At 36.9% G+C, this 72,089-nt stretch overlaps 4 protein-coding genes and 1 pseudogene across 4 annotated transcripts; 2 read left to right on the top strand and 3 right to left on the bottom strand.

Moving 5' to 3' along the window:
* Positions 1–6,615: 6,615 nt before the first annotated feature.
* On the bottom strand, positions 6,616–8,964 carry LOC119998954 (annotated as a pseudogene).
* A 2,133-nt stretch (positions 8,965–11,097) lies between these two features.
* LOC119998591 (protein FAR1-RELATED SEQUENCE 4-like) lies at positions 11,098–14,995 on the top strand. Its single transcript, XM_038845933.1, has 5 exons — positions 11,098–11,430; positions 13,025–13,343; positions 13,458–13,877; positions 14,468–14,722; positions 14,844–14,995. Exons 1-5 carry the CDS (start codon positions 11,098–11,100, stop codon positions 14,993–14,995), a joined length of 1,479 nt encoding a protein of 492 aa, XP_038701861.1.
* A 10,629-nt stretch (positions 14,996–25,624) lies between these two features.
* LOC119998592 lies at positions 25,625–28,787 on the bottom strand. Its single transcript, XM_038845934.1, has 4 exons — positions 28,738–28,787; positions 26,588–26,725; positions 26,237–26,534; positions 25,625–26,134 (listed from the first exon to the last, which is right to left on the bottom strand). Exons 1-4 carry the CDS (start codon positions 28,785–28,787, stop codon positions 25,625–25,627), a joined length of 996 nt encoding a protein of 331 aa, XP_038701862.1.
* Positions 28,788–35,632: 6,845 nt separating this feature from the next.
* LOC119998593 lies at positions 35,633–36,375 on the bottom strand. The gene is made up of 2 exons (XM_038845935.1): positions 35,924–36,375; positions 35,633–35,777 (listed from the first exon to the last, which is right to left on the bottom strand). Exons 1-2 carry the CDS (start codon positions 36,373–36,375, stop codon positions 35,633–35,635), a joined length of 597 nt encoding a protein of 198 aa, XP_038701863.1.
* Positions 36,376–57,046: 20,671 nt separating this feature from the next.
* On the top strand, positions 57,047–60,277 carry LOC119998594. Its single transcript, XM_038845937.1, has 4 exons — positions 57,047–57,096; positions 59,108–59,245; positions 59,300–59,597; positions 59,714–60,277. Exons 1-4 carry the CDS (start codon positions 57,047–57,049, stop codon positions 60,275–60,277), a joined length of 1,050 nt encoding a protein of 349 aa, XP_038701865.1.
* Positions 60,278–72,089: the final 11,812 nt, after the last annotated feature.

The raw sequence follows: 72,089 nt of genomic DNA on the forward strand, positions 1-72,089 counted from the left end.
AGCACTTGAATGCCTAGCTCTTGACAATCAGATGGAAGATTGGAGGAGGGATATCATTAACCATCTGTCATATCCCAATAATCCAGCATCCAGAAAGGTCAAAGTGATGGCATAGAGCTATGTAATGGTCGAGGGTGAACTCTTCAGAAAAGGAGCTGATGGTTTGTTACTTCGTTGCCCTAGTTTTATTGAAAGTATGAAAATAATGCAACAGGTACACGAAGGTATATGTGGTGCACATCAAGCCGGTCCAAAGATGAGATGGTTGATAAGAAGACACGGATATTATTGGCCGACCATCCTGAAAGATTGCATTAAATATGCAAAAGACTGTAAACAATGCCAGAGATTTGGCAATATTCAAAAAGCACCAGTAGTAAACATGCAGCCTATCATGAAACCATGGCCATTCAGAGAGTGGGCGCTTGATATCATTGGAAAGATCTTTCCTGCCTCATCTAAAGGCCATCATTTTATCCTAGTGGCTACTGACTATTTCACAAAATGGGTAGAGGCAATACCTCTGAAGAAGGTCGAACAAGCAGAGGTGATAGATTTCATCAAAGAACACCTCCTTTTTCAGATTTGGCATTCCAGAAACCATCACAACTGACCAGGGGACAATGTTCACTGGAGGGGAGGTTAAAGCATTTCTGGAAGACTATGGAGTCAAATTACTCACATCTACCCCATACTATGCTCAGGCCAATGGACACAGAGGTTTCAAGTAAGGTAATCATTTCTATCTTGCAGAAAACTATTGAGGATAATCCTAGAGCATGGCACAAGATACTACAAGAAACATTATGGGCTTACCGCATATCCAAGAGAACAAATACTGCAACCAGCCCTTTTGCCCTTACTTATGGGCATGATGCAGTACTACCTATGGAGCTGGTAGTTCCATCTTTGAGGATCATGAAATAACATGGTCTATCTGCTGGAGAATATTCAGAAGCCATGAACATGGAGCTGGAACAAATGGATGAAAGCAGGATGGAGGCTCTAAACAGAATGATAGTACAAAAGAAGAAGATAGCAAAGGCCTACAACAAGAAAGTGAAGATGAAAGTATTCCATGAAGGCCAAATGGTGTGGAAGGTGATCTTACCACCAGGAATCAAGGATAGAGAATTTGGCAAATGGTCTCCAAATTGGGAACGACCTTTCAAGGTGCACAGAATCCTCAAAGGCAATGCATACTGGTTAGCAGACCTAGATGGTCAGCCACATAAAAGATTTATCAATGGCAAATATTTAAAGCCATATTTCCCAAGCATTTGGGAATCTATATCTGTAATGGCACAAAGAATGTAAAAGTAGACTTTTTAGCCGCAGCCATAAGCTGGCCTTAGCGGCCGCATATTATGAATAAAAATAGTAGATGGCCACAGGCCACACAAAAGAAATTACAATTAAATGATTAGCAATCATAAAAGATATCCGAAATTAAGGCCAAATAATGGCCAAAGTTAAGTACTAGAAGCCAATACAGATGGCAATAAAATAAACCAACAAAGGCCAAACAATGGCCAAAATTCAACAATTAAGTTAGCATGTGCTTCAAGGCCGACCAGGTATTCTGATGAGCTTGAAGACGTGCTTGAGTTAGCTGCAAATCTGAAGACCAAGCTTGAGCATCAGGTAGTCGTGACTTGATGGAAGAACCCAGAGTATTGAGGTTTTGCTGAGCCTCTTGGAATTTTTCATGCACCTGGCCTCTTGCACATGCTGCTGCAAAATCTTATCTTTCAAACTTTGGATTTTGAGCTCCAAAGTTTCAATTTCATCTTGAGCAGTAATAATGTCTTTTTGAATCCCAAGGTCTTCAGCAGCCAGACTTTTAGAATTGGTAAGTAAAATTTCATAAGCAGCTCGGTTTTTAGATAAATCCTCTAACTTGCTAGATAAGGTCTGTTCCAGAGAGTAGTCCTGATGAAAAGCAGTGGGTAGATGATGCAAATCATGCTCCAAACGTATGAGGCTGCTTTTACTCTCTGGAGCTATTTGAGGATCTGCCAGTAAAGTCTTCACATGCTTTAAAGCTTCCTTACCATCTGCTTCTTGAACATTTGGAAGGTTTGTCTCAAAAAGCTGGACCAATCTATTAGTTGCATGCTGTAGTTCTTCCTCAGTTGGCACTTTGCTAGTAAGAGGAGGTGGAGTCAAGAAGGAGAAATCTAGACCTGCTAATGGATTTACTATGCTGGCTGGGATGATAGAGGTGAGCACTTTAAATGATGTTGCTGCCTGCATACATATAGTATTGTCATAAGCATCAACGAATTATTTATGGTAGCAAAATAAAGAAAGATATCAACCTGAGAATAGAGAGGAGTGATTGAGCCAGACGGTTGGTTGGAGATTTTGGGGGCAACAATTGGCTCATCTGTTGAAGGAACTCCTACATAGCTTGTGGAAATCTTTTCACTTTCGTCTCCAGAAGCTTCACTGTCATCATCCTCTGAGATAGTAACAGGCTCTGAACTGGATTGTATGATTTTCTTAACTCTAGTGGATGATCGTTGAGATCTTCTCATAGCCGTTACTTTCTTATGAGTTTTTGGTTTCTTCTTGGGAGAAAGTGGCTCATTCTTAATGTTTAGCTTTTTAGAAGAGATCGGAATGGTAGGAATAGCTGCATAACATACTGTCAGATCAAAATTTCATAGACAGATAAGCAAGTGAATAGGAGAGCAAGAAACATACCAGGAGTAACATCTGCAACATCTACCTCAGATTCAGTATTGAGAGGAGGAAGTGGTTCAAGTGGAAGCAGATTTATATAGTATCTTTCCTTCCAGGATTGATAGTCGGAAGTACTACCGGGACTAAATGGTGGTAGCAGTTGGAATACAAACCTCCTCAAAGCGTTATTATTGGCAGCCACCTGGTTTTCAATCCTTTCTCTGGACTGAACAATGGTCCTCTCCTCTCCAGGAGGGTTGTAATGGAACAGACGGTTAAGAGGCACATTTTGGGTATAACCAAACTGCCTAGCACAGAGCTGAGGATTGTAGGCCTCAAAACCACAAGGAGGGTTCATAGGATTATCAATATTGACACCTTCATGGAGATACCTGGGTGTAACAAGACTGGCCCAGAAATCATGAAGGAGATGGTCCATTACCATAGAGATGGTAATTTTTGAAGACAACAAGGGCATCAAAGGACCACCAGGTAGAGTATCAATAAACAGAAAATATTCAGAATCAGGTCTATCTGAAGGCAGGGATAAGAAGAAATAGAAGATTTCTACAAAAGATCTATCACTAGTGCAAGCTATGACAAACTGCCCATAGGAAGTGAATGTGGTAGATAGTTGATAATGAGGAGAACGTAAAGCAAGGAAGTAAGTGAACAACCAAGGCTGAAGAATCCAAAGGCTACCAGAAAGACGACGGTAAAAGGGTTTTTCAAAAGTGAGCAAAGAAAGACAATGATAAATACGGCCTAGCCAAATACTACCCAGAGCTACATTATGACCTTCTCCTAGGGCACATGCAAGGGGGAGATAATCTTTGGCAGGTTGATTCTCAAAGGTACCAAAGACATACCTGCATAGCAAACACCACAGGAACAGAGTATGCTCTTTGAAGGTAAGTTCCCCAAGATGCCTTGTTGAGCTCAAACCTTGGTAGGAAAAAGTCTTCTTTTCCTCCATTACTCCTACTTCAGTAATCCTGACTGAAGAAAAAAGGCAGGGAGCATCCGGACCTGTGATGGGCAATCCAGTTAGGGCATACATATCCCTCAACGTGATGGTCATATGGCCACCGGGAAAGACAAAAGAGTTTGTTGAACGAGACCAGAAACAGCAGGCCGCTGAAATCAAAGATGGGTCAAAAGAGATTGACTCAAGGGACATGTCTATAAGCCGATCAAGTCCCTGTTTCATCCATTGTACACCGAAGGTAGCTCGAAGTCGACTGACCCAATCTCTCCATCCTAGAGGCGGTTTGGGCTAGGAATGATGTCGTTCCAATAGAGGTAACTCTTTTACATGATTAGCAAGAAGTTCTTCACGAAAGGATGATGAAAAGCTTGTTAGTCTTTCGGGAGAAAGGTGGGAGTCAAAAGGAGCAGTATTTGGAAGAAAAGAAGCCATTGTTCAAAGAAAGAAGAAAGCGAGGGATTTCTCAAACAGATGAGGAAGTAAAGAAGCGTGCGAGAGTGGGAGAAGCCCTAGAAGCATCAGCTGATCAAATTAAATGAGGTAAGAGAAGAGTTTGAATTTTAAATGGATTTTATTTGATAGTAATTGATATTTGAAGGATTGTTGAAAAGGGCCGAAAAATCAGCTTGAAATCCAACTTTGAACAGTTGAAATTCAAGCTGGGGGGGCAATTGTTGGCATCAAAAAATATCTTGGGCCTAATAAACCTAGTCCATATACAAGGCCCAAGGTGCAGCCCATACGACCCATCATCAACCACAGCCCATAAGCCCATATTGTTGTAGAAGTGAAGCCCAAGTGGTGAGTAACTGCTAGGAGCAGTTGTGCTGAGAATGGCCCATGAAAAGAGGAAGAAGTGGAGGTAGTTATAACAAGATGGTCCAGGTGGCAGCACATGAGAGAAATGAGGAAAATTGTTGTGAGAAGATGGCAATAAATTCCAACTAACAAAACATGGAGTAAATCAAGAATAACTGCAGTTTATGGAGGAGATTTTCGTGCAAGGCAGAGAGTATATAAGATGGTAGACAGACAGATGCGGGGGACACACAGACAACCAATCAAACAAACAAACTACTCAAGCCCAAAGGCAATTTCAACTTCCAAGCTTCCTAGCATTCTAGCATTTCAATTACATTTTCCAAATCCTTGTCAATCTCAAATTATGTCAAATTCTCTTGTATTTATTCCTTATCAAGTTTCAATGTCAACCATCGTTGCGTAAATTGTTCTTGGTGTCTATATATTTTTTCATTCTCAATCTCAACGAAGCGCACTTCAGTGGAGTTGGGGAACCTAGAACTATTGAGGTCCCAAGATAGTTCGTTCAATCGTCTAGATAGAAGTTATATTTACATTAGGTGCAATTCATTCACATTAGTGTAGGAAACTATAATCCTTGGCACACCCGCAAATCATCACCACTTTGGGCGACATTTAGGTGACAACAAAAGTATGTTCTAATAAACCTTCACGAGACAAAACTCATCCATTAAGGATACCTAGGGGTTTAATTAGAGGCATGTTCCATATGCTAAATACAATCGCGATTTATGCGAAAGTATGTTAGATGTTAAAATTTTGATTTTTGGTTCAGGGCTTGTTTTACCTTTGCTCGAATACTAGCAAAGTCTAAGTGTGAGAATATTTGATAAGTTGCTATAATATGTATACATTTATGCATTTATATGGGGTTTTTGAATGTTAATTTGGATGTCCCTATCACCTCAGTCTATTTTGTGCTTTTGTAGGTGAGCAAATAAACACAATATGGAATCAAAACAGGACAATTGGCGTGCTGCTATCCGGATGTCCTGAACTTTTGTTATAGAGCTCAAATTTTAGTATTTTCAATGGCATCAGAACGTAGACTTCTCAAGCTTTGCTGGAATAGTGGCCCACATGTTGAGATTTTCTCTCCTATTTTGTTGAGTCTTTTATATGGCTGAGAAAAGAGATAACAGAGTGTGCTTCTTTTTGGAGACTCCTTTTGCTTCCATCCAAATTCGTGTCTCATAATCTGATATAGAGTTTCATTATTTTCCTTGGTTCGATATACAAATGAGAGGAATCGAAATTACGCGAGTTGCTAGCAAAAGAAAGACAGATAATTAATCGCTTTAAAGCCAAATAGGTATACCTCACCTCGATTTTGGATATTTTTGAGTTTCCCACCACTATTCATTCATCTAGCCGTACATGGGCTAAGGCTTGGGTTGGGCCAAAACGCACACCCATGCGTGCATTATTTGCCAACAGCTCTCTCGCTTGGTCGGATTGGAGATTGGTTTGGAATTTTTTTTAATCAATGTTTGCCAAGTCAGTATGACCAACTTAAAAATATGCTCTTCTTTAAACTTGTAAGTCTGCAACAACAAAAGGCGGTCAGCTACATAGGGTGTAATTGACTGACCTGGTCTTTGGGTCAGTTACAATTGATGAACTTATTTTTTTTGTTGGAATAGTGGCAGGGATTTTGAGCTTTTCTCTCCTATTTTGATGAGTCTTTTACATGATGAAAAAGAGATAACGCAGTGTGCTTCGTCTTGATGTCTTTTTCTTCTTTTGCTTCCATCCAACTTAGCGTCTCATAATCTGAGAGAGTTTCATTCTTTTCCTTGGTTCGATGTACACGTAAGATTGTGTTATCAACGATGTGAAATCGAGTAGACTTGGGATGCGAAATTGCGTGAGTTGGAAGCACACAAAAGGCAAGCATTTAATCGCCTTAAGGTTAGAAGCGTATACATCGCCTCAATCCTAGAACTATTCAATCCTAGACCCAAGACCATAACAGATGCCACAAACAGGCTAACAGAGAGATAAAATACTTTTTGAGAGGCAGGCAGGAGCCCTGGAACATCCGTTGCACGATGAGGTACTGCCTTAAAATCTCGCCAAAGAAAGGAGCATGTGCTAAGCCTTGAGACAATCCTTCACAAGCTTGATCAGAGCTACCATAAGACGAATGTCGCCGCCACCACAAACAACCAAATCTGTTGTACATTACAGTGAATCTATTGGAATTAACATATTGCTAATTAATCCTTTTTGAGCTACATATTGCTATTTAATTCATGATTTTACATAGCATTGACATCTCATAAGTCACAAATGTCCATCTTTCATTCGTCGCTACATGTTATTAAAAAAAAGAAGAAAAAAGAACCATAGAAAAAGAAGAAAATAAAAACAGATCATTGGCCGCCTGAGAGAAGCGACGCTGCAACCGAAGATAACTGTGTGTAGGATTGCCTTGAGGAAGACGGATAGGACATGGCGAAATTATCAAAACCACTTCGAGAACGACCAATATATGACAAATCAGGTAACGCGGCATCTCCTTCCAAGTACTGCACCACTTGTCGCATACTTGGCCTTGCAAATGGGTCTGAATGTGAGCACAGCAACCCAAGTTTTAACACCATCTCCACTTCCTCCGCTACATAATCTGTGCCAAGATCTGGGTCTCTGACCTCAATAACTTCACCCCTAATCCAATACGAGAAAACCCAATCAACCAAGATTAATTCCTCCGTTGGTGCTCGTGGTTCAATTGGCCGTCTTCCACAAGCAACTTCAAGCAAAAACGCACCAAAGGCGAACACATCAGTGCTTGTTGTGGCCTTCCCTGTTCGAGTATGCTCTGGTGCTAGATACCCAAGTGTTCCAGAAACATGGGTTGTTTGAGGGTCTGTTCCATGATCATATAATCTTGCTAGACCAAAGTCTCCTAATCTTCCGTTCAATTCACCATCTAAAAGGACATTGCTTGCCTTGACATCTCTGTGAATCACAACTTGCTCCCACTCCTCGTGGAGATAGAACAGGGCAGCTGCTACACCTTTGATGATTTTAAATCTCTGATTCCAATTCAGGGTCACTTTTGGTTGGTCATAAAGATACTTGTCTAAGCTTCCATTGGGCATGCAATCATATACCAAGAGGGTCACTATATTCCGGTGGCGAAGCCGACCAATGCTTACAATTTCCGCTACAAATTCTCTCATGCCCTGTCTTGATTCATGGGAGACCCTTTTCACAGCAATCTCAATTTTTGTGGTTGGCAATACACCTTTATAGACCCTGCCAAATCCTCCAGACCCCAGTAACTCCTCGTCCCTAAATCCATTTGTGGCAATATACAAGTCTTTGAATTTGAATCTATGAGGCCCATAATCAAGCTCCCAATCTTCAAGCTCCTCTGCAAACTTTCTCTTCCTTCTTATAACATAAATCGTACTTGATATTGCTACTGAAACCAAACTAATTAAAATCACAGGTAGCCCAATTGTTAAAACCTTGGATGTTTTCTTACCTCCAATTCTAGGAAGCATGGGAAGCTGAGAGAGATCGAGATCTTCAGCTTGGCCATTCAATTTAAAACTCCAACCCAAAACATAGTGAGATGTCGACATCGACCCAGTTGATGATGAGAATCCAACATACATCTCGTCGTTCAAAACTGCCGACAAATCACGAGTCAGAGACACCAATGGAGTCTTGGGTTTCCCAACCTTAAATGGAGCTAAAGTGACACTGATCCGCTTCTTTTCACCATCATAATCCACCCAAACTTGCATCCTCCTCGTACTGATCAGGGTCAAATTGATAAATCGACCCGTTTTGTTATCATAATATCCTGCTGGTTCTGCTGCTGCAGATTCCAACCCATTGATATCAATTCCAACATGGTTGTCATTGATATCACGAAATTCACTGCTAAAAATCGTGTCAAGCTCTACAGCCAAAACGTGGTTGGAGTAATTTCCGTTATTGTTCTCGTTGAAGAGGCCAAGGTACGTGCTTGGAAGAACCCCTGGCAGCCCCCTTGTTGGCGCAATCACAAAAGCAATTCCATGCCCAATTGTTAAAACGCATGACCCGTCTGTTGTTTAGTCCAATTGGTGAGCAGCAGAAGGCCATTGGAGGTGACCTGGGCTAATCCGTCAAGGCTTAAATTGGCCGATCCGAAGCCATTGTAGGTGAGACTAACATCCCCACTGCTTACCCTGGTGAACAAGAAGAGAGACACAAACACAAACAGAGGAAGTTCAAGCTTGTAAACCATGGTTTGAGTCTTTTGTTCCGTACTTTTCCAGTTTCTCACTCCCACTTTGGTTTTGTTTATCTCGGATTCTTGTAGTCGAGCAATGTTATATAAAACCGTGAGGGTCATTGAAGATGAAGTCAAAATTGCAAATATATTTCACACAGAAGACAAGTCAAGACTTTGTTTTTCCACAACTCACCTCTCGGCAAAGAAAAAATGAAGTTCGTTTTTCATCAAAAAGTCTTCCATGCATGGAAGTCTTCTCACGGGGCTGAAAGCTGCAAGACATAGCAGCAGCCGTGAGAGAAAATAGAGAGAGCCTTAAACCAGTCAGTCTTCGAGAACAGAGAGAAAAGACAATGAACCAATTTAAGAGGTATATCCACAAATTAACGAAGGTGTTGTATTGTGTGAGTAATCCACCTATGGGTGAAGTTTTGTAAATGACTTTTTTATATAGTGAAAGTTTTTAAGTGGTGAAGTTTTGTAAATGACTTTTTTATACAGTGAAAGTTTTAAGTGGCTTACGGGTCCTGTTGTTTTTATCTCCTTGAGGGTTTTCTATGCGAAAAATTTTGTCGTGTAATTTATAATTCTCATTCGTTGTGCTATTTTTCCCAACAAAATTAATAGTGTCCCTAGTGCTAGTACTACATGGATGTTAAAGATGTAGGTCGTATCATCATCAATATCGATAGCGTGGGATTTGAAATTTCAAAATGAATTAGCCACACTAGGATCGTTTCCTGCCCCAGAAGTAGTTTTCATGAGTAGAAGAAGTAATTCCGCTTTTGACAAATCCCTGTGTTCCTCTAAATATGGTTGGATTGAAGGAATTGATCAATTCTCCTCACCAATTGCGTGACTCCATGAGGTTGGTTTGACTGCATCATTTTCATTAGCATACATCATTTTTCATTGGCATATATGCTACCTAGTAGTCATTAGTGCACCAAATAACAATATTTCAATTCAAATTTCAAGGCAATTTTTGGAACATTTTCAAACAATTCTCAAATTGTTTAACCTTGGGCAATTCTAGGGCACTTTTGGTGAACATACCTTTTATATACGGAAAATGACTTACATAATATTTGGCGTACATAATATACATAATCTATGTGGCATGCCTAGTCTAAGCATGCCACATAGATGTTTTACACAAAACCCTAAAGCCCACATAGTTTTCCCGCTTATCTCTCCTTAGAGTACCACTCTTTTGTAGGTTGTACGATACCCACTCTGATACGTCACCCACTTCTCTCATCTTGTTGAGCTTACGATACCTTTGACGACTTCTTCCCCGACTCCGGCTAGAAGCATCTTTGTGTCTCTCTCTTTTCCGACTCCGGCTAGAAGAATATTTGTGTCTCTCTCTTTTCCGACTTGGGCGACTTCCTCGTGTTACTCCTGACGACTTACTTGTGTCTCTCTCTTTTCCGACTCAGACAATGTCGCAGGCGTGAATAATCGGTTAAATGCTGCACATATTCATCAACTGAAAGTTTCTATCTTGGCAGGGCTTCTGGTTCTATTCTACTTACGAGTTATGAGTTTCCTTAATTGTTCCAGGTTCATATTCTCTTATTCAACTTTTTTTATGAACACTGGAGTTTATGTTTTGGATCTGAATGGTTTTGTTGAGAATGAGTTGGATGTGGTAGATGTTGATGTTATTCTTTGTTGATTTGTTATAACTGAGTTAGATGTGGTTGAAGCCCATGTTATTCCTTTCACATTTGTTGTGTCTGAAGTATTATTTGACAATGTTGGTGATGAACATTTGTTGTTCCTTTAAGATGTCTTTCATGGTGGGACTTCATCAATGGAGATACTCATTTTGTAATGCCAGTTACTTATTACATTATGTTTTCGAAAGTGTATTTGTTAACCAGTTCTTAATACATTACGAATAATAAGTGTATTTAAACCAGTTGTTCATTGTATAGAGATTTTCCATGTTAAATAGATTGGTCTTACTTTGATGGTGGGACTTTATTACAGGGATACAAATTTTTGTCATGCCAGTAGCTTATTACATTAGGTTTTTGAAAGTGTATTTGTTAATAAGTTTTTAATGCATTACGAATAATCAGTGTAAAGTGTATTTGTTAATCAGTTTTTAATGCATTACGAATAATCATTGTATTTATCCCAATTCTTCATTACATATACATTTTCATTGTTAACTACATTGGTATTACTTTTTAGGCCAATGATTTATGACACTCTGGTATGATAGTGTAATAATGTCAGTATCCATTAATTTTTGGTGTTCATATTATTTATGTTATCACGAATATAAATTACTGAATTTATATTTTTTCTAACAAATATATGTTTCAATATTCTTTTTTGCGGTGAAGATATGGTTTCACTTGATGATATTGATAGTCAAATCAATATCAATCAAGTTGATTGTGTTAATGATTATGTTGAGACTGTTGCTGAGACTGTTGGATTGAATGTGCCAGTTATAGGAATGTTGTTTGAATCGGTTGATAAGATGTTTAAATTTTACAAGGAATATGGTCAAGTAAATGGGTTTTCAGTCAAGAGGAGGTCATTAACGAAGGATGTGAATGGTGATTACATATATCTGATATTTTCATGCAAGAGATCGGATAAATTTGTATCATGTTCGAAGAATTCAGTTAATCATCATGGTTATAGTAAGAATGAGTGTGATAAATGTTCAAATGTACACTTTAATTGATAATTTATTATGAACATTTGTCATACAATTAGGGCTTAAAGTGATTATTACATAATTAAAGTACAAATATCATTTTTAATCACTTTATATTTTTTCTATATTTTTAGGCCCAAAAACTTATAACCCATTCTCAGTTATGGTCTTATTCAATAAAAAGACCATATTATGAATCCTAGGTTTGTTCAATCATGTGTCATTATATTAAGTATAAGATAAACCATTTGCATCATCTGTATATTTATATATCACCATTCCATTTAATTATCCTATCATATAGATAAATATATATACATATGTATATATGCTTACCTCACATCATTTATTACCATCTACATATGATACCGAAAGTCTATATATATATATATATATATATATATATATATTTGTCTATATATATAGTTGTGTACATATGTGTGTGTGTATGTGTATATATATATATATATATATATATATATATATATATATATTGGGTACCAAAAGTCCACGCAATAGTGTTATATATATATATATATATATATATATATATATATATGTATATGTATATGTATATGTATATGTTTGTAAGTGTCTGACATCAATAAATGATCTTTGTATTGATTTTCATGCATGCAGCTCAACTTTCGTCCAAAAGTCTTCAAAATACGGTGCTAAAAGGAATCATGTGAAGACTATCACCAGTATTCTCCATCTCACCAGTAGATTTTCATTACTATAAATTGAGACATTGAGACAATTCGTGGGACGGAGATTTTTCTGGAGAAACAAAGAGCAAGAGGAGAAAGAAATCAGGGAGTGAGAGAGAAAATCAGAGAGTGAGTTCTTGAGTTTTATTTTCTCTTTTACAACAATTCTCTCACATATTCTTTCTAGAATTTTGTGAGATTAATTGCTGGTTGTGTAAACCTAGTATGAGGAACTAATCTTCTTACTGGGGTGATGATCGATCCACTCTATTATGTTTAAATAAATTTAGTTTGATTAATTGTTAGTTTATTTATGTCATGTCAAGTGTTAATTAGCTATTCTTTATTGATAATTAAATCCTGAAGTTTAGCTACCATCTAGGGTTGATTACCATGATGCAAATTGAGGCATATGCCCATGTCCAATTTGAGACCAGCTTCTTGCAGTTAACACCGGGGTTACTTAGACATAAATGCCATATGCTAGGATCTTTGTGATCGCTACATAAGTTACCATAGGTCCTAATGCGTTCTTGATTGTCCTAACCAATCCATATGCCCTTGGATGGTTGCAATTGAGAATAGACGTGGTAAGTCAGATGCCCATGACTATTACATAAATTAGGGGACTTGGTCTTTGACATGCATGAATGAAACGATAATTATTGGCTAAATAATTTAAATACAATAGAGTTGATGAAATCGGATCCCTAGTGTTTGTCTACTTGTGTTAATTCTTATTCATTTTGTTTCCACTGATAATTACGAAGAGTTGGAATTACAGATATTTAATATTCAGTCCTTGTGGATACGACACTCGTAGTTGCCACTTCTATATTACAATTGACTCGTGCACTTGCGAGTATAATTTGGGTTTGGAATGGCTATATTTTTAGCGGATCTTAAATATCACATCAGAGTGCAAGGCGAGGCTTGTTGGTAGAGTTTCTGTTGATGGGAAATGGAAGATTACATTGTTTGAAGATGTCCACAACCATGATCTAAGTCCTAGTCATTCTAGATTCTTCGCGTGCAACAGAGAAATAAATCCGTGTGTGAAAAGACAACTAGAGATTAGTGATATTGCTAGAATTCGATCGAACAAGAGTTCAATTCATTTGTCATTGGTGCCAACGGTCATGATAATATTCAATTTCTGGAGAGAGATACTAGAAACCTTCTTGCTAGGACTAGGCATTTATGCCTTGGTAAAGGGTATGCTAATGCCGTACCTGATCACTTTCTTAAAATGCAAGCTAATAATCAGAGGTTTTTTTCATTGATAGATTGGGATGATGATGGGTGTTTGAGAAATGTTTTTTTAAGCAGATCCACGCAACACGGCAGCTTATCATGAATTTGGTGATGTCGTTACGTTCGATACGACATACCTAACTAATAAGTATGACATGCCATTTGCCCCGTTTATTGATGTCAATCACCATAGGCATTCAATACTTCTTGGTTGTGGTTTGATCTCTAGTGAGGACACTGAAACATTCGTTTGGTTATTTAGGACATGGTTAGCGTGCATGGGTGATATTGCTCCTCATGGTATAATCACTGACCAGGTTAGGGCAATGAAGAATGTGACTGAAATTGTCTTCCCAAACACAAGGCATAAATTATGTTTATGGCATATCATGAAGAAGGTGCCTGAGAAATTTGGTTCACTTGGTGAATATGAATCCATCAAGCGAATGTTGGCTGAATCTGTTTATAACTCCCATAGTATCGAAAAATTTGAAAGTGAGCTTTTTTTTTAATTTAGGCTTACTGTCAATTTTTTTTGTATGTCAGTGTATTAAATACACTATATAATTCACAGTGTAATTAATTAATTACACAGTGAACATCAAATGTATTTATCTAACTCACAATTTTTTGTTTTTTCTTAAATAATTCGAGTCTGCTTATTTATCTGCATAATCTGGATGGTAATTCTTGGCTGGAGAATATATACATGGAAAAAGAAAAATGGGTTCCTATATATGTAAAAAAATATTTTTGTGCCGGAATATCAACAATTGTTCGGAGCGAGAGCATGAATGCTTTCTTTGACGGTTATGAACTCAAAGACAACGTTGAAACAATTTGTTGAGCAATATAATAATGCTTTGCAGAAGAATATTGAGAAGGAATGCCAGGCGCATTTTGACTCAGCCCACAAGAAGTTAGTGTGTTACAAAATATGAAATGCAAAAAACAATGACCCAAGCGAAGTTTTTAGAGTTTCAGAAGGAATTGAGTGAGAGGATGTATTACGGTATCAAATCAATGTGTACCGTTGATTGAAGGACACAATACATTCTATACGAAGACATTTTTTTATGGTGAAGGTGGCAAGAAGAAAGTTATGTTCACTATGATGTATGATGGACTTAACATTGGGTGTTCTTGTTTGAAATTTGAGTTTAGGGGTATTTTGTGTAGGCATGCTATAACTGTCCTTTTGACAAACAATGAGTATTTACTTCCGGCACATTACATCTTCCCGCAGTGGAGGAAAGATGTTAGAAGATGTCATTCTCGAGTGAAGATAAGCTTTGATGGGTGGACAACCACAAATGAGCAAGTCCGGTATGATCATATGTGTAAGACATTTGCTCGATTGGCAAACTTGGTACCATTATTCAAACGTCATAAAGTGGATTGAAGGGAGCATAAATAACATGGCAATAATTCTAAGGCAAATACTGATTGCTTCTTTGACAGTGAGTTCCTCAATACCTAATGATCCAATAATCAAAAGAGGGAAAGGACGTCCATGCACTGTGATGAAGAAGAAGGTTTTTATGAGGAATTATGGTGGTAACATGAACAACGCAGTCGGAGGATCTAGGTCTAATGGAGGTCTAGGGTGTTGAGTGTTCAAGATGTGGTTCATTGTATTATAAATTTTTCTCGGTTGTTATCATTCCAGTAGCTAAATACATTATGTTTTAATAGGGTACTTGTATTTGATATTTTAATGCATTATAAATTAACAGTATATTTAAAAAATATAGACATGACAGTAACTTATTACATTATGTTTCGATAGTGTATATTTATCCCACTTGTCACCCAGATTTTAATGCATTATGAATTAACAGTGTATTTAACATATCTGTAAATGTCTTGTTAAATACATGGGTTTTTATTTTTATGCCAATGATTTAATACAATCTAGTATGATAGTGCATATCCATTCATTTTTATCACCTAGTTTAATTTGTTTCCCAATTTATTCATGGAATTTCAATTCGTTTTTATTACGTTATTTACTTAATGTCTATTCATTTCACATTTATTAATGCATTATGAGATAATAATATATTTACCTACAAATTGTTATATACATTAATGTGAGGTGTTCATCCATAAATGCATCAATCGATGTGGGCAGAAATATACATAGACAGTCATTTCAAGTTATAAGGCTCACTTGTCTTTTAAACATCCAAACATCAACAAAATTATCATGGTTCAATTAACAAGGTGAGTTTAACACATGTATTCCCTTCCCAATTCATAACTAAAGAAATGACTTGCTCATCATTTCCACTTTTTTGTAGTGAAAAACATCCCATGAATATCCACCATCATTCAAAAAGTTATGAATGTATTTCGCCCTCAATTGGTAGATGTCTGTTTTGGTCAGCTTCTGCTTTATGCTCACGTTGTTGAATATGCAATCAATTACATACATGCATATTAAGCCGCAATTGACCCTGTTTTTTATTACAAAAGAACGTGTCAGTGTATTTATATATACTTTCTAAACAACAAATGAAAAGAAAAATTACTCGGACATACTTAACCCAAATACATTACACAGCGTAGTAGTTTAGTTAAATACTAAATAATTGAATGAGACATCACCAAAATTATATGACCAAAAAAAATTGTAGTGTAATCAAATATTTGATATACCTACAAAATTTAAACAAGAAAAAAAAAATCTCACACTATATACCAAAATACACTTCCATTAAGCATGAAGAAAAAAATCACAAAACACCAACCATTACAATTTCACTAAAACTTTCGACAACATCTCCCCATAAATTAGGGAACCCAACCTATAAACAAATCCAAAATTAAAGAAAACACTTCAAAGTCCATCATCCCTCAGGGTCCACCATCAAACACATAATCCATCCTCATTATCAGACACACATTACTAAACTATGCAAGCCAACCACAGTATGCACAAAGGCAGAGTAGTTATAGATTTCTTCATACACAACAAATACATTACAAACCACGTAGTGTGATTAAGTCTTTATTTATGAACATAAATGGAACCCAGAAACTAATTAATGGCAATGTATTTCGGAACTTACGAAGTCGGTGCTTGTTGTCAATTTTTGTTGAGTGTATTGACTACCAACCGGTGGTGGAAATAGAGTATCGTAATAAGCTATCTGCATACACTATATATATATTAAACATTATGGCAATCTACTTATATATATATATATATACTCATTTACATTATAGATGGAGGCTTACTAGTTTCTCAGAGTATGAGTATACTCCGATTTTCCTCCTCGATAACAATGAATTGTAGTGCATCCATATGCCATCCTCAGTGTCTAGAATTAATACTGTCCAGTGATTTGGAACTTCATGATTTTCAGCTGCATAGAGTGGGAAAATGATATACCTGTATCTAGTCCCACTATCACGAAATTTGTAAGAGATGAATTTCTTAATTAGCAAAACCTTATTCATCTCAAGAATGTCATGCATGAACTTGTAATCGCAAGAGAAGCGGTCTTGCAAATCTCAGGAGCTAGATCATGAGCAATAGGACCTTGTGTCCTTGTAAGATATTCCATGTGGGCATTAATGATCTGCAAAAACATTATAGTGTATTTATATAGGTTAATTATGAAATATTGGTTAACATAGTTTATCAAAAGTAAATTTTATAACATGTATACTTACATTGTTTGTAATCATATTATTGTTATAAATGATCAATATATCACTCCACAGTAACTGATTCTCACCATTCCACAGAACAATGCTGCAAAGACAACATTCAGTGGTGTTATCAGATTATTACACTATAATTATCATAATGTAATTATTAAAATTAGAGAAATTGTACTCAAGTCATTTCAATAAGAATAGGTATGGAACTTACTTGGATTTTTGAATACTATAAACAACCTTCAATTTATCTCGGTCAGAGGAATAAGATGCTTGTACATTGGACACTTTGTGTTCATAACATATTCTTTGCTCGTAGAAGGCTCCGATGTCTTGCAATCATCAATATTGATAATTGCCAACTCCTTCCCATAGACATTTATTTTCGGCTTTTTCTTTTTCAACTCATACTCAAAGTCCGAATATTCATTTGGTATGTGCTTCTTTTTTTAATACCCTTGACCATTGAGTTAGGGGTACATCTAGTCTTCAAACCTCGAGTTTGATCCTGGTCAGCTATTTCCTTCATTGATTCTTCCCTTTTCTCATTCGTTGCATCTTCATCGAACACTAATTGAGCTACGATATTATCATAGATTTTATCCTCTTTTGTAGCCTCTTCTTTCTCTACTTATGCACTGTTAGGAATGACAAATTGGTCATCACATGACTGCCATTTGTCATTCACTTCAACAATCTCCATTGTATTCGGCGTTGCATCTTTCAGCATTTCAATCTCTACATTCAATTGAACATTTGTGGCAGTCACCTGATCCATTTCAACTTGCAGCTCTTGATATTTTCTTTGTTCATTATCCTTCTCAACCCAGAGCAATTCAAGAGCATTCGTTTTAGACTTCAATTCTTCCTCCAATTCTTGTATTTTTTGGGATGCTTCAATGGACTGTTGTCCTACTGAATTTTTTTCAACATTATCATCACTACCATCGTTAGTTTCAGATGATGGATCACTGTGAACTGAATTGATGCTTGGTGCGTCCACATCAGAACCTTCTTCCAATGTCACACAATCATTCCACAGTGCTTCTCTCTCTTTTTCATCCATGGACAATTCACCTTCAATCACCTGTTAACGGATGCATATAAAATAGGTGTTAAATACATTATAAGTTGGTATTGTATTTAAGACATGTGAACCAAATAAAAAATAAATACATTATAATTTTGTAATGTATTTAATTACTGTGAACCAAAACAGTATAGATACATTATAATTTAATAAAGTATTTAAGTACTGTGAACAAAAACATTATAATTACATTATAATTTGGTAGATTATTTAAGTATAGTGAAACAAAACAATATAGATACATTATAATTTGGTAGATTATTTAAGTTCTGTGAACTAACAGTACAAATACATTATAATTTAGTAAAGTATTTAAGTACTGTGAACTAGAAAACATAAAAATATACTATACACTAGGCAAAATAATTATAAATGTACTCAACTAAATGAAGATAAATTTACTTAATTAACTAACCTTTCCCCTACCAAAGTGCGTATATACTATTTTTTGAAGTCCTTTCGCCATCCACTTACATCCCATTTTACAAACCTTGGGAACACGCCAGACTTTGCGGAGGTGAAAACAGTTGTGTGTTCACAAAATCAATACTGCATGCAAATACACATAAACTGTCACTTTAAATACACATCAAATAGTACTCGCACAAAGTAGTTATTACTTACCGAGATCAAAGTTGCACAACCTATAACTTTGTTTGTTTCCTTTTGGTACTTCTTAATTGATTGCAGAATGTTCTCTGAGATTGCCTGCGACCAATTCCATTTCTTCATGTCCTCGACCACATCAACAAATTTTACTAAAGCCCATGGTAATGCATCTGCACTTGTTGAAAAGAACAGAGTAAGACATGTGTATAGCATAAGAAAACGTGTGACATCTTTTGTGTAGTCGTATGTATCCCTTATCAAAGCATTGTCAATTGCTTGCTTTATGTTGGGCGATCTCATCATATCAATTCCCTTAAACCTTCGTTTCACAAATTCACAATCATCGGGCTTCTTGCTTCTGCCTATCTTCAATGGAATATCTCCAGACACTACGTCAAAGATCAAAGCAACATCATTCTCTGTAATGGTAACTCTCTTAACTCCAAGAATAAACGATCCACACATATTATTGTAGGTGCCAATAATGTCTTGTACGATCAAATTGTGTTTCTTGGTATTTAATTCCTTATACTCCTCCTTCTTGACCACTTTGTACAAGTTCCAAAAAGAAGTCATTTGCAAAAGAATTTTATGACTACTCTTCAATCGCACGCTTCTTAATAGTGTCACTATCCCTTGCAGATTAAACCAGTATTGTAATTTAGCCATACTGACACAACAAATTTTAGTATTAACATTATGCCAAAAAAACCATGTATTATACAAATTTTAGTCTTAACACTAGACACAAAACATTATGCAAACTGGTAGTGTATTATACAATAAAATAAATCATTAAAGCCAAAAAGTAAACCAATTACATTATGCATATTGTACTATACCAATACATTCTTCAAAATGGTAATGTATTATATACACTAGGGGGAGGTTTGAACAAATTGAACCCACCCACCAAGTGAGGTAAACCATTCAACCCAGTTGCATCATTAATTACCTTAATTAACAGTAGTGTATTATACATTTTGCAAACTAGTAGTGTATTATACATTAAACTAAATCATTCAAGCCAAAAAGTAAACAGAATACATTATACATATTGCACTGAACTCAATACATTACGCAAAATTATAGTGAATTATGAATTAACATTGTAATTAACATAGATATCCATGGCAGTAATCCAAGATTTGAGCTACATACACAATCAAATCGAGCCAAACAAACTCAAACACTCACAATCGGTAGTGTAATTATATACCCACCCAACATGGTAATGTAATCTAAGTTTTGAGCTAAAAAAATCAAGCACTCACAAATCGACAGTGTATTTATCTACCCATAAAAAATGGTAATGTAATCAAAGTTTTTAGCTACCTACACGGTGGAACCGAGCAAAACAAGGCATTAAAACACACAAATCGGCAGTGTAGTTATATACCCACCCAACATGATAGTGTAATCTAAAATTTGAGCTACCTCAACAATGGAAGTGCACAAAAAAAAATCAAGCACTCACAAATCGGCAATGTATTTATATACCCACAAAAAATGATAGTGTAATAGAAGTTTTTAGCTACTTACACAGTGGAACCGACCAAAACAAATCCATTAAAACACTCAAATCGGTAGTGTTCAAATATTTTAACAACCTACACAATGAAACCAAGTAAAAAATATCATTAAAAGTCAAAAAAATTGTTTAGAAACAAATTACACACTCAAAGTTCATACCTTTAGTCGATATTAACCCAACTTCAGCAAGACCAGGCTAGAGAACGGTTGTCACAGAAGATTATAGGTGTATGCCGATAACGGTGAGCACGGACGATTATCAACGGAGATGAAAAAGCTCGCCGGAGGTATAAATAGGGGGAGGAGTATTGGACCGCATATTGGAAGAACTTTAGAAGCTTCTCTCCAGTTGCGATTACCGATGTTTTGAGGGTTTTGGTCTTAGAAATAACAAAACCAGCTTAAAATATTATTTTGCCCTTTTGAGATTTTGAATTTTAAAACTGCACAATCATCATCCTAATCATCATGCCATGTCATTATGTATACTTATGTATACCAATCTTATGTATGTATATCATAACTGTTTATATTGAAATTAAACAGAATATGAAAGTATTTTGAAGAAAAGATTGAATCTCATTCAGAGAGAAGTTTGCATAAATCCAATGTTCTGAAGGTTTACAGTCGAGATAGACTGTGATATATACAAACCAAGAACAGATATGACCAACGGTTATCTCTGAGAAAAGAAAAAAAAATAAGTAAAGTACATGAATCAGTCATATTAGATCCAATAGTCTGATGACAAGAATAAGAACAAGAGAGAAATGGTGTCTCATGGGAAAGCACAGTAAACCATTTGAATCAAAACGCACCGTTTCCTAACACTCCCCTTCAAGCCTAACATTAGTTGAAAGCATGTTAAGATTGCCCATGAAGAACCTTAGCTGCACTACTGTCATTGGCTTAGTAAAGATGTCTGCTGTTTGATGAACAGTTCGAATGTGATGGAGATCAATCAGCTTCTTTTCCACCTTCTCACGAACAAAATGACAGTCTATTTCGATGTGTTTGGTCCTTTCATAGAAAATCGGGTTAGTAGCAATGTGAATAGCAGATTTGCTATCGTAGAAAAGTGCAATTGGTTTTTCAATTCTGATTCTTATCTCGTTCAACAGAGCTTTAATCCATACCAATTCACTCATTACAGAAGCCATGGCTTTGTACTCAGCCTCTACAGAGGATCTTGATACGGTTTGTTGTTTCTTTGATCTCCAAGCCACCAAGGAGGAACCAAGCATAACACTATAACCTGTCACAGATCTTTTGGAGTCTACACATGCTGCCCAGTTTGCATCACAAAAAGCTGTAATGGTGCTAGAGAGAACAACAGGAAAATGTAAAACTTGATCAATAGTTCCTTTGATATATCTCAAGACACGATGAGCAGCCTGGAGATGCTGGTCTGTAGGATTTCTCATGAATTGACTCAGAGTGTTGACAGTGTAGTTAATGTTTGGCCTTGTGAGTGTCAAGTACATGAGCTTCCCAACCAGTCTTCTATACATCATAGGATCTTCAAGAACCTCTCCTTGCTGGCTGGATATCTTGGTGTTGATGTCCATTGGGGAATTCACAGGTTTACAGACCCTGAAATTAGCATCACAAAGCAAGTCCAAGATATACTTTTTTTTGGCAGAGTGTCATACCAGAGTTAGTAAAGTCCACTTCTAATCCTAGGAAATATTTTAAGTTTCCCAGATCTTTGACCTTAAGACATGTTCCTATATAGGTTTTCACTTCTTCAATTAGAGCAAGATTATCACCACCAATAGCCATGTCATCAACATAAAGCAACAATAAAACTTTATGTCTTTACAACCATTTTTAGTGTAGATAAATAAAGAATAATCACATTTTTGATTGTATGAAGCCAAATTTCAGCAAATCATCTTTACATTTTATGTTCCATTGCCTTGAAGCTTGTTTCAATCCATATAAGGATTTGTTCAAGCTACATACATATCCTTTTGCATGAGTTTCATACCCAGGGGGCATTCTCATGTAAACACTCTCATGAAGATCACCATTAAGGAATGCATTGTGCACATCCAAATGGTGAACAAACCATCTATTTGTAGCTGCGAAAGCTAAAAAAATTCTCATAGTGACCATTTTAATAATAGGAGAAAAGGTCTCTTGGTAATCAAAACCTAAGGTTTGATTGTAACCCTGAGCCACAAGTCTGGCTTTGTGTCTCTCAATGGAGCCATCGGGGTTATATTTTGTTTTAAAAATCCATTTTGAACCTATTGCCTTTCTACCTTTTGGTAGTTGGACAACTGTCCAGGTGTTGTTTTCATTCAAGGCCTTTATTTCCTTGTCCATTGCCTCACACCAGTGAGAAGATTTAGAGGCTTCTAGATAGTCCTTGGGATCATGATTAGAAATTATAGCAGCTAAGAAATGCATATGATCAGCAGAATATGGTATGTTTGCATGAGTGATGTCAGAAGCATGTTGTTTATCAAAAATAACATTAGCATGATCAGAGTTCAAGACCACATGACATTCATAATCATTTAGATAAGCAGGCATTTTCTTATGTCTTTTGTTTGTTTGAGTTTCTATTTCAGTGTTGGAAATATGTTCATTATTATCTGTCTTTGCTTGAACTTTATTCTCATCATTCATTGCTATTTCTGTGTTTATATCCTTAAAAGGAAATCTATTTTCGTTGAGCTGAACATCTCTAGAAACAAGGATTTCTTTAGATTCTACAGCCATCAATTTGTATCCTTTGACATTAGAAGGATAACCTATGAAAATACATTTCCTAGCCCTGTCATCAAATTTGGATTGTTGATGCTTTAATATCTTAGCATAACATAAACATCCAAACACTTTAATAATGTCATAATCTGGTTTCTTATCATAGAGAATTTGAAAAGCACTCTTTTTGTCCAAAATTCTAGAAGGTAACCTATTGATCAGATAAGCAGCTGTAACCACACATGCACTCCACAACTCTTCTGGAATTCCAGATTGTATTCTTAATGCTCTACTGATATTTAGAATATCCTGAGGTTTTCTTTCTACCACCCCATTTTGTTGGGGTGTGTAAGGGTAGTTTGATGTAATATACCTTCTTTGTTGTAAAACTCACTCATTTTGAACTCCAAACCATTGTCACTTCTGCTAATTTTGATTTTCTTATTGAATTGTGTCTTAACATAGTTATTGAAGTATTCAATGTGATTTTTCACTTCAGATTTGCTTTTCATAAGTATTACCCAAACAGCTCTAGAAAAGTCATCCATGATAGTTAAAAAATATTTGAAACCTTCCATAGAAATAACACTGTTTGGACCCCAAATGTCAATATGTATTAAATCAAAAATAGACAAACTTCTAGTTTTCTTACATAGAAGGATTTTATTTTCATTTTAGCTAGAACACAAACAGAACAATCCTTACAATCTTCAACAAAATCGGATCCTAATAATTCTGAGATCCTAGAGGAAGGGTGTCCTAGTCTTTTATGCCACATTGGTTCCTTCTGCACAGAGTTGATCCTTACAAAAGATTTCTTTTCTGGTTTTAAATCTTCCAGTAGATAGTACAATCCATTATGCAAGATTCTTATCCCATTCTTCCTCAAGGTGATTGTATCCTGCACACGAATCTTGGGTAAAAATCAGTGCATAATGTTTGTCTTTAATTAATTTGTTTGCGGATATCAAGTTAACATAAGATCATTCTTAAGTTTGACAGTACCAATGTAGTCTACCTTAATTTTTTTACCATCAGGTAATGTTATGAAAGTGTTGGTAAGTTCCCTATATGTATGATAATAGTGATGCATGCTCTCTTGCATATTTGTTTCTTTCTGAACAGCTGGCTGTTTGACAATCCCTTTCCTCTCCACTTGACCAATCTGAGCAAAAGCTTTATTCACCTCATGCAGTGGATCCATCAGTAGAATTTGGTTTGTCACATGTTCAAACGAGTCATTGAGACCCATTAGAAACTGCAATAACTTTTATTTTGTTGTGCAAGGGCTGTCTTACCCACACTGTAGATACACCTCCCACACTTGCAAGCAGGTACTTCTTTGTATTGATAAAGCTCGTCCCACAGAGTCTTTATTTTGACATAGTATTCAATGATAGTTGAGTCTCCTTGCTGGATGTTAGATATGACCTCACTAATTCGAAATCCCTCGTAGGATTAGCAGAGAAATATCGATTCTTCAGATCATTCCATAACTCATAAGAAGTTGTCGCTGTAGAGACAGTCATGAGAATGTCTGGAGAGAGATAGTTTGTGATCCACATCTTCACCAGGCTGTCACACTGTTTCCAGTCCTGACGAGCTGGATCATCTTCTTCTAGTATCAAAAGGGCACCATTGGCAAAGACCATATTGTTTCTTGCCTTTAAGGCTGTACTCATTTGATTGCTCCAAAGGTGATAGTTTCCCCCTGTAAGAGTCAGTGCAATTAGGTTGGAATTGAAATCAGAGTGGGTAAAGAAATAAGGGTTTCTAAAAGGGTTTTGATTTCCTGACTGCATACTCACAAATTGGGGGTTGGAAATTTCTGGAATAGTTGGAGGATTGGAGGAGGAGGCATTCAGAGCTCCTGCACCTCTAAATTTACTGTGAGTACCAAGGATTGAAGGAGTACCAATAATCGAAGGAAGAACCGTTTGAGGATCCATAAGCTCCGATACCATGAAATTAAACAGAATATGAAAGTATTTTGAAGAAAAGATTGAATCTCATTCAGAGAGAAGTTTGCATAAATCCAATGTTCTGAAGGTTTACAGTCGAGATAGACTGTGATATATACAAAACAAGAACAGATATGACCAACGGTCATCTCTGAGAAAAGAAAAAAAAAAGTAAAGTACATGAATCAATCATATCAGATCCAACGGTCTGATGACAAGAATAAGAACAAGAGAGAAACGATGTCGCATGGGAAAGCATAGTAAACCATTTGAATCAAAAGGCATCGTTTCCTAACATATATACTTCACTTTATTTTGGAGTGACGCTAATATCCTTACAAATTATAGTAAGGCTCGTACAATAGAGCTTTTGACTGGATCCATGGAAACTAAATGGGAAGACGAGGAGAGTGAGCCAGAAAGTTGAACTCTCCATGACAAAAAAGTGAGCAGCAATGACATGGTGTGGCGCCAGCCTGCACGACAGTGCTTGCCATAGGGGGCTTGGACGAAGAAGACAGAGATGAAGGTTGGAGGGGCTATAAAATGGAGGGTTGGAAGACTGTAGTGGTAGTGATAACTAGATTTTGTTGTGACTGAAAAAGAAGAAGATGAGTTTCAGCAAAGAGATGGAGACGAAAGGGTCAAAAGAAAAAACAAACTAATTATGTCCAAGATAGGAAAGAGCCGACCAATATGCCTTTTTGTGCAAGAAGATGTGCCGCCTCATTAAGGTCTCTCTTAACATGGGAAACCTTCCACTGAAAAAACAAACCCAGCAAACTAATTATGTCCAAAACAATCACACCCCAATTCGATAAATTGTCAAACGGAGACTGGGGATGAAGAGCATCTATGATTGTTAGAGCATCTCCTTCTAATTGAATTGCCTGAAACCCAAGATCCTTGGCAAATTGTAAAGCAAGAAGGGCTGAAAGCGCCTCGGCCATTAATGGACTAAGAGCAACAAGTCTCACGTTAGAGCAAGCTGCCAGAGGAAAACCTTGATCATCCCTAATAATGCAGTCAAAACCGGACCTATTAAGATCAGAACACACTGCTTCATCAAAGTTGATTTTCACCACACCCGCTCGGGGAGGGCACCAAGATAATAGAGAAGGAACATCCTGAATCATAACCCCTCCCCTCTCCTCTTGAAGGCCATGTAACATAGACTGAATTGACTCAGAGGCCAGTTTAAAAACTTCATTGGAGGAAGGCAAAGTACCCCCATGCACTCGGGTATTTCTTCAATGCCAAATCATTCTTAACATCACTGCAAAAGAGGCCAAACTAGAAGTGTCAAGACGGCAAGAGAAGAGAGTCCATGCCTCTTTAAAAGATGAATCCAACAAAGGTAATTTCTGGATCTGGTTGGTACTATGACAAATAACCTCCGAAGCATGAGGACACAAGAACAATGCATGCATAAGAGATTCAGGAGAACTTTTACAAAGCATACAAGAGGCATCTAAAAGCAACTTCCGTTTAGCCAAGTTATCATAAGAAGGAAGAATATTATGAACCGCACGCCATAAAAATAACTTGGTTGAAGGAGGGACCTGGAGAGCCCAACTACCAGGTCAAAAGCCACTCACTGAGCAGTCAGATGAAGGGCTGCACCCTACCTGCCTCTGAGGTCCATTGCTCGATGATACCCACTCCTAACAGAATAGTGGCCATTCGTCGTACCATTCCTGAACATTGTATCCACACCCATCCGAAGGCAAATTGGGAGAAGGAGAATAGCATTAGCTTCTACATTGCTATTACAATTACACAAATGCATAATACCCTTAGGTGTAATTTACCACAATATTGTAAAGGGAAAATTAAGGATAAGTCCCTCATTGGAAAGTTTTGTTCCAATAAGGACACTTTTAAAAGTCTTATTCCATAAAGTCCATATAGTTTAAACTAATATTCCAAGAAGGACAAAAAGTCAAAATATATGGTTTTATTGTCTAAAATACCCTTATTTTCATCCTCAAACATGGCACATGTCTCGTGCACATGATTCATCTTGGAAGCTTTGTCTCCGCTGTCGAAAGCTTCGTCTCAACCCCTTGTGGTTTATTCGAGAGTTCTATGGCATTCTTTAATGATTTTTCATCCGGATTTTTGTTGTGTTCGAACTAGATCTACTCATACTCACTACGAGACTTGTAGATCTTGTTGTTTTTCTTTGATTTGTCATGACATCATTATTTTAGGCAGTTTCTGTGGTGATTTTCGTCGCTTTTTGGTTCTGATGTGAGATCTACAAAATATAGGTGATATGTTAAATGTTTCGATTAATTTGATATCTGTCATAATATTATCTGTCTTGCTAAATATTATTTGTCGTTAATGAAATATTATCTGTTTGAAGTTTCAAAATGACCAAAACCGATAACATATCAGAACAGATCCAAAACAGATATAATAGCTGTAGATTCAGATTCGATTTTAAAAGAATATTGACAGATACAAAACATATATAATATTGACAAATATAAAATAGATATAATATCATATACGAAACAGATATAATATCTGCAGATTCAAATCCAATTTCAGATGGGAAAAAAGAGTTCAAAAAAGCAATAAAACCTCAAAGGTGATGCGCCTTGGTCTGTGGAGTTGATTGGAGGTACTGTTGATGGTCACCGACGTTGGTCATATTGACCGTATCTAGCTGTTTTTCAAATGATGGCCGTGATTTCACGAAGCTTTTTCAGTGACTCAAGTGATTTTCTACTGTTGGTGATGATTGGGCTTCGATCGGGCTGACCTGGAGCTTCATTTTGGTAGTTCGTTCGTCAAAAATGATGACTGGACGGCCAACTTCCGATATAGTGGCGCAAGGAAGAAGAATGAGGAAGAACAAAAAAGAGGGAGGGTATTTTGGTAAGTTGCTAGGCTTTGTCCTTTTTTCTAAAGTTTTTTTTAGATTATCTTTGTTGGAATACAACTTTTAAGTTTTGTTCTTATAGATAAAACCCCAATTGTAAACAACGTATATGCTACCAACATAAATTGAACCAAACAATACCAACATTTCAAATAGTATATATGTTATTATTTTCATCAGCATATCTGCTACTAACATATATGTCAACATACATACTACTGACAAAATTGTCTGTCAAACGGACCCGGAAAAAAGGAAACCAGATTCTCAAGGACATAAAAGGAATAAGCAGGAAAAGCTAGTATGTTAAAACTAAAAGAAAATGTTAAATTCTACAATTGTAGACAAGTAATATATTAGTGAACATATGAACATTCAGGCTTCAGCACATATTATACTGATAAGTTAATTTCCAATTTACCAATTACTATTCCTAGTGAGTTGATGAAGATTCAAACGTTCAATATTAGTGGACCTCAGAGAGATAACTTGCTTCCAATGTTTATAGGATATATCAAACAATGTTTTACTACAAATGCATCACTTGCATATGATTTCAAATATGGTGATAGTAAAAATATGCATAGATCAAACAATGTTCGACAAAGGTGCTCATTTGGCGTGCCGTTCAAGGTATCCTTCCAACTCATGCCACTTTGTTGAATCGACATATTGGATCTCAGTCCAAGTGCCCTCTCTGCATGTGTCCTGAGGAGTCAATATTACATGCTTTGTGGAAGTGTCCTTCGGTAAGAGATGTCTTTGGTGTTAGTATTATGAAATTATAGAAGATGAATATAGTGTTTATTGGATCCTTTTCAAGCAATTTTGGGGTATGGTTTTGCTGGAGTTGTCCCAAAGAGAACAAGCTATCCTTGCTATTACTATGAGGTTGATATGGCATCAACGTAATAAGTCCATTCATGAGAATACATTCATGCACCCTACTCAAGTTGCCCAACTAGGTGTGTGAACTTCATATGAATATGCCTCTGTCCAAATGGTTCCTGGTGTGAGTGTTTCCTCTATGCCTGGTGATATTGTTAACAGTGGAAGATGGAAGGGGCCTCCAAGCAACTGTATTAAGGCAAATTGGGATGCTGGTTTGGGTGTCATTTACAGAGATGAATATGGTGACTTAATGGCTTGTAGCGCTTTAGGGAGGAAGACTGCTCTTGATCCTACTCTTGCAGAAACGATGGGGACTCTCCATGCGGTTCAGCTGGCATCTGAATTGGGGTTTAATCAGATTGTCCTTAAGGGGATTCATCTATTGTAGTAGAGGCAATTAAAGGTGGGTAGATGTTGCTGTCAGTCTGGGAAGCAGTAGTCCTAGAGATTCGTCCCGCGATTGCTTTCTTTCTTTGTTACCTGGACTGTTTGTCATGTCAAAAGAGAGTATAATTTTGCAGCTCATTTGTTTGGCAAGGTATGCTATCCAGAATCAACAACTGAGAGTTTGGATTGAGGATGGCCCGGGTTGTATTTTGTCCCTGGTGGAGGAGGAACGGCTCAATTGCAAAAGGGGTGATAGTTAAAAGTTTTTTTTGTTATATGCTTTTAGTTATTTGTTAGTACTAAGATTGATATTTTATTGTTTTGTTTAGAGGTTGCGTTCTACTCAACTTCTGGTTTGTAATCCACCATTTGGTGGCAAGAGTGCCTGCAATAGGCCTCCAGTTCAAATGCCTGGATTTTGAGTAACTGAATCTATTTAGGTCATCTTGCCTTTTAAAAAAATAAAATAAAATGGAGTGATTTTATTTGCACACCAAGATTTGTTATCTTAACACCAATAATTTGTTTCAAAAAAGTTTACACTATTTTTATCTAAGTTTACATCAAATTATTATTGTTAATCCAAAAATACCCTTGATTTAAGTTTTCAATATACAAATATGTTATCTTTACACACAAACTCATACAATCAAACCCACTTATCTAGCACCTTTTTTAAAAGAATAAACCTGGGTTTCATTTATTTATAGTGACACTTTTGAAACGGAAACTATCGTCGATATCTACGATCGACATCCAACTATCCTTGCCTCCAATTGGGTCACCGACTACACCTCATTCTGCCTAATTATAACCATACCTTGTTGTTATTAGTTCTAACTCTTGCTATTCCAGATTTCTCCGTAAACACAACTTCACAATTTACCAATTAATGTGTCAAACAAGATCACAAAATTGACAAACAAAGTGACAAAGAAACATTGGCAAATGGACTTCTTACGTACAAGTGAATATAATTAAAGTAATAATAAGAAATCTGGAACCATTTAATCTGCAACAAGTTTGTTTTAATGAATCATCAATTACCATACTGATTAACAAACCATGTCACAAGAATCCATAATTCTTTTAAATTAACATAAAAACTCACTCCGAACACTAAATTAACATGCTAGTCAATGTCTATGTAAAATGTCTCTCAATAATTTGCCACTGGTGGGATCGGGAACTCATCAATAAGGCTCAACTGCATATGAAATCACATGTTCAATCAATTCACTCAACTTTAATATACAAACCTAAATTAATTACACTTTTTTGTACTTGTACAAAATGGTTTCCGTTTATAAAACCAATCGCTATCTCGTTCCTTGCACCGTATTGGAAGCGGGCGGCTTCTAAGAGGTAAGAATGTCAAACATTGTTGGAGTGATAGTAGTACCAGCACAACGTTATACTAAGAAGCTATCAAGTGTCTCATATCTGGCATAGACATCCAATACTTAACGTCAGCTGGAGACATATAAAAGTCCAGTGCCTGTAAGAGGTCTTTAGTCCTGTCACCGAATATTTTTTTTGTAAAAATCCTCCAACATTCTTAGCTCTTTGGTAGATGCATCCTGCTGCATTTAAACACTAAGCAATTAATGTAAACCAATATGTTGATTTTTAAACCCTAAATCAACACAACATTCCAGATTATATAATACTTCGTACAATTTTTTTTTGTGAAAAAAATCGAACTTCATTAACCCAAAACAAAGCAAAACAAAAGGACATCATGTAAAAACCAGATACAAGCAGTGAACCAACTAAAAGCGAAAGAAAAAAGGGGAAACCATCACAAAAAGAGCATGGACAAACACATACAACATTATTACAATTTCCTAAAGATCAGATCTAATAGCAAATCCTTTTTTCTAAGCGTCTCATCATCTTCAAAGAGAAAGCAATGGTCATGGGAGAGACTTGAGACTTGAAGACAGAAAAGTTCATTGAGCATTCATTGACATAGAAAAGATTGGTGGCTGCTTGCTGGAGGAATGATCCACGACTAACAGTAGCTGAAAATTTCTTAACAAATCAGTTTCTTAATTGAACATGGAAACTTGTTGGAGGGAAGGACTGCGGCATGTTATCCTTTGTAAACACTAGTGAGATAACCGAATCCAAAATTTTCTATCTTCTCTTCATATCTTTAGTATTCTAATCTCACTTGTTCCCAGGACCATAACACAATTGATATAATATATACACAAACCACTAGCATTCATATATATGTCAATGATATGGTGATCTCCGTGTATATACGAACATGATCTCTATATATGTACACACCACTAACACAATCTGACAAAATTGTATATAAAACGAACCAAATCAATACAAATTATATAAAACAACAAAACAATTTATGACCTCTCTTAATCAACCAGTCGATTTTATATAAAGTAGAAATTCGTATAATTAACCCATAAAATCATATTATAGAGCTAGAATCCAAAAGTTCAAATCTTTAAAATACCTTTATGCCATGACCATTATTTTCAATGTCGATAATGGTGTTTCCGTATTGCTGAAGCTCATATGTACTTCTAATCTCCTTCTTGGACTCATTGTTGTTTATGGCAATAATAGAACATGATCAAGACAAGACCAAAGCTTCCAACATCTGTAAAATGTGGTGCTTCAATTTCAGATTTTATGATATAATTATAGATTTGAAGGAACAATGGATTGTGGAATCGCTTCTCTAGTCTCGCATAACAGTCATCCCTCTCTAACAACCTCGTATGGTTCGAACATGCACCAACCAAAAACAAGAAGGAACAAAAAGAAATAATTATTTTCCTTTCTGGTAGAAATAATTGGACAAGTTTCTAATCTCACAAACGACATCGTCGAGTCTATCCAATCCGGGAAAAAGATCATAAGGTTTTGTGAATGTATAAGCATAAAGCTGTGAAATCACAATATTTGACTACTATAAAAGATTTCAATTCATATTATGAAATATTTCACAATGTTACATACACATCACAATTCAGAAACGAATATTTGACTTGACAATATATATATATGTAAAATGAAAATCCTTTTAATTACCAGACAGAAAGAGAGTGTCCAATATTGCTAGTGGAAGGATTGTTGTTCAAGTTTCCACAGCTAAAGAACATTTATGTCAACTATAATTTTCATGTCATATATGTGTAGTACCCGGTTTTCCGTCCGGCCCAAAAAAATAGAAAAATATAATAATAATAATAATTCAAAAGCCCGTTCTGGAGCCCGTAAGCTCACAAAATTTCAAAGTCTGTTTCTTGGACCCATAAGCATGCAAAAAATCCTAAAGCCTATTTCTTGGACCATAAGCCCATAAAAATTCAAGCCCAACACAATAAAACCCTAGAAAATATCTAGAGAATAAAAATAAATAAATTAAATGAAAAACTAAAAAGTGGAAAAGGTCAAAAAGAATAGCCACCTTGGTTAAAAGAAAAGAAAAGTAAGGGTAAAAAAGACAAATTGAAAGAACTAGGGTTTTAGGAGATGAGGTCTCACTCTCTCTTAGTATAAAAGAAATGCAACATTCTTTGAGAGGGAGGAGAGGAAAAGCAGCCGTACAACAAAAAACAAAAAGGAAAAAAAAAAAGAAAAGAAAAAAAGTCAAGAGGAAAAGCAGCCGGCAGAGGAGAAAAAAAGAGAAAAGAAAAAGAGAGAAAAAAGGAGAGGTTTCAGACAGAGGAGAAAGGCAAGAAGAAAAGAGGGTGTCGCTCCATCTGTTTTAGTCTCCGAAGGTAATACTCTACACTCGATCCGATTAACCTGTGTTTGCTGATTTGTGTTTTGCTCTATGTGTTTATAGTGATTCGTATTCTGGCTCTATCTATTTCGTCCGATTGATTCGAAATTTCAGTACGTGATGTTGTTGTTGGCTGTGTTCTATTTTTGTATAATGGTTCTTGCGAGATGAAATGAAATTACAGTGAAATATTGTTGGATAATATTCTACATTCAATCAAATTCTATCGGTGTTTGTTTTGGTTCATGATCTGTTTTGGACTTATGATTTGTTCGCACACTTGATTCAGCTTTTGTTTGGGTTCTTGGTGATCATTTTGTCAACTTATTGAGTTACTTTCCATTCTGAGATCTATTCTGGGTTTCTGAGTGTAGGAGATAAGGTTCATCTAGGTGGCACTTACTGTTGTTTATAATCTTCAAAATGTATGGCCTTTAGTGTTTACAATTGATGACTTGAACCTGTCAAAGGGATTAGTTTGTAAGCTTTCAATATCAAAATGCTCCAAAAAGTTCTTCTGGCAATTCGTGAATCAGACTTGCGTTTATGATAGTCAAAATCCAAATTGAAAATTATGCTTACGTATAAATAAAAAAATTGTGTTTGTATGAGGGAAACTCATAATGGAGCTTGATTTAATTTTAAGTCTTGGTTTATATTTGTGTATCCATTTTGACCCCATTTTGTGTTTGCTTGTTGGGCTTGGACCGGGCTTGGGACCATTTGGGCCGGAGTACATACTTGGAAGATTTGGACAGACTTTGAGCAATGAGTCCCATGGGCAATATTCCAATTATTGTATAATATTTGTATTTCTTATTTTATATTTGTCTTTTGTACATAATTGTAAAATGTAAGCCTTGTAATAAGATAGAAAAATAGTGGATGTAAAATAGAAATGCATACATGATAAACTAGGATGCTAGAAGCATATAGAAATTAGGAATTGATTTTGTGAATGATGATTGCATTAGAATGCATGCTTAGGACTTTGATTTCTCACACTATGCCATGATGCTTAGATGTATGCTAGGATTATTTGAATGCCATGAAAATAAATGCAACGTGTTAGTCATTAGAATTAATCCAAGCCGTCTCACTTTAATAAACACACCAAGATTAATTTACGGAACCAATATGTTTTCTTTGAATACCAAGGAGCCTTCAAGATATTGGGGTTCCATTGGCATTCATCCAAAACATTTGGATTTCGTGGACCCGGAAAGCGAATATGTTTTTAGGGATTAGGAGAATTTATTTAAGGACCCAAAAGGGGGTTTAAAGATATTTGACCCGTCCGATGGGCCTTAAATGGATTCTTTCTTTTCTCATGAAGAACATAATTGTGAGTAAGGCTTGAATTGAATCTTTTTCATTGATTGTGGGCCTTTTTGGTGCATCAACCAAGTTCCCAAAAATCTCTTCTCCAAAACCATCAAAACTCATTCCAATGTTCCTATCTAAATAGCCTTTTTACCAAATCATCAAAAACATCAAAACCCACTCCAATATGGACTTTTTTATCCAAGACCAAGTAAAGCATTTTCAGCCAAGCCGGGAATGGCCGTAGTGATCCCGTGCACCTTTTTTTGTCAACAACCACTTCAAGTGGAGTTTTTTATTAAGCATTTTTGGCCAAGCCGGGAATGGCCATAGTGATCCCCGTGCACCCTTTTTTTAAAAACCACTTCAAGTGAAGTCCTTTATTAAACATTTTTGGCCAAGCTGGGAATGACCATAGTGATCCCGTGCACCCTCATTTTATTAAAAACCACTTCAAGAGGAGTCTTTTATTTTTGGCCAAGCCGGGAATGGCCATAGTGATCCCGTGCACCATTTTTCCTTCTTTTTTATCAAAACCCATAAAAATAAGATTTTTAAAATCAAATCTTGGTCTAACATTAATGGAATATTTCCACCCATTTGATAATACATGATTTTCCGGGCATATGGAAAACTCATTAAAACATTTGGGACATACAATCATTCCTCAAAACAAAGTAGAGCCAAATAGGAAAACATTTTTGAAGGTAACCGTTTTCGGGAGTTGTGGGGTGCCTAACACCTTCCCCATGCTCAATATACCTCCTTACCCACTTTTCTCGTAGACCAAAATGGATGTCCAATTGCATCCTAAAAATCAATTGGTGGCGACTTCATTGTTTTTTATGCCGGTTGCTTCAATATGTCAACTATAATTTTCCAACTTAGTAACAATAATAGTGTTTTGCTTGCTTAATACAAGTTTATTTTATTCTAAAAAAAATGTGTTCACTCTAATTTATCTTACAGCAATGCTAAGGTGTATGGACAACATTTAAAGTGCATGTGGATCTTTATCTTTTTGGTTTACGTTAACCTATAAAGTATGTAAGTAGATAAGATTTATTGGATTAATGATAAATTATTTAAAATAATTTTTTTATTGAACAAAGGTCTCTCAACTCTTATTTTACTTTTAAATTTCAAGAATCAAATATCTTTTTCTGACATCAGTATGATCAGACAGTCATAACTCACTTGTTTAAGTTTCGATTGAGACAATTTTTGTGGCATTCAAAAGAAGACTCGAAGAACCCACAGAGTTTTGTCTAATACATTTTTGGAGTTTCGAACATTTTAAAGGCCAAATAGAGGCTCAAAGTTTGCACATCGAAGATGTGTATCTGATGTCAATGGGTTCGAACAATCATAACTCACTCATAAAGGTGCTTGGTGCATTGGACAAGCCAAATGGCATCACAAGCCAATCATATAATCCTTCTTGGGTTTTAAAGGCGGTCTTCCATTCATCAGACGTAGGCGAATCTGGTGATAACCTAATTTTAAATCTAATTTGGAAAACACTGAAGCTCCATTAAGTTGATCTAGTAGGTCATCCAACCTGGGAATGGGAAACATATATCGAACAGTGATCTTATTTATTGCTCGGCTATCAACGCACATCCTTTTATTGCCATCCTTTTTTGGAGTAAGTAGAGTTGGTACTGCACACAGGCTCAACTTTCCCGAATAAATCCTTTTGCCAACAGTTTTTCAACTTGTCTCCTTAACTCTTTATGCTCTCTTGGCCCCATATGGTAGTGTGGTTTATTGGGTAGACTTGAACCCGACACTAGGTCAATTTGATATTGAATATCCTGTAAAGGTGGCAAACCTTGAGGCATATCCTCTGGAAATACATCACCGAATTTTGTGATAATGTGATGAACCGCTTCGAGCAGGTCTGCATTGGAGATTTTCTCCCCTTTACCCAGGAGGGTGAAGACAATCCTGTTATGTTCAAACTCATCAATAAATTTCTGACGGGTCAACATGTTTGATGACTCTCCCACTGCCATCTTTGTGTCATCTTCCTTCTTCGGTACTAGGACAATTTTAATTTTGTCAAAGACAAAACTATAGGTGTTATGCCTACCATCATGTACTACTATCCTATCAAATTGCCAAGGTCTTCCTAGTAGGACATGACCCACGTCCATTGCTACAACATCACACCAAACTTTTTCCTTGTAACGGGTCCAATTGATAGTGGCACTTGGCAGCGTCTCGAGACTTTCTCGTCGTTCCCTTTTTTAAGCCGGCATAACTTGTATGGGTTGGGGTGCTGCTCCGTCTGTAGTGCTAATTTTTTAACCACTTCCTCCGCTACTACATTCTCACAACTTCCCATCTTTCTTACAATCAGCTATCAGATGACCTGGTTCACCACACCTAAAGCAACGACGCCGAATTACTTCCCGATGGTCGATTTAGCTAATTCCCTATGGTCACTCTAGTTGTGTCCGATGCCTGGACACTAGGTCCACCACGAGATTATGGTGGATTTCCTCTAGTTTGACGATTCCTGATTCTTCCACGTCCCAACATGGCATCCCAAGTTGTGGCTCATTCTTTCTTCTGTCTCTCGCACACCTTCGCACGTTGGTGCACATCTGATACCGTAAAAGGATAAAAAAAATTGATGATATTTCGATAGTCTTCGCACAACCTTTTAATATTGTGGGCCGTGAGTTGCTCATCATCTTCCATAAGATCATTTCGTGCCACTAACCAGTAAAATTATGTGGTATAGTCGTCAACTGACCTTGCTCCTTGCTCCAATCCTTGGAGTTGCTGAAACAACAATTTGCGATAATTGTCCGGCAGGAAGGCTGCTCACATATGTTTCTTCAATTTTTCCCATGAAGTCAATTTTGTCTTACCTTGTCTCAATCGAGTCAACTTATTTTGTTGCCACCAAGCTGCTGTTCGGCCTTGTGTCCCCTTCCGCTAGCGCCAACATCACCAAAGGGATTATCCGGTTCATGTCAGTTTCAGCCTCATCTGCCACTTGCAGATTTGGTAGCAAGTTTTGTATGGGTTGTAACATGGCAGCGAACTGTTGTGTTACTAACTCCATCTGCCTTGCTATTCGTTCTTCTATTCTTCGCTCCATCTGTTTGAGATGTTGATCCAGTGTTGTCTCGTCTTGTACATATACCACCTCCAAGGTAGCTTGTCGTCTGTCACCCTGTCTCTTTGGTGGCATGGTTGGGAACGTGCTCGCTCCAATACCAATTGATGCAAACGCAAGAACTCGAAATAATTCAGCTTCCGCAAGAACAATTTACCAAAAATTGTCAAGCAGGTTTTAGAGAAAAAGTCTTCTCTATTTTCGTTTTATTCAATCAATAGCTGACTTTTCTAATACTAATAACAGACCTTAAATACTAAAAGGAAATTAACCCTAATTCAACTACTTGTAGCAAAAGGAAACCAAATACTATAGAAACTCCTAAACATACGACTATTGAATAAAATAAGGAAATAAGGAAGAAAATAAAAACTTGATGCATCAATTAAGCTTATCCTCTTGCCACGATCCCACTCCAAATAGAATTGGTCCTTTATTGCACCTGCATCACTGCCCTTTCTTTCCTATTTTGTGGAATTTTGCGGCTGCCACTTCTCATGCCTCTCTTAGCTTTTAGGTCAAGCCCCCAAGAAAAATATAATGAAAATTCTGCCCCTGTTAGCACAAAAAATATGTTGGGCCTAATGGGCTTAGAACATGTGCAAGGTCCATTGTGCTACCTATTATGAGTTGGATTGCTATGGCCCATAAGCCCATATTATTGAAGAAGAGAAGCCCAGTTGATGAGTAACTACCCAGGTGTAGTTGTGCTGAAAATGACCCATGTAAGGTGGAGAAGTTATGGCAGTTACAACAAGGTGGTCCAGGTGCAGGTGGCAGCACATGAGAGATTTAAGGGAAAACTGATATGAAGAGGTGATAATGACTTCAAACTGACAGAAAATGACACAAATGAGGGGTTAACTGCAGTAGGATCATGGTTTATGGAGGGAGAATTTCGTGCAAGACAGGAGGTATAAAAGATGGTAGACAGACAGATGGAAAGACACAAACAATCAGTCAAACAGACAACAAAAACTCAAGCCCAAAAGCACTTTCAAGCTTCTTAGCATTCTAGCATTCCAATTACTTTTCCAATCATTGTCAATTTCGAGCAAATATTATGTTGTTCATTCCAAATTCTCATGTACTTATTCCTTGTCAAGTGTCAATGTCAACCATCATTGTGTAAATTGTTCTTGGTGTCTATCTATTTTTCTTCATTCCAATCTCAACAAAGCGCACTTCAGTAGAGTTGGGGAACCTAGAACTATTGAGGTCCCAAGATAGTTCGTTCAATTGTCTAGATAGAAGTCTTATTTACATTCGGTGCATTTCATTCAAATTAGTGTAGGAAACTATAAGCCTTGTTACACTTGCAAATCATCACCACCTTGGGCCACTTTTTAGTGACAACAACCTTTTTTGGCACACTCGGTGGGACTGGAGAAGAAGAATCTCAAAACTACCATGGCACCGCGCACTCGCTTGTCAAGAAAAGAACCAATCTTGGGGAGAATCCGCAGGAGGAAAACCCACTAATAGAAATGGAAGAGGCTACCAATGATGGTAGCACTGAAGAAAAGCAAGAGCTCATTGAACGACTAGCTGGCTTATCTGATGAAGCCGCCATTTTGTTTGAACATTTGGTCAAAACCATAAAAAATCTGGAGGTACGTTCTAATCAAACAATTGAAGATGCCATGAAACAGATTGAACGAAAGTTGGAGCAGAAATTGGTAGATATGACTATGGGGGGCAATTCCCATAATAGAAAGGAACAAACTACCAGGCAGATGGTGGTTACAGCAAGTACACTCCTCCTCCAATGAGCTCTCCATCTGGTAATGGATAAAATTTCAGGCCTGTTGCATATGGAAATACTAATCCTATGAACAATCCAACTGCCTATGCAACCACTGAACTTGCTGGACCAGAAGGCAACGTTGTTGCAGGAATGGGTGTTGTTCGTAGGGTTCAACCTATTATTCCACCACAAACACGACCTGTTGATCTGTCGTGTTGATCTGGAGACTCTCAGACAGTTAGTTCAAGAATTATATGGCCACGACCTTAAATAGGTTGGTCGACCAGAGTATCACAAACCCTATCCAGCTGTTGTGGATAGGGAGAATCCTTACCCACGGGAATTTAGAGTACCTGATTTCACTTTATTCTCTGGAGAATAAGAGCTGTCCACCGTGGAGCATATAGGTCGTTTCACTGTGCAATGTGGTGAATTGGCAAACTATGACAACTTTGACAACCTTCGTCTTAGGTTATTTCCAAACTCTTTGATAGGAGCTGCTTTTACTTGGTATTCCACATTACCAAGAAATTCCATCAACACATGGTGGGAGATGGAACGATTCTTTCATACTCAGTTTTTTATAGCTGAACCAGAGGTGTCTGTGGCTGAGCTATCTAGATTGGTACAGAAGTCAGGAGAAACCATCGATGCTTACATTGCTCATTTTAAGAGGTTGAAGAATAGATGTCGCATCTATCTACCTGAGTCAAAATTTGTCAAAATGGCCCAGCGAGGATTGGACATTAAATTGCGTAAAAAATTCCAAGGTATGGAATTCTATGATTTTTATGAAATGGCAGCAAAGGTAGCAGAATATGAAGAATTATTGAAAGAAGAAAGTAGGAGAAAGAAATCTTCTATGGGAACTTACTACCACGAGATGGAGATGGCTACTGCGGAGGTAACTTCAGAAAAGAAAGTATGGGTTTGCCTTGCATTGTCCAAACCAAAATCAACTGAGCCAGCAAAGAAACAACCCATAGGTGGTAACATCAATTACACTTTTGATGTGACCAAAACAGAGGAGGTTTTTGATCTTCTATGGCAGAAAAAGTTTGTTACATTTCCGGCTGGATATAAAATACCATCTCATGAGGATACAAAAGGGAAGGAGTATTGCAAATACCATGATTTATAGTCTCATACCACTAACAACTGTTGGACTCTGACGAACATGATTCAGGAGAAAATAAACAAGGGTGTCTTACGATTCCCTGATAAGGAGTCTAAGCTAGTAGATGAAGATCCATTTCCTTCATTGGCGACCACAATGCATGTAATTGATGTAGATCTTCGTGACTACCTGAAGCTTAAAAGGAAACTGAATGAAAAATCTCAGGTATGGGAACCAAAAGCTCATACTTCTCAAAATTCCCAGGTTTTCAAGGAGAAAAAGACCCAGAAATCACGCTATGTGCAACCACCAGCCAACACCATTACCAACAGATGGCAGTTGGTGAAACATAAGAAGTTTCCAACACCTCTAATCAGAACTCAGTTGAGGAGAAAGCAGAGGCAGTATGCTGCCTATATGAGGAGTTACTACAAACCTCCAGTGATTCAACACAGGAGCTGGACATGGGTTCACAAAGAAAAGAAGCAATAGATAACCATCAAGTGAAAAAGGATCAACCACCTACAGAGGAGTTCATGGTGGGAGTAATTCAGGTACCATATGAATGTTCTACTACTACTTTAGTTTTGCCAGCTGCTTGGCAAGCTAAGAAACACATAAAAAAAATCAAATGCCAAAGCTTGATCAGCTAGGGAAAGGTGATCAACCTTTCAGTTCAGTGACGGTGCAGATAGTGGATGAAGAAAACCCCAAAAGGGTTATCTTGGAGAAACCTTCAATCCAAATGTCACAACACATCAAGCCACTGTATGTCAGAGCATAGATGAATGGCAGGCCGATTGACAGAGTTTTGGTGGACAACGGTTTTGTAGTCATTATCGTTCCACGATCAGTTCTCCGACTGCTAGGTAAAAAAGAAGAAGATTTAATTTCAACTGACGTGACTATGGCAAGTTTTACAGGAGAAGTTACTAAGGCAGTTGGTATACTACCGGTGGAGCTGACTGTCGGGCAAAAATCTTCCATGATTGCCTTCTTTGTCATTCACAGTCAGGCCAAATATCAAGCTTCATTGGGAAGGGATTGGATTCATTCCAATTGGTGCATTCCATCCTCACTACATCAGCTCTTGGTGTGCTGGAGAGGAAATGATGTAGAAATCATATGGGCAGACAACCAGCCATTCAAGACTACATCAGATCAGGTGGAAGCTCGCTACTACCATGCCCAATGTGGACCAATTCAGTTCGCAACCAAGAAAGAAGAGATGCAGAAAATTGCAAGACAATTATTGCAACCAACGGCCATTGTTCCTTATAGGCCGAGGGGATCAGAGCCAATTATTGAAGAAGTTCCATGAGGTGGTCGAAGGAAGAAGAGAAGATAGTGGCGGCTGCAATACATAAGATTGTAGTACAAGCTGCCATTGACAGAATTGTAACAAAAGAAATTAGTGAAAAAGAAATGATAGTAGAATGTGATGGCTGTTTAGCCACTAATAAAGAAGAGGAGTTGAATTGGAATTATTTGAAGATAGCACATTTGGAGTTAAAGCTGGAAACTTCCTGGGGGTTTTTGGTTCATCAAAGAGGCATGGAGGTTGACCAAACCAAAGCTAAAGCCATATGCCAAGCTCAACCACCGAAGTACAAACAACAGCTCCAAAGTTTCCTTGGTCAGGTAAATTACCTTAGAAGATTTATTTCTAATCTTGCAGGTAAGACCAAGGTATTCTCAAAATTATTGAAGTTAAAGAAGGAGGATGTATTCAGATGAGAGTCAAAACACGAAGAGGCCTTTCAAACCATCAAGGCCTACCTAAGCAAAGCTCCAGTTTTCATGCCACCTAACAGGCACAAACCATTAAAGTTGTATATATCAGCAACTGATGATTCCATTGGGTGCTTACTGGCCCAAGATGATGATGTTGGAAGAGAAATAGCAGTCTACTACTTGAGTAGATTGTTGACAGATACTGAAGGGCGATATTCCGTGGTGGAAAAACTCTGCCTTGCATTATATTTTGCATGTACCAAGTTGAGGCACTACTTGCTTCAAACTAAGGTGTACGTGATCTCAAAGATGGATTTGATCAAGCACACGCTGACCAAGCCATTGCTAACAGGAAGGATAAGTCGATGGTCATTGGCCTTGACAAAATTCAACCTCAAATGGAGACCACAACAGGCAGTCAAAGGGCAAGCACTTGCTGATTTCCTTGCTGACCATCCATGCCTAGAAATTCCTGAAACCTTACAAAGCATGATAGATGCGTACACTACACCAATATTTGAAGATGAAGGTGAATGGGTGCTAAAGTTCGATGGGTCTAGCACTAAGATGGCTGCTGGAGCTGGGGTAGTCATTCAATCTCCAAGAGGTACAAAAACCAGCTTAGCTTTTAATTTAGATTTTAATTGCACAAACAACCAGGCAGAATATGAAGCGTTAATGATTGGCTTGGAGATTTTGCTTGAACTAAAAGCGGAAAATATTTTGGTGGTTGGAGATTCTCAATTGGTACTAAAACAACTGACTGGAGAATATAAATGTGCTAGTTTTACATTGGCTCCATACTACAGTACAGCCTTGCAATTGCCTGATGACTTCCAAGAGGTGGAATTGAAGTACATTCCACGAGAACAAAATCATGAGGCCAACGGATTGACCTAACTAGCTTTTGGTTTAATACTTTCAAAAAGTTTGATACAAAAAATCATCACGGTGGAAAAACGATCTCATCCATCTATCAGAGAAAGAGGCATGACAGTTGAATGTCTAGCTCTTGACAATCAGATGGAAGATTGGAGGAGAGATATCATTAACCATCTGGCATATCCCAATGATCCAGCATCCAGAAAGGTCAAAGTGTTGGCACAGAGCTACGTAATGATCGAGGGTGAACTCTTCAGAAAAGGAGCTGATGATTTGTTACTTCGCTGCCCTAGTTTTATTGAAAGTATGAAAATAATGCAATAGGTACACGAAGGTATCTGTGGTGTACATCAAGCCGGTCCAAAGATGAGATGGTTGATGAGGAGACATGAATATTATTGGCCGACCATCCTGAAAGATTGCATTAAATATGCAAAAGGCTGTCAACAATGTCAGAAATTTGGCAACATTCAAAAAGCACCAGCGGCGGATATGTAGCCTATCATTAAACCATGGCCATTCAGAGGGTGGGCACTTGATATCATTGGAAAGATATTTCCTGCCTCATCTAATGGTCATCATTTTATCCTGGTGGCTACTGACTATTTCACAAAATGGGTAGAGGCAATACCCCTGAAAAAGGTCGAACAAGCAGAGGTGGAAGACTTCATCAAAGAACACCTTATTTTTCGATTTGGCATTCCATAAACCATCACAACTGACCAGGGGACAATGTTCACTGGAGGGGAGGTCAAAGCATTTCTGGAAGATTATGGAGTCAAATTGCTCACATCTACTCCATACTATGCTCAGGTCAATGGGCAGGCAGAATCTTCAAATAAGGTGATCATCTCTATCTTGCAAAAAACTATCAAGGATAATCCCAGAGCATGGCACAAGATACTACTAGAGACATTATGGGCCTACCGCATATCCAAGAGAACAAATACTTTTGCTCTTACTTATGGGCATGATGCAGTATTAACTATGGAGATATGAACATGGAGTTGGAACAATTGGATGAAAGCAGGATGGAGGCTTTGAACAGGATGATAGTTCAAAAGAAGAAGATAGTAAATGCCTACAACAAGAAAGTGAAGAAGAAAGTATTCCACGAAAGCCAAATGGTGTGGAAGATGATCCTACCACCAGGAAACAAGGACAGAGAGCTAGGCAAATGGCCTCCAAACTGGGAAGGACCCTTCAAGTTCCATAGAATTCTCAAAGGCAATGCATATTGGCTGGCAGACCTAGATGGTCAGCCACATAAGAGATTTATCAATGGCAAATACTTAAAGCCATATTTCCTAAGCATTTGGGAATCTACATCTGTAATGATATAAAAAAAAGGAAAAGCAGGCTTGTTAGCCGTAACTATGAGCTGGCCTTAGTGGCCGCATATTCTGAATAAAGATGTTAGAAAGCCACAGGCCACACAAAAGAAATTGCAAATAAATGGTTAGCAATTATAAAAAGAAAATATCCGAAATCAAGGCAAAATAATGGCCAAAATCAAGTACCAGCTAAATAAAAGAAGCCAATACAGATGGTAGTAGATTATTCTAAAAAAACCAACCAAGGCCAAATAATGGCCAAAATCCAAAAAATCAATTCAACATATGCCTCAAAGCCGACCAAGTATTCTGATGTGCCTGAAGGCGTGCTTGAGTGAGCTGCAAATCTGAAGACCAAGTTTGAGCATCTGATAGTTGTGACTTGATGGAAGCACCCAGAGTATTGAGGTTTTGCTAAGCATCTTCAAATTTCTCATACACCTAGTTTCTTGCATCATATTGCTACAAAATCTTCTCTTTCAAACCTTGGATCTTGAGTTCCAAAGCCTCAATTTCTTCTTGAGCAGCAATGATATCCTTTTGAATCCCAAGGTCTTCAGCAGCCAGGTTTTCAGAGTTGGCAAGTAAAATTTCATGAGCAGCTCGGTCGTTGGATAAACCTTCCAACTTGCTAGATAAAGCTTGCTGTAGAGAATAATCTTGATGAAAGGCAGGTAGTAGATGATGCAAATCATGCTCCAGGCGTATGAGCCTACTTTTACTCTCATGAGCTATCTGAGGATCTGCCAGCAAAGTCTTCACATGCTTTAAAGCTTCCTTACCATATGCTTCTTGAACATCTAGAAGATTTTTCTCAAAGTGCTGAACCAACCTATTGGTGGCATGCTGCAGTTCTTCCTCAGTTGGCACTTTGCTAGCAAGAGGAGGTAGAGTTAGGAAGAAGAAATCCAGACCTGCCAATGGATTTACTACGCTGGTTGGAATGATGGAGGTAAGTACTTTGAATAATGTTGCTGCCTACATACATAAAGTACTGTCATAAGTATCAAAGAATTATTTATGGTAGCAAAATAAAGAAAGTGAAAGATATCAATCTGAGAAGAGAGAGGAGTAATTGAGCCAGAAGGTTGGTTAGAAATCTTGGGAGTAACAATTGGCTCATCTGATGGAGGAACTCCTATATAGCTGGTAGAAATCTTTTCACTCTCATCTTCAGAAGCTTCACTATCATCATCTCTTGAAATTGTAACAGGCTCCGAACTAGATTGGGTGGTCTTTTTAATTCTAGTAGAAGATCGTTGAGATCTTCTCATAACCACCACTTTCCTATTGGTTTTTGGCTTCTTCTTGGGAGAGATTGACTCACTTTTAATGTTTAATTTTCTAGAGAAAATTGACAGGCGTAACATCTTTAATGTCTGCCTCAGATTCAGTATTGAGAGGAGGAAGTGGATCACGTGGAAGCAAACCTGTGTAATACCTTTCCCTCCAAGATAGATAGTCAGAAGTACAACTAGGACTGAACGATGGTTGCAGCTGAAATACAAATCTTCTCAAAGCATTATTATTTGCAGCCACCTGGTTCTCAATCATTTCTCTGGATTGAATGATGGTCCTCTCTTCTCCAAGAGGGTTGTAATGAGAAAGGCGATTAAGAGGCACATTTTGGGTATAACCCAACTGCCTAGCACAGAGTTGAGGATTGTAGGCCTCAAAGCCATAAGTAGAGTTCATGGGGTTATCAATGTTGGCACCTTCATGAAGGTACCTGGGTGTAACAAGACTGGCCTAGAAATCACGAAGGATATGGTCCATTACCATAGATATGGTAACTTTTGAAGATAACAATGGCATCAAAGGACCACTAGGTAAAGTATCAGTGAATAAGAAATATTCAGAATCAGGTTGATTTGAAGGCAAGGACAAGAAGAAATTGAAGATTTCTACAAAAGACCTATCACTGGTGCAAGTTAAAACAGACTGCCCATAAGAAGTGAATTTGGTAGGTAGTCGATAGCCAGGAGCACGTAAAGCAGGGAAATAAGTAAACAACCAAGGTTGAAGAATCCAAAGGCTACTAGAAAAATGATGGTAGTAGGGTTTCTCAAAGGTGAGCAAAGAGAGACAGTGATAAATACGGCCTAGCCAAATACTCCCTAAAGCTACATTCTAACCTTTAGCTAGGGTGCATGCAAGGGGAAGATAATCTTTGGCAGGTTGATTAGCAAAGGTGCCAAGAACAGAGCATGCTATTTGAGGGTAGGTTATCCAAGGTGTTTTGTGGAACTTAAACCCTAATAGGAAAATTTTTTCTTTTCCTCCATTACTCCTACCTCAGCGATTCTGACGGAAGTAAAGAGGCTGGGAGCATCTGGACCTGCAATGGGCAGCCCAGTTAGGGCATACATATCCCTCAGTGTGATGGTCATATGGCCACCAGGGAAGACAAAAGAATTTGTCGAACGGGGCCAGAAATAGCAGGCCACAGAAATCAAAGCCGGTGGCTCAAGAGCCATGACAATAAATCGATCGAGTCCTTGCTTCATCCATTGTACACTGAAGGTAGTTTGAAGTTGATTGACCCAGTCTCTCCATTCTAGAGGCAGTTTGGGCCAGGAATGATGTCGTTCTAATATTGGTAGCTCATTTGCACGGTTGGCAAGAAGTTCCTCACGAGAGAGTGATGACAAGCTTGTCATTTTCTCGGTGGAAAGATGGGAGTCAATAGGAGTAGTATTTGGAAGGAAGGAAGCCATCGATTGAAGAAGGAAAGAGGAAAGGTGAGGGATTTCTCAAACAAACCAAGATATTAAAAAGCAGTAGCAGCTCAAATTAAAGGAGGTAAGAGAAGAGTTTGAATTTTAAATGGATTTTATTTGATAGTAACTGATATTTGAGAAAGATTTGAAGAAGGGCTAAAAAATCAGCTTGGAATCCAACTTTGAACAGTTGAAATTCAAGCTTGGGGGGCAATTGTCGGCACCAAAAATATGTTGGGCCTAATGGGCTTAGAACATATGCAAGGCCCATTGTGCTACCTATTATGATTTGGATTGTTATGGCCCATAAGCCCATATTATTGAAGAAGAGAAGCCCAGTTGATGAGTAACTACCCAGGTGTAGTTGTGTTGAAAATGGCCCATGTAAAGTGGAGAAGTTATGGCAGTTACAACAAGGTGGTCCAGGTGGCAGCACATGAGAGATTTAACGGAAAACTGATATAAAGAGATGGTAATGGCTTCAAACTGACAGAAAATGACACAAATGAGGGGTTAACTGCAATAAGATCATGGTTTATGGAGGGAGAATTTCGTGCAAGACAGGAGGTATAAAAGATGGTAGACAGACAGATGGAAACACACAAACAATCAGTCAAACAAACAACAAAAACTCAAGCTCAAAGGCACTTTCAAGCTTCTTAGCATTCTAGCATTCCAATTACTTTTCCAATCCTTGTCAATTTCGAGCAAATATTATGTTGTTCATTCCAAATTCTCATGTACTTATTCCTTGTCAAGTGTCAATGTCAACCATCGTTGTGTAAATTGTTCTTGGTGTCTATCTATTTTTCTTATTCCAATCTCAACAAAGCGCACTTCAGTGGAGTTGGGGAACCTAGAACTATTGAGGTCTCAAGATAATTCGTTCAATTGTCTAGATAGAAGTCTTATTTACATTCGGTGCATTTCATTCAAATTAGTGTAGGAAATTATAAGCCTTGGTACACCTACAAATCATCACCACCTTGGGTCACTTTTTGGTGACAACAGCCCCTTATAATGGGCTGGGTAAATTAGCATTGAATGGGCCTAGGTCAAATAGAGAGTTGGGCTAATTCTACAAAATTTCGAATTTGTGCTTCAGCTTTTGAAACTCTTTAACTTCTTTCAATTTTTACCCGAATTAGGCAAACTTGATGTCCATGTTTGAGAAGTCTACTTTATAATGCCGTAGAAAACGCTGGAATTGGAGCTCTATAGTGAAAGTTCTAGCTTCTGAATATCAGCATGTCAAATGCAATATCGTAGGTCCATATTGAGTCTAATTGCTCATATACCTAAAAAATATAAAGCAAAACAAAATAATATAGAAAATAAAACAAAACAAAAACACAAGTATGTGTCTATATCTATATAGTGGATGGAATATCGGACGAGCCACATGTCAGCTTCTGGCACAGCTGACTGAGCAACAAGCCTCCAAGAAATCCTACAAGAACAAGAGAGAAGGTGCCTCTTCCATGGCCCGAGGGCACTCCAATGCCCAAGTCAAAACTCTTCATAGAATCAAAGTGGAAGTCGAAGTGACTTTTAGAGTTGTGTAGCGTACCTTTGCACATCCCTAACTTCCTTTATATAGAAGTTGTAAGGATGAAACGATAAAAGACATTGACTATCTTGGTGGGTAGGATAGGAATGATCATGGTAGTTAGGATCCAGTCTTTCTTGATACCTGATCCTTGATCTTCTTTGCATTTGAACTTGAACTTGAACGTCTGTTTGAATTTGAACGCTTGTTAGCTTGAGGATAAGTCTCCTTTTTCCAATGTCTCAGCTTAAGGATAAGTCTCCTCTTTCCAACGTCTTAGGTTGACCTGTCATGACCCCACCTGCCATCCTGACTTGGCTTTGAGCTATTTTATTTATCCACACACACACACACAGACACACAGAGATATATATATAATGTATATAGGAATTCTCCTATAAGGTCCTAAAATGAAGTATGAAGCAACCGACACGAAAAACAATGAAGTCGCCACCAATTGAATTTTAGGATGTAATTGGATACCCGTTCTGATCTATGGAAAATGAAATGGGTAAGGGGGTCTATTGAGCATGAGGAAGGTGTTAGGCACCCTACAATTCTTGAAAACAGCTGCCTTAAAAATGTTTTCCTATTTGGCTCTAGTTTGTTTTAAGAAAATGATTGTTTGTCCTAATTGTTTTATTGAACTTCTATATTTGCTAGAAGTCAATATTTCAATTGAGTGGGTCTAGGCCCATCAATGGTGTGAAAATTGGATTTTGAAAAAGTAGTGGTGCACGGGATCATTGGGGCCATTCCCAGCTTGGCCAAAAAATTTAGGAATGGATGAAAAATCCCACTTGGAGTGGTTTTTCATAATGGTGCACGGGATCACTGTGGCCATTCCCGACTTGGCCAAAAAGGTATAGAAATGGATGCAAAAACTCACTTGAAGTGAGTTTTGAAGAGGATGCATGGGATAACTGTGGCCATTTCCGACTTGGCCAAAAAGGTTTAGAAATGGATGGAAAATCTCACTTGGAGTGGGTTTTGAAAAGGGTGCATGAGATCACTGTGGCTATTCCCGGCTTGGCCAAAAAATTTTAGAAATGGATGGAAAATTCCACTTGGAGTGGGTTTTGAAAAGGGTGCACGAGATCACTGTGGTCATTCCCGGCTTGGCCACAAAGGTTTAGAAATGGATGGAAAATTCCACTTGGAGTGGGTTTTGAAAAGGGTGCACGGGATCACTGTGGTCATTCTTAGCTTGGCCAAAATGGTTTAGAAATGAATGGAAAATCCCACTTGGAGTGGGTTTTGAAAAGGGTACACGGGATCACTGTGGTCATTCTCGGCTTGGCCAAAAAGGATTAGGAATTGATGAAAATCCCACCTGGAGTGGGTTTTGAAAATGGTGCATGGGATCACTTTGGTCATTCCCGGCTTGGTCAAAAAGGTTTAGAAATGGATGAAAAATCTCACTTGGAGTGGGTTTTGAAAAGGGTACACGGGATCACTGTGTCATTCCCGAAATGGACACAAAGGTTTAGAAATGGATGGAAAATCCCACTTGGAGTGGGTTTTCAAAAGGGTGCACGGGATCACTGTGACTATTCCCGACTTGGCCAAAAAGGTTAGGATTTGATGGAAAAATCCCACTTGGAGTGGGTTTTGATAAGGGTGCACGGGAATACTATGGCCATTCTCGGCTTGGCCAAAATGGTTTAGGGATATTAATGTGAATTTTGGGAGGGCTTGGTCGATGTACCGAAGGGGTCCACAATCAATGAAATATCTGTTTTAAGCCATACTTACAACCATGTTCTTTGTGAGAAAAGAAAGAATTCATTTAGGACCCATTGGATGGGTCAAATATCTTTAAACCCTCCTTTGGGATCCAAAATAAATTCTCCTAAACCCTAAAAACATGTTTGCGTTCTGGTTCCACGAAAACCAAGTATTCTAAATGAATCACAATGAAACTCCAATATCTTGAAGGTTCCTTTTCATTTAAATAGAATACGAGGGTTCCATAATTAATCTTGGTGCATTTATTAGGGTTGGACGACTTAGATTAATCCTAAAACTAGTGCGTTGTTTTTTTGTTTTCATGGTGTATAACAAACAATCCTAACATGCATCTAGATCATCTAACATCCCAAATTAATTAGCTACTCTACACTACTTTCCACTATTTTCACTATCCTATTACATACAAAGATATACATATCAACAAAAGAAAAATACAAATATTGTACATAAAAATTTGTATTTCAACCCATGGAGCACACCGGTTGCTCAACTTCGACCCAACTTCCAAATGTATACTCCAGCCCAAGTGTGGTTTAGCTCGGTCCACATCCAAAATCAAATAAGAGGAGGTTAAAATTGAATACTCAAAATGTAAATCGAGATTCAACTCAAATCAAGCTCATATTAAGAGATTCACACATGTAAACACAATTTTTCATGTTACATATCAACATAACTTTCAAATCAGATCTAGATCTAGATCATCACAAAATGCAAAATTCATATTCCGGCAAAGATCTGGCCGATCGATCAGAATAGGCTTTGATCGATTGGGAATAGTTTCGGTTAAAGTTTTCATCCACATGGTCTGATTGATCGGACGCCCCATCTGATCGATTGGAAATAGCTTCGGTTAAGATTTATTCAACATGGTCCGATCGATCAGAAATTCCATCTGATCAATCGAAAATAGGTGTGGACAGATTCTTTCAAGGAAATCATCTTTTCATCCATCAATATTTCAATATCAAAACCCGAAAAATCAAAACTAGATATCAAAACTAAATATCACAAAACTAGATTTCAACGTAGTGAGCAACACCCGATATCAAAACCAAATATTAACATAGTAAGCACACAAAGATCCCAGCCAAGAAATCAAATCTAGATGTCATTTCCAGCAAAGAAAAATAAATGCAAGGAATGTATATTAATACCTTCAAAGGATAGAACCCAAGAGACGAGAATATGAGTTAAACTCTCTTTTTCCCCTTTCTTCTTCTTCTTCTTTCTTTTCTTTATCTCCTTTTTTCTCTCTTTTCTTCTTCTTCTTTTTTCCTCTCTCTTTCTCTTCTCTCTTCTCCTCTCCTGTGCCTCTCACGCATCCTTTCTCTACCCAAAAAGCGACCTCTTTTTCTCTTCTATATAAGATCAAATGAACCACAAACCCTAACTTTTTGTCTTTTTCCTACCTTTTAATCCACACCACACATCTCCCATTTCTATGATGTTAATTCTTTTTTTTTTTATTTCTTTTATTCCCTAGATATTTTCTAGGGTTTTGACTTGGGGAGTAGTTGAGCCAAGATTTGGGCTTATTTGAGTGTAAAGGCCTCAAATTTTTTAAATTGGTGGGCTCATAGGTTTTAAACAAAGAAGAGAGTTTTTGGGTTTAGATTTTTATTTTTGTTTTTGTGTTCTTTTTTTCATTTTTACTTTTATTTTATTTTTAAAATTCCATCGGACAGAAATCGATTACTACAAGCTCCTAACTTTTAGGGTTCAAAATATTTTTCTTAAAATTTATAAACATATTTATTTGTATTATGATCGGTCATATGAATCCAACGATATATTTTTTGTTCGAAACAAAAATAAAATTCAACATGAAAAAGTGCTTGATAATTTTGCTTCATCGCATATAAAACAAAAGACATTTCATATAAATTTCAAGTTGCATTTGATTTTGTTTCGAACAAAAAATATATTGTTGGGTTCGTAAGATCGATCAAAATATAAATATAATTTTTCTAAATTTTTTAAAAAATTTGGAACCCTGAAACTACATCCTAAAAATTAGGATCTCATTTTAAAACCACATAAGATAATTCCTCATATATATATTCTCCTATGCACACTTTTAAAATGCGCACTATTGTTTTCATCATTAATTTGGAACATGTGAGACCCAAAGTAGTGGGGCCTACTTATCATTTCACTTATCCACACCCTGAAAAAGTGGTGCGCATAAGAGAATTTCTATGTATATATATATTAGAGTTGGAAGCACACAAAAGGCAAGCATTTAATCGCCTTAAGGTTAGAAGCGTATACATCGCCTCGATCCTAGAACTATTCATTCATCTATAAAATTGTGAAATTTACTAACCAGCTTACATTTTTTAGTCTCAGGTCAATGTAGTGGTCAAAAACTGGTCTGACCGACTTTGTAGTCAACACAAAGTCCAATCAACACATCTGGTCAAACCAAACTCAAAAGCCCAAAGTTTAGTTATCGCTCGCTAAAGCCCAGACTCACCAAGCTCCACTAGGCCCAATCCATTGGCAACGCTCATGGACGACAAAACCCATAGGCGACCAAGCACATCCTTTCGGTGACCAAGGGGTATGAACTATACTCGACTTAGGTACGGACACTCAACCTAGCTTTGCTCTTACTGTTCATAATCATACATACACTTGGCTTCCGCCCCCAAATTGTCAAAGCTTACAACATCGTTATCTCAGTCATTTGACCCCATGATCTTGTTGCTCCTCGCCACCCTAAGGCGATGGCACTATAGGCTATTGTCGACTCTGATCCTAACCAACCAAACACAATCTATGTACTCCACACGCCAAAATAGACAACCAACAACTACTACATGTCGCCTCACTAACATAAAGCTGCCTATTCAAGCACGCTCTTCCTCTCAACCAATCACATTACGCCACAAACTCTGACACATGCCACTACCAATTCCTCCTTCCAATGATTGTCGTGTTATATGTACTGACATAGTTTATGTCACCTTTTGACCACCTAAAGCCTTACTCTAAATACCCCCTCCTTTTTTCGTAGAGGGGCATGATCAATCCTACTCACTCAAACATCCTAAACACTCTCAACTCTCTCTTGCCAAAACTTTCAACCGAGTTCTGTATATTCCACCTAGCATCTTGCATCTCACTTACACATTTACCTTGTTATATTTACTTCCGAGTATTAACTTGATCGTCGGAATTTCTTTGACAAGAACCCCACCACTGTCCAAGCCTTTTTTCATCCTCAACCATTTTCTGCTTCTCAAGACTGTAGGTGGCTCACAACAATATGGATTGACTATTCAATGATTGTATATTTAGGCAAGTACAATCAATACAGGCTATATCCGAGCCAAAATCAACAACATCATTGGACTATGAAATCTAGGTCAGTTTATTGGTTTACGTTTCTGGAAGAAAAGATAAAGATTTAGAGACTCATTACTGTCAATTGAATAACGTCGTGCGCCAAAGATATTTCTGTACACCACTTTTTTTAGTTTGTTTATTTATATATATATATATATCCCTTTATGAAATACCTAATATGTCCTTAAATGAAAAAAAGATTAAATATATTTTAACATAGTGAAACAGTTTCAACTTCAATTCAACTGTGAAGGAAATCATTGAGATACCGTAGAAGATGAAAGATAATGAGTCCAAGAAGGAGATTAGAAGTACGTATGAGCTTCAGCAATACGGAAACACCATTATCGACATTGAAAATAATGGTCATGGCATAAAGGTATTTTAAAGATTTGAACTTTTGGATTCTAGCTCTATAATATGATTATATGGGTTAATTATACGAATTTCTACTTTATATAAAATCGACTGGTTGATTAAGAGAGGTCATAAATTGTTTTGTTGTTTTATATAATTTGTATTGATTTGGTTCGTTTTATATACAATTTTGTCAAATTGTGTTAGTGGTGTGTACATATATAGAGATCATGTTCGTACATACACGGAGATCACCATATCGTTGACATATATATGAATGCTAGTGGTTTGTGTATATATATATCAATTGTGTTAGGGTCCTAGGAACAAGTGAGATTAGAATACTGAATATATGAAGAGAAGATGGAAAATTTTGGATTCGGTCATCTCACTAGTGTTTACAAAGGATAAGATGGCGCAGTCCTTCCCTCCAACAAGTTTCCATGTTCAATTAAGAAATTGTGATGCTGATATGCTAAGAATTTTTCAGCTACTGTTAGTCGTGGATCATTCCTCCAGCAAGCAGCCACCAATCTTTTCCATGTTCAACGAATGCTCAATGAACTTTTGTGTCTTCAAGAGTGTGTTTGGATTGAGGGATTCGGAGGGAAGGGAAAGGAAGGGAAATAGAGTTTCCTTCCAATTCCCTTGTTTGGATAGTTTATTAAAAATTAAGGGGAGGAATTTGAGGGGATTCGGGAGGAAGATTTCATTAAATTTTTGTTAAAATTCTTTCTCTCCAAAATGGAGTCATTTGGAGGGAAGAGATTACTAATTAAGTCATTTGTAAGTTAAATATCTATTTTACCCTTGTATATAATATTTTAACATAAAAATAAGGATAAATTAGTAAATTAAACAAATTTTCTTTCCTTCTTTTTTTTTATCTATCCAAACATGGAAGAAGGAAAAATAGTCCCCCTTCCCCTCCCTTCCCTCCCCTCCCCTCCCCTCTCTTCCCTTCCCCTCCCCTCCCCTCCTCTCTCTTCCCTTCCCCCCAAATCCCTCAATCCAAACACACTCCAAGTCTCAAGCCTCTCCCGTGACCATTGCTTTCTCTTTGAAGATGATGAGATGCTTAGAAAAAAGGATTTGCTATTAGATATGATTTTTAGGAAATTGTAATAATGTTGTATGTGTTTGTCCATGCTCTTTTTGTGATGGTTTCCCCTTTTTTTCTTTCGCTTTTAGTTGGTTCACTGCTTGTATCTGGTTTTTACATGATGTCCTTTTGTTTTGCTTTGTTTTGGGTTAATGAAGTTTGATTTTTTTCACAAAAGAAAACTGTACGAAGTATTATATAATATGGAATGTTGTGTTGATTTAGGGTTTAAAAATCAACATTTTGGTTTACATTAATTGCTTAGTGTCTAAATGCAGCAGGATGCATCTACCAAAGAGCTAAGAATGTGGGAGGATTTTTACAAAAAAAATATTCGGTGACAGGACTAAAGACCTCTTATAGGCACTGGACTTTTATATGTCTCCAGCTGACGTTAAGTATTGGATGTCTATGCCAGATATGAGACACTAGATAGCTTCTTAGTATAACGTTGTGCTGGTACTACTATCACTCCAACAATGTTTGACATTCTTACCTCTTAGAAGCCGCCCGCTTCCAATACGATGCAAGGAACTAGATAGCGATTGGTTTTGTAAACGGAAACCATTTTGTACAGGTACAAAAAACTGTAATTAATTTAGTTTTGTATATTAAAGTTGAGTGAATTGATTGAACATGTGATTTCATATGCAGTTGAGCCTTATTGATGAGTTCCCGATCCCACCAATGGCAAATTATTGGGAGACATTTTACATAGACATTGACTAGCATGTTAATTTAGTGTTCGGAGTGAGTTTTTATGTTAATTTAAAAGAATTATGGATTCTTGTGACATGGTTTGTTAATCAGTATGGTAGTTGATGATTCATGAAAACAAACTTGTTGCAGATTAAATGCTTCCAGATTTCTTATTATTCCTTTAATTATATTCACCTGTACGTAAGAAGTCCATTTGCCAATGTTTTTTTGTCACTTTGTTTGTCAATTTTGTGATCTTGTTTGACACATTAATTGGTAAATTGTGAAGTTGTGTTTACGGAGAAATCTGGAATAGCAAGAGTTAGAACTAACAACAACAAGGTATGATTATGATTAGACAGAATGAGGTGTAGTCGGTGACCCAATTGGAGGCAAGGATAGTTGGATGTCGATTGTAGATATCGGCGATAGTTTCCGTTTCGAAAGTGTCACTATAAATAAAAGAAACCCAGGTTTATTTTTTAAAAAAAGGTGCTAGATAAGTGAGTTTGATTGCATGAGCTTGTGTGAAAAGATAACATATTTGTATATTGAAAACTTAAATCAAGGGTATTTTTGGATTAACAATAATAATTTGATGTAAACTTAGATGAAAATGATGTAAACTTTTTTGAAACAAATTATTAGTTTTAAGATAACAAATCTTGGTGTGCAAATAAAATCACTCTATTTTATTTTATTTCTTTTAAAAGGCCAAATGATCTGAATAGATTCAATTACTCAAAATCCGGGCATTTGAACTGGAGGCCTATTGCAGGCACTCTTGCCACCAAATGGTGGATTACAAACCAGAAGTTGAGTAGAACGCAACCTCTAAACAAAACAATAAAATATCAATCCTAGTACTAACAAATAACTAACAGCATATAACAAAAAAAAATTTTAACTATCATCCCTTTTGCAATTGAGCCGTTCCTCCTCCACCAGGGACAAAATACAACCCGGGCTATCCTCAATCCAAACTCTCAGTTGTTGATTCTGGATAGCATACCTTGCCAAACAAATGAGCTGCAAAATTATACTCTCTTTTGACATGACAAACAGTCCAGGTAACAAAGAAAGAAAGCAATCGCGGGACGAATCTCTAGGACTACTGCTCCCCAGACTGACAGCAACATCTACCCACCTTTAATTGCCTCTACTACAATAGATGAATCCCCTTAAGGACAATCTGATTAAACCCCAATTCAGATGCCAGCTGAACCGCATGGAGAGTCCCCATCGTTTCTGCAAGAGTAGGATCAAGAGCAGTCTTCCTCCCTAAAGCGCTACAAGCCATTACGTTGATGCCATATCAACGTAGTTGGGCAACTTGAGTAGGGTGCATGAATGTATTCTCATGAATGGACTTATTACGTTGATGCCATATCAACCTCATAGTAATAGCAAGGATAGCTTGTTCTCTTTGGGACAACTCCAGGAAAACCATACCCCAAAATTGCTTGAAAAGGATCCAATAAACACTATATTCATCTTCTATAATTTCATAATACTAACACCAAAGACATCTCTTACCGAAGGACACTCCCACAAAGCATGTAATATTGACTCCTCAGGACACATGCAGAGAGGGCACTTGGACTGAGATCCAATATGTCGATTCAACAAAGTGGCATGAGTTGGAAGGATACCTTGAACGGCACGCCAAATGAGCACCTTTGTCGAACATTGTTTGATCTATGCATATTTTTACTATCACCATATTTGAAATCATATGCAAGTGATGCATTTGTAGTCAAACATTGTTTGATATATCCTATAAACATTGGAAGCAAGTTATCTCTCTGAGGTCCACTAATATTGAACGTTTGAATCTTCATCAACTCACTAGGAATAGTAATTGGTAAATTGGAAATTAACTTATCAGTATAATATGTGCTGAAGCCTGAATGTTCATATGTTCACTAATATATTACTTGTCTACAATTGTAGAATTTAACATTTTCTTTTAGTTTTAACATACTAGCTTTTCCTGCTTATTCCTTTTATGTCCTTGAGAATCTGGTTTCCTTTTTTCCGGGTCCGTTTGACAGACAATTTTATCAGTAGTATGTATGCTGACATATATGTTAGTAGCAGATATGCTGATGAAAATAATAACATATATACTATTTGAAATGTTGGTATTGTTTGGTTCAATTTATGTTGGTAGCATATACGTTGTTTACAATTGGGGTTTTATCCATAAGAACAAAACTTAAAAGTTGTATTCCAACAAAGATAATCTAAAAAAAACTTTAGAAAAAAGGACAAAGCCTAGCAACTTACCAAAATACCCTCCCTCTTTTTTGTTCTTCCTCATTCTTCTTCCTTGCGCCACTATATCGGAAGTTGGCCGTCCGGTCATCATTTTTGACGAACGAACTACCAAAATGAAGCTCCAGGTCAGCCCGATCGAAGCCCAATCATCACCAACAGTAGAAAATCACTTGAGTCACTGAAAAAGCTTCGTGAAATCACGGCCATCGTTTGAAAAAGAGCTAGATACGGTCAATATGACCAACGTCGATGACCATCAACAGTACCTCCAATCAACTCCACAGACCAAGGCGCATCACCTTTGAGGTTTTATTGCTTTTTTGAACTCTTTTTTCCCATCTAAAATTGGATTTAAATCTGCAGATATTATATCTGTTTCGTATATGATATTATATCTATTTTATATTTGTCAATATTATATATGTTTTGTATCTGTCAATATTCTTTTGAAATCGAATATGAATCTACAGATATTATATCTGTTTTGGATCTGTTCTGATATGTTATCGGTTTTGGTCATTTTGAAACTTCAAACAGATAATATTTCATTAACGACAAATAATATTTAGCAAGACAGATAATATTATGACAGATATCAAATTAATCGAAACATTTAACATATCACCTATATTTGTAGATCTCACATCAAAACCAAAAAGCCACGAAAATCACCATAGAAACTGTCTAAAATAATGATGTGATGACAAATCAAAGAAAAACAACAAGATCTACAAGTCTTGTGATGAGTATGAGTAGATCTAGTTCGAACACAACAAAAATCCGGATGAAAAATCATTAAAGAATGCCATAGACCTCTCGAATAAACCACAAGGGGTTGAGACGAAGCTTTCGACAGCGGAGACAAAGCTTCCAAGATGAATCATGTGCAAGAGACATGTGCCATGTTTGAGGATGAAGATAAGGGTATTTTAGACAATAAAACCATATATTTTGACTTTTTGTCCTTCTTGGAATATTAGTTTAAACTATATGGACTTTATGGAATAAGACTTTTAAGAGTGTCCTTATTGGAACAAAACTTTCCAATGAGGGACTTATCCTTAATTTTCCCTTTACAATATTGTGGTAAATTACACCTAAGGGTATTATGCATTTGTGTAATTGTAATAGCAATGTAGAAGCTAATGCTATTCTCCTTCTCCCAATTAGCATTCGGATGGGTGTGGATACAATGTTCAGGAATGGTACGACGAATGGCCACTATTCTGTTAGGAGTGGGTATCATCGAGCAATGGACCTCAGAGGCAGGTAGGGTGGCAGCCCTTCATCTGACTGCTCAGTGAGTGGCTTTTGACCTGGTAGTTGGGCTCTCCAGGTCCCTCCTTCAACCAAGTTATTTTTATGGCGTGCGGTTCATAATATTCTTCCTTCTTATGATAACTTGGCTAAACGGAAGTTGCTTTTAGATGCCTCTTGTATGCTTTGTAAAAGTTCTCCTGAATCTCTTATGCATGCATTGTTCTTGTGTCCTCATGCTTCGGAGGTTATTTGTCATAGTACCAACCAGATCCAGAAATTACCTTTGTTGGATTCATCTTTTAAAGAGGCATGGACTCTCTTCTCTTGCCGTCTTGACACTTCTAGTTTGGCCTCTTTTGCAGTGATGTTAAGAATGATTTGGCATTGAAGAAATACCCGAGTGCATGGGGGTACTTTGCCTTCCTCCAATGAAGTTTTTAAACTGGCCTCTGAGTCAATTCAGTCTATGTTACATAGCTTTCAAGAGGAGAGGGGAGGGGTTATGATTCAGGATGTTCCTTCTCTATTATCTTGGTGCCCTCCCGAGCGGGTGTGGTGAAAATCAACTTTGATGAAGCAGTGTGTTCTGATCTTAATAGGTCCGGTTTTGACTACATTATTAGGGATGATCAAGGTTTTCCTCTGGCAGCTTGCTCTAACGTGAGACTTGTTGCTCTTAGTCCATTAATGGCCGAGGCGCTTTCAGCCCTTCTTGCTTTACAATTTGCCAAGGATCTTGGGTTTCAGGCAATTCAATTAGAAGGAGATGCTCTAACAATCATAGATGCTCTTCATCCCCAGTCTCCGTTTGACAATTTATCGAATTGGGGTGTGATTGTTTTGGATATAATTAGTTTGCTGGGTTTGTTTTTTCAGTGGAAGGTTTCCCATGTTAAGAGAGACCTTAATGAGGCGGCACATCTTCTTGCACAAAAAGGCATATTGGTCGGCTCTTTCCTATCTTGGATTGAGGAAGTTCCTCCCGAGGTGGAGGTAATTGTGGCGAGGGAATGTTCTTCTGAAGACAGAAGTGGTGCTTAGGGGGCTGTAACTCCAAGTTTGGGGTCCTCTTGGGCTATTATTAGTGGTTTAGTCTTCTCTTTTCTTTGGTAGCTGGGTTGCGTCCAAGGCCTAAGATTTTTGTCTTGTTTTAGTTCTTCCTGTTTTGACTGTAGTCTTTCTATTTTATTGTACTTCGTCTTCCTACGGGTAGAGAAAGTGACCACTGGGTAGTGGTTTTGTATTGGTGTTTTATCTAATACAATTGGGTTCATGATCCTCTTTCAAAAAAAAAAATTTAACTAACTAATAATTTTTTTATTAAATATAGGTTCGAAATGGATTTTGTGGACACGTGTTTCTCTTTCTTGTTTTTTGTGATAAACATGTCTTACACCTTCACGAATTTTTCTTTTGACCCTTTCGTCTCCATCTCTTTGCTGAAACTCATCTTCATCTTTTTCAGTCACAACAAAATCTAGTTATCACTACCACTACAGTCTTCCAACCCTCCATTTTATAGCCCCTCCAACCTTCATCTCTGTCTTCTTCGTCCAAGCCCCCTATGGCAAGCACTGTCGTGTAGGCTAGCGCCACACCATGTCATTGCTGCTCACTTTTTTGTCATGGAGAGTTCAACTTTCTGGCTCACTCTCCTCGTCTTCCCATTTAGTTTCCATGGATCCAGTCAAAAGCTCTATTGTACGAGCCTTACTATAATTTGTAAGGATATTAGCGTCACTCCAAAATAAAGTGAAGTATATATGTTAGGAAACGGTGCCTTTTGATTCAAATGGTTTACTGTGCTTTCCCATGCGACATCGTTTCTCTCTTGTTCTTATTCTTGTCATCAGACCGTTGGATCTGATATGATTGATTCATGTACTTTACTTTTTTTTTTCTTTTCTCAGAGATGACCGTTGGTCATATCTGTTCTTGTTTTGTATATATCACAGTCTATCTCGACTGTAAACCTTCAGAACATTGGATTTATGTAAACTTCTCTCTGAATGAGATTCAATCTTTTCTTCAAAATACTTTCATATTCTGTTTAATTTCATGGTATCGGAGCTTATGGATCCTCAAACGGTTCTTCCTTCGATTCTTGGTACTCCTTCAATCCTTGGTACTCACAGTAAATTTAGAGGTGCAGGAGCTCTGAATGCCTCCTCCTCCAATCCTCCAACTATTCCAGAAATTTCCAACCCCCAATTTGTGAGTATGCAGTCAGGAAATCAAAACCCTTTTAGAAACCCTTATTTCTTTACCCACTCTGATTTCAATTCCAACCTAATTGCACTGACTCTTGCAGGGGGAAACTATCACCTTTGGAGCAATCAAATGAGTACAGCCTTAAAGGCAAGAAACAATATGGTCTTTGCCAATGGTGCCCTTTTGATACTAGAAGAAGATGATCCAGCTCGTCAGGACTGGAAACAGTGTGACAGCCTAGTGAAGATGTGGATCACAAACTATCTCTCTCCAGACATTCTCATGACTGTCTCTACAGCGACAACTTCTTCTGAGTTATGGAATGATCTGAAGAATCGATATTTCTCTGCTAATCCTACGAGAGATTTCGAATTAGTGAGGTCATATCTAACATCCAGCAAGGAGACTCAACTATCATTGAATACTATGTCAAAATAAAGACTCTGTGGGACGAGCTTTATCAATACAAAGAAGTACCTGCTTGCAAGTGTGGGAGGTGTATCTACAGTGTGGGTAAGACAGCCCTTGCACAACAAAATAAAAGTTATTGCAGTTTCTAATGGGTCTCAATGACTCGTTTGAACATGTGACAAACCAAATTCTACTGATGGATCCACTGCATGAGGTGAATAAAGCTTTTGCTCAGATTGGTCAAGTGGAAAGGAAAGGGATTGTCAAACAGCCAGCTGTTCAGAAAGAAACAAATATGCAAGAGAGCATGGCAATGCAGGTATCTACAAAGAACACTTACAATCCAGGAAAGGATTCAAACCTGGAAAGAGGAATGAAAAGGAGAAGTTTCTTTGTAAATATTGCAAGAAAACAAACCACAATGTGGATAAATGTTTCAAACTGGTTGGTTTTCCACATGAGTATGAGCAGAACAAGCGGCCAAGACAAGGTCCAAGCTCAACCAACTTCAATGAAAAGAGGAGTATAAATCAGGTTGATTCAAGCTCCTAACATGCCGCTCTTAGAAGAACAGTGTCAACAATTGCTGGCATACTTAAAGGCAAATATCTCAGGGACAGAATCTGCCAACTACACGGTTCTGTGTCTATAGTGGGAGGTAACTTTTCTTCTGTTAATAACTGGATAATAGATACTGGTGCTACAGATCATATTGTGTGCATGCATCACTATTATCATACATATAGGGAACTTACCAACACTTTCATAACATTACCTTATGGTAAAAAAATTAAGGTAGACTACATTGGTACTGTCAAACTTAAGAATGATCTTATGTTAACTTGATATCCGCAAACAAATTAATTAAAGACAAACATTATGCACTAATTTTTACCCAAGATTCGTGTGCAGGATACAATCACCTTGAGGAAGAATGGGATAAGAATCTTGCATAATGGATTGTACTATCTACTGGAAGATTTAAAACCAGAAAAGAAATCTTTTGTAAGGATCAACTCTGTGCAGAAGGAACCAATGTGGCATAAAAGACTAGGACACCCTTCCTCTAGGATCTCAGAATTATTAGGATCCGATTTTGTTGAAGATTGTAAGGATTGTTCTGTTTGTGTTCTAGCTAAAATGAAAATAAAATCCTTCTGTGTAAGAAAACTAGAAGTTTGTCTATTTTTGATTTAATACATATTGACATTTGGGGTCCAAACAGTGTTATTTCTATGGAAGGTTTCAAATATTTTTTAACTATCATGGATGACTTTTCTAGAGCTGTTTGGGTAATACTGATGAAAAGCAAATCTGAAGTGAAAAATCACATTGAATACTTCAATAACTATGTTAAGACACAATTCAATAAGAAAATCAAAATTAGCAGAAGTGACAATGGTTTGGAGTTCAAAATGAGTGAGTTTTACAACAAAGAAGGTATATTACATCAAACTACCCTTACACACCCCAACAAAATGGGGTGGTAGAAAGAAAACCTCAGGATATTCTAAATATCAGTAGAGCATTAAGAATACAATTTGGAATTCCAGAAGAGTTGTGGAGTGCATGTGTGGTTACAGCTGCTTATCTGATCAATAGGTTACCTTCTAGAATTTTGGACAAAAAGAGTCCTTTTCAAATTCTCTATGATAAGAAACCAGATTATGACATTATTAAAGTGTTTGGATGTTTATGTTATGCTAAGATATTAAAGCATCAAGAATCCAAATTTGATGACAGGGCTAGGAAATGTATTTTCATAGGTTATCCTTCTAATGTCAAAGGATACAAATTGATGGATGTAGAATCTAAAGAAATCCTTGTTTCTAGAGATGTTCAGCTCAACGAAAATAGATTTCCTTTTAAGGATATAAACACAGAAATAGCAATGAATGATGAGAATAAAGTTCAAGCAAAGACAGATAATAATGAACATATTTCCAACACTGAAATAGAAACTCAAACAAACAAAAGACATAAGAAAATGCCTGCTTATCTAAATGATTATGAATGTCATGTGGTCTTGAACTCTGATCATGCTAATGTTATTTTTGATAAACAACATGCTTCTGACATCTCTCATGCAAACATACCATATTCTGCTGATCATATGCATTTCTTAGCTGCTATAATTTCTAATCATGATCCCAAGGACTATCTAGAAGCCTCTAAATCTTCTCACTGGTGTGAGGCAATGGACAAGGAAATAAAGGCCTTGAATGAAAACAACACCTGGACAGTTGTCCAACTACCAAAAGGTAGAAAGGCAATAGGTTCAAAATGGATTTTTAAAACAAAATATAACCCCGATGGCTCCATTGAGAGACACAAAGGCAGACTTGTGGCTCAGGGTTACAATCAAACCTTAGGTTTTGATTACCAAGAGACCTTTTCTCCTATTATTAAAATGGTCACTATGAGAATTTTTTTAGCTTTAGCAGCTACAAATAGATGGTTTGTTCACCATTTGGATGTGCACAATGCATTCCTTAATGGTGATCTTCATGAGAGTGTTTACATGAGAATGCCCCCTGGGTATGAAACTCATGCAAAAGGATATGTATGTAGCTTGAACAAATCCTTATATGGATTGAAACAAGCTTCAAGGCAATGGAACATAAAATGTAAAGATGATTTGCTGAAATTTGGTTTCATACAATCAAAAATGTGATTATTCTTTATTTATCTACACTAAAAATGGTTGTAAAGACATAAAGTTTTATTGTTGCTTTATGTTGATGACATGGCTATTGGTGGTGATAATCTTGCTCTAATTGAAGAAGTGAAAACCTATATAGGAATATGTCTTAAGGTCAAAGATCTGGGAAACTTAAAATATTTCCTAGGATTAGAAGTGGACTTTACTAACTCTGGTATGACACTCTGCCAAAAAAAAGTATATCTTGGACTTGCTTTGTGATGCTAATTTCAGGGACTGTAAACCTGTGAATTCCCCAATGGACATCAACACCAAGATATCCAGCCAGCAAGGAGAGGTTCTTGAAGATCCTATGATGTATAGAAGACTGGTTGAGAAGCTCATGTACTTGACACTCACAAGGCCAAACATTAACTACACTGTCAACACTCTGAGTCAATTCATGAGAAATCCTACAGACCAGCATCTCCAGGCTGCTCATCGTGTCTTGAGATATATCAAAGGAACTATGGATCAAGTTTTACATTTTTCTGTTGTTCTATCTAGCACCATTACAGCTTTTTGTGATGCAAACTGGGCAGCATGTGTAGACTCCAAAAGATCTGTGACAGGTTATAGTGTTATGCTTGGTTCCTCCTTGGTGGCTTGGAGATCAAAGAAACAACAAACCGTATCAAGATCCTCTGCAGAGGCTGAGTACAAAGCCATGGCTTCTGTAATGAGTGAATTGGTATGGATTAAAGCTCTGTTGAACGAGATAAGAATCAGAATTGAAAAACCAATTGCACTTTTCTGCGATAGCAAATCTGCTATTCACATTGCTACTAACCCGATTTTCTATGAAAGAACCAAACACATCGAAATAGACTGTCATTTTGTTCGTGAGAAGGTGGAAAAGAAGCTGATTGATCTCCATCACATTCGAACTGTTCATCAAACAGCAGACATCTTTACTAAGCCAATGACAGTAGTGTAGCTAAGGTTCTTCATGGGCAAGCTTAACATGCTTTCAACTAATGTTAGGCTTGAAGGGGAGTGTTAGGAAACGGTGCGTTTTGTTTCAAATGGTTTACTGTGCTTTCCCATGAGACACCATTTCTCTCTTTTTCTTATTCTTGTCATCAGACTATTGGATCTAATATGACTGATTCATGTACTTTACTTATTTTTTTTCTTTTCTCAGAGATAACCGTTGGTCATATCTATTCTTGGTTTGTATATATCACAGTCTATCTCGACTGTAAACCTTCAGAACATTGGATTTATGCAAACTTCTCTCTGAATGAGATTCAATCTTTTCTTCAAAATACTTTCATATTCTGTTTAATTTCAATATAAACGGTTATGATATACATACATAAGATTGGTATACATAAGTATACATAATGACATGGCATGATGATTAGGATGATGATTATGCAGTTTTAAAATTCAAAATCTCAAAAGGGCAAAATAATATTTTAAGCTGGTTTTGTTATTTCTAAGACCAAAACCCTCAAAACATTGGTAATCGCAACTGGAGAGAAGCTTCTAAAATTCTTCCAATATGCGGTCCAATACTCCTCCCCCTATTTATACCTCCGGCGAGCTTTTTCATCTCCGTTGATAATCGTCCGTGCTCACCGTTGTCGGCATACACCTATAATCGTCTGTGACAACCGTTCTCTAGCCTGGTCTTGCTGAAGTTGGGTTAATATCAACTAAAGGTATGAACTTTCCGTGAGTAATTTGTTTCTAAACAATTTTTTTGACTTTTAATGATATTTTTTACTTGGTTTCGTTGTGTAGGTTGTTAAAATATTTGAACACTACCGATTTGAGTGTTTTAATGGATTTGTTTTGGTCGGTTCCACTGTGTAAGTAGCTAAAAACTTCTATTACACTATCATTTTTTGTGGGTATATAAATACATTGCCGATTTGTGAGTGCTTTATTTTTTTTTGTGCACTTCCATTGTTGAGGTAGCTCAAATTTTAGATTACACTATCATGTTGGGTGGGTATATAACTACACTGCCGATTTGTGTGTTTTAATGGCTTGTTTTGCTCGGTTCCACCGTGTAGGTAGCTAAAAACTTTGATTACATTACCATTTTTTATGGGTAGATAAATACACTGTCGATTTGTGAGTGCTTGTTTTAGCTCAAAACTTAGATTACATTACCATGTTGGGTGGGTATATAATTACACTGCCGATTGTGAGTGTTTGAGTTTGTTTGGCTCGATTTGATTGTGTACGTAGCTCAAATCTTGGATTACTGCCATGGATAACTATGTTAATTACAATGTTAATTCATAATTCACTATAATTTTGCGTAATGTATTGAGTTCAGTGCAATATGCATAATGTATTTTGTTTACTTTTTGGCTTGAATGATTTAGTTTAATGTATAATACACTACTAGTTTGCAAAATGTATAATACACTACTGTTAATTAAGGTAATTAATGATGCAACTGGGTTGAATGGTTTACCTCACTTGGTGGGTGGGTTCAATTTGTTCAAACCTCCCCCTAGTGTATATAATACATTACCATTTTGAAGAATGTATTGGTATAGTACAATATGCATAATGTAATTGGTTTACTTTTTGGCTTTAATGATTTATTTTATTGTATAATACACTACCAGTTTGCATAATGTTTTGTGTCTAGTGTTAAGACTAAAATTTGTATAATACATGGTTTTTTTGGCATAATGTTAATACTAAAATTTGTTGTGTCAGTATGGCTAAATTACAATACTGGTTTAATCTGCAAGGGATAGTGACACTATTAAGAAGCGTGCGATTGAAGAGTAGTCATAAAATTCTTTTGCAAATAACACCTTTTTGGAACTTGTACAAAGTGGTCAAGAAGGAGGAGTATAAGGAATTAAATACCAAGAAACACGATTTGATCGTACAAGACATTATTGGCACCTACAATAATATGTGTGGATCGTTTATTCTTGGAGGTAAGAGAGTTACCATTACAGAGAATGATGTTGCTTTGATCTTTGACGTAGTGTCTGGAGATATTCCATTGAAGATAGGCAGAAGCAAGAAGCCCGATGATTGTGAATTTGTGAATCGAAGGTTTAAGGGAATTGATATGATGAGATCGCCCAACATAAAGCAAGCAATTGACAATGCTTTGATAAGGGATACATACGACGACACAAAAGATGTCACACGTTTTCTTATGCTATACACATGTCTTACTCTGTTCTTTTCAACAAGTGCAGATGCATTACCATGGGCTTTAGTAAAATTTGTTGATGTGGTCGAGGACATGAAGAAATGGAATTGGTCGCAGGCAATCTCAGAGAACATTCTGCAATCAATTAAGAAGTACCAAAAGGAAACAAACAAAGTTATAGGTTCTGCAACTTTGATCTCGGTAAGTAATAACTACTTTGTGCGAGTACTATTTGATGTGTATTTAAAGTGACAGTTTATGTGTATTTGCATGCAGTATTGATTTTGTGAACACACAACTGTTTTCACCTCCGCAAAGTCTGGCGTGTTCCCAAGGTTTGTAAAATGGGACGTAAGTGGATGGTGAAAGGACTTCAAAAAATAGTATATATGCACTTTGGTAGGGGAAAGGTTAGTTAATTAAGTAAATTTATCTTCATTTAGTTGAGTACATTTATAATTATTTTGCCTAGTGTATAGTATATTTTTATGTTTTCTAGTTCACAGTACTTAAATACTTTACTAAATTATAATGTATTTGTACTGTTAGTTCACATAACTTAAATAATCTATCAAATTATAATGTATCTATATTGTTTTGTTTCACTATACTTAAATAATCTAGCAAATTATAATGTAATTATAATGTTTTTGTTCACAGTACTTAAATACTTTATTAAATTATAATGTATCTATACTGTTTTGGTTCACAGTAATTAAATACATTACAAAATTATAATGTATTTATTTTTTATTTGGTTCACATGTCTTAAATACAATACCAACTTATAATGTATTTAACACCTATTTTATATGCATCTGTTAACAGGTGATTGAAGGTGAATTGTCTATGGATGAAAAAGAGAGAGAAGCACTGTGGAATGATTGTGTGACATTGGAAGAAGGTTCTGATGTGGACGCACCAAGCATCAATTCAGTTCACAGTGATCCATCATCTGAAACTAACGATGGCAGTGATGATAATGTTGAAAAAAATTCAGTAGGACAACAGTCCATTGAAGCATCCCAAAAAATACAAGAATTGGAGGAAGAATTGAAGTCTAAAACGAATGCTCTTGAACTGCTCTGGGTTGAGAAGGATAATGAACAAAGAAAATATCAAGAGCTGCAAGTTGAAATGGATCAGGTGACTGCCACAAATGTTCAGCTGAATGTAGAGATTGAAATGCTGAAAGATGCAACACCGAATACAATGGAGATTGTTGAAGTGAATGACAAATGGCAGTCATGTGATGACCAATTTGTCATTCCTAACAGTGCATAAGTAGAGAAAGAAGAGGCTACAAAAGAGGATAAAATCTATGATAATATCGTAGCTCAATTAGTGTTCGATGAAGATGCAACGAATGAGAAAAGGGAAGAATCAATGAAGGAAATAGCTGACCAGGATCAAACTCGAGGTTTGAAGACTAGATGTACCCCTAACTCATTGGTCAAGAGTATTAAAAAAAGAAGCACATACCAAATGAATATTCGGACTTTGAGTATGAGTTGAAAAAGAAAAAGCCGAAAATAAATGTCTATGGGAAGGAGTTGGCAATTATCAATATTGATGATTGCAAGACATCGGAGCCTTCTACGAGCAAATAATATGTTATGAACACAAAGTGTCCAATGTACAAGCATCTTATTCCTCTGACCAGAATAAATTGAAGGTTGTATATAGTATTCAAAAATCCAAGTAAGTTCCATACCTATTCTTATTGAAATGATTTGAGTACAATTTCTCTAATTTTAATAATTACATTATGATAATTATAGTGTAATAATCTGATAACACCACTGAATGTTGTCTTTGCAGCATTGTTCTGTGGAATGGTGAGAATCAGTTACTGTGGAGTGATATATTGATCATTTATAACAATAATATGATTACAAACAATGTAAGTATACATGTTATAAAATTTACTTTTGATAAACTATGTTAACCAATATTTCATAATTAACCTATATAAATACACTATAATGTTTTTGCAGATCATTAATGCCCACATGGAATATCTTACAAGGACACAAGGTCCTATTGCTCATGATCCAGCTCCTGAGATTTGCAAGCCCGCTTCTCTTGCGATTACAAGTTCATACATGACATTCTTGAGATGAATAAGGTTTTGCTAATTAAGAAATTCATCTCTTACAAATTTCGTGATAGTGGGACTAGATACAGGTATATCATTTTCCCACTCTATGCAGCTGAAAATCATGAAGTTCCAAATCACTGGACAGTATTAATTCTAGACACTGAGGATGGCATATGGATGCACTACAATTCATTGTTATCGAGGAGGAAAATCGGAGTATACTCATACTCTGAGAAACTAGTAAGCCTCCATCTATAATGTAAATGAGTATATATATATATAAGTAGATTGCCATAATGTTTAATATATATAGTGTATGCAGATAGCTTATTACGATACTCTATTTCCACCACCGGTTGGTAGTCAATACACTCAACAAAAATTGGTCACAATGTGGGAGACACCACAACAAGCACCGACTTCGTAAGTTCCGAAATACACTGCCATTAATTAGTTTCTGGGTTCCATTTATGTTCATAAATAAAGACTTAATCATACTACGTGGTTTGTAATGTATTTGTTGTGTATGAAGAAATCTATAACTACTCTGCCTTTGTGCATACTGTGGTTGGCTTGCATAGTTTAGTAATGTGTGTCTGATAATGAGGATGGATTATGTGTTTGATGGTGGACCCTGAGGGATGATGGACTTTGAAGTGTTTTCTTTAATTTTGGATTTGTTTATAGGTTGGGTTCCCTAATTTATGGGGAGATGCTGTCGAAATTTTTAGTGAAATTGTAATGGTTGGTGTTTTGTGATTTTTTTCTTCATGCTTAATGGAAGTGTATTTTGGTATATAGTGTGAGATTTTTTTTTTCTTGTTTAAATTTTGTAGGTATATCAAATATTTGATTACACTACAATTTTTTTTGGTCATATAATTTTGGTGATGTCTCATTCAATTATTTAGTATTTAACTAAACTACTACGCTGTGTAATGTATTTGGGTTAAGTATGTCCGAGTAATTTTTCCTTTCATTTGTTATTTAGAAAGTATATATAAATACATTGACACGTTCTTTTGTAATAAAAAACAGGGTCAATTACGGCTTAATGTGCATGTATGTAATTGATTGCATATTCAACAACGTGAGCATAAAGCAGAAGCTGACCAAAACAGACATCTACCAATTGAGGGCGAAATACATTCATAACTTTTTGAATGATGGTGGATATTCATGGGATGTTTTTCACTACAAAAAAGTGGAAATGATGAGCAAGTCATTTCTTTAGTTATGAATTGGGAAGGGAATACATGTGTTAAACTCACCTTGTTAATTGAACCATGATAATTTTGTTGATGTTTGGATGTTTAAAAGACAAGTGAGCCTTATAACTTGAAATGACTGTCTATGTATATTTCTGCCCACATCGATTGATGCATTTATGGATGAACACCTCACATTAATGTATATAACAATTTGTAGGTAAATATATTATTATCTCATAATGCATTAATAAATGTGAAATGAATAGACATTAAGTAAATAACGTAATAAAAACGAATTGAAACTCCATGAATAAATTGGGAAACAAATTAAACTAGGTGATAAAAATGAATGGGTATACACTATCATACTAGATTGTATTAAATCATTGGCATAAAAATAAAAACCCATGTATTTAACAAGATGATGTGTCAAATATATACATACATTTGCACATCCTTTACACATAAGTTCATCCCATTTTGAGTTGATTAAGAGTTGATATTGCCTAAGAAAGTTATATTTGCATATTGTAGGTGTCAAGGCAAGAAAGGAAGGAAAAGAGTGCAAAATGAAGATTTTTACTCCAGAACCGATTGCCGATCGATCGGAGCCATTTCCGATCGATCGGACCTGCCAAAACAGCCTTGAATTCATGGAGACAGATTGTATTTCCGATCGATCGGAACAGTGTCCGATCGATCGGAGGTACTATTCACAGCCCGCGCAGTTTCTCGAAAAAGTTCTGAATTCACTTGTTTTTAAGCCAAAACGACCCCAACTTGTTTTAAAAACGACATAAGAGTTTGGGGAAGTATAAAAGGGAAAAAAATAGGGTTTTGGGGAGTTCTTGGAGGGTTTTTCATTCTACCACCATTGGAGAGCTTGGAGCCACCATTGAAGCTTGGAGAAGAAGAGGGTCTACAAGGGGGTTTTCTCTCTCCTTTTCTATCCTAGTTTCTATGGTTGATTTCCTTTGTTTAATGATGTATTTTGCTTCCATGAGTGGCTAGATTTCTTACTAGGGTCTTAATGTAACCAAATCTTGAAGATTCAATAAACTTGGTTTCCTTATTTCTTG

The sequence above is a fragment of the Tripterygium wilfordii genome, chromosome 5 (genome assembly GCF_013401445.1).
Source record: "Tripterygium wilfordii isolate XIE 37 chromosome 5, ASM1340144v1, whole genome shotgun sequence".
NCBI lineage: Eukaryota > Viridiplantae > Streptophyta > Magnoliopsida > Celastrales > Celastraceae > Tripterygium > Tripterygium wilfordii.

Excerpts from the sequence above, each read along its gene's own strand:
- LOC119998592 (XM_038845934.1), bottom strand. The coding sequence starts at position 28,787 with ATGTATTCTCATGAATGGACTTATTACGTTGATGCCATATCAACCTCA. Across the intron at positions 26,535-26,587 it reads GCAATGGACCTCAGAGGCAG|TTGGGCTCTCCAGGTCCCTC; the intron begins GTAGGGTGCAGC and ends TTGACCTGGTAG. Across the intron at positions 26,135-26,236 it reads CTAGTTTGGCCTCTTTTGCA|TCTATGTTACATGGCCTTCA; the intron begins GTGATGTTAAGA and ends GAGTCAATTCAG.
- LOC119998593 (XM_038845935.1), bottom strand. The coding sequence starts at position 36,375 with ATGGACGTGGGTCATGTCCTACTAGGAAGACCTTGGCAATTTGATAGG. Across the intron at positions 35,778-35,923 it reads AGGAGACAAGTTGAAAAACT|GTTGGATGACCTACTAGATC; the intron begins GTTGGCAAAAGG and ends TCCCATTCCCAG.
- LOC119998594 (XM_038845937.1), top strand. The coding sequence starts at position 57,047 with ATGTATTCTCATGAATGGACTTATTACGTTGATGCCATATCAACCTCA. Across the intron at positions 59,246-59,299 it reads GCAATGGACCTCAGAGGCAG|TTGGGCTCTCCAGGTCCCTC; the intron begins GTAGGGTGGCAG and ends TTGACCTGGTAG. Across the intron at positions 59,598-59,713 it reads CTAGTTTGGCCTCTTTTGCA|CTTTCAAGAGGAGAGGGGAG; the intron begins GTGATGTTAAGA and ends TATGTTACATAG.
- LOC119998591 (XM_038845933.1), top strand. The coding sequence starts at position 11,098 with ATGGTTTCACTTGATGATATTGATAGTCAAATCAATATCAATCAAGTT. Across the intron at positions 11,431-13,024 it reads AGTGTGATAAATGTTCAAAT|CGGATCTTAAATATCACATC; the intron begins GTACACTTTAAT and ends CTATATTTTTAG. Across the intron at positions 14,723-14,843 it reads AGTCCGGTATGATCATATGT|TGAGTTCCTCAATACCTAAT; the intron begins GTAAGACATTTG and ends CTTCTTTGACAG.